This window comes from Suncus etruscus, chromosome 15, assembly GCF_024139225.1.
Source record: "Suncus etruscus isolate mSunEtr1 chromosome 15, mSunEtr1.pri.cur, whole genome shotgun sequence".
In the NCBI taxonomy this organism is placed as follows: domain Eukaryota; kingdom Metazoa; phylum Chordata; class Mammalia; order Eulipotyphla; family Soricidae; genus Suncus; species Suncus etruscus.
The window spans coordinates 28126097-28196760 of NC_064862.1; the positions used below are offsets into that span (position 1 = coordinate 28126097).

The 70664-nt window shown below is 50.0% G+C and overlaps 2 protein-coding genes and 1 non-coding gene across 3 annotated transcripts; 2 read left to right on the plus strand and 1 right to left on the minus strand.

Moving 5' to 3' along the window:
* The first annotated feature begins 17169 nt into the window (after positions 1-17169).
* Positions 17170-22595, plus strand: LOC126029776 (uncharacterized). The gene is given in 7 exon segments (XM_049788078.1): positions 17170-18628; positions 18687-18751; positions 18753-19004; positions 19006-19714; positions 19903-21168; positions 21171-21538; positions 21540-22595. Coding segments are annotated over 7 exon segments (5175 nt in total).
* Positions 22596-37368: 14773 nt separating this feature from the next.
* LOC126030649 (beta-crystallin B2-like) lies at positions 37369-43017 on the plus strand. The gene is made up of 5 exons (XM_049788873.1): positions 37369-37422; positions 38602-38720; positions 39044-39176; positions 40898-41040; positions 42849-43017. The coding sequence occupies exons 1-5, from the start codon at positions 37369-37371 to the stop codon at positions 43015-43017; spliced, it is 618 nt and encodes a 205-aa protein (XP_049644830.1).
* Positions 43018-52576: 9559 nt separating this feature from the next.
* LOC126031652 (U6 spliceosomal RNA) lies at positions 52577-52683 on the minus strand. Its single transcript, XR_007503484.1, has one exon. It is a non-coding gene; the product is annotated as a U6 spliceosomal RNA (small nuclear RNA).
* Positions 52684-70664: the final 17981 nt, after the last annotated feature.

Below are 70664 nucleotides of genomic sequence, written 5' to 3' on the forward strand. Positions count from 1 at the left end.
CTCCTTGGACTTCATTGGGAATAAAGCCGGAAAAAGGTGGCCTACATGTCTGCCGCTCTTTCACAGACTTTCCATATGGGGCCAATGACATTCCTGGAGACAGAGAGCACTACGTTTCTTGCCTGAGCGTTTCCCAACCACGTTCTCTACCTTCAGAAAAGAGTTGGGGACCAAATGGACAGACTTGTTTGTTCCATTCTCCCTGGGCTGAAATGCAACGATGACGATGATGTTCTCTGTCTCTCTAGTGGGCAACTGAGCAGGACCAAAGAATGGGGTGGGGGATTGGGGTCTTAGGGTAGAGTAGAAAAGGAAAACAGCTTTCGTTGGGTGGCTGCAGGAAAGCATGCCCAGGTCCCTGTTGGACAGTCCCTGTGTTTGATACTCTTAGGGGATCGCCAGCTAACCCGGAAAGAGAAATTGGCAATCCTCGATGACCTTCTCCAGTCCCTGCCTCCCCTCCCACTGGCCACAGCGGAACAAAATCAGGTTATTCATTCACCCAGCAGGAACAACTTGTCTCCTCCCTTGTTTAGTGGGAGGATCCGTAATTGTCCTCTACTTGCCGTTGCCCTGAGACAAACATGTCTCCCACCATGAGTGTCTGCACCTCCTCTCTCTCCAGGATCTGCCCTTATGGCCAGAGTCCCAAAGGAAGCTGAAAGTCAGAAACAGCTCCCCATATACTTTGTGCCATCTGGCATCACACCGCTGTTCTGCAACACTAGTTCATGCCTCTATTCTGGTCCAAACAAGCTCTGCATACCCAGGGCTAGTTCTCTGGGCACAATTCTTTGAAACTAGCATCCAAGGAGCATGATGCCTCTCCTTCCTCCTGGGTGTTCCCTCTCCTAGGGCCTCCAGCAGTGATTTTCTCAACAATCTGTGTGTCCCCTGTGGAGAAAGGTCCTTGTGACTTGGGGAGCTGAGATGGGCACCACCCTCCCAGGGCACGGCCAGGACATGGGTTCCTGGGATCCTTTTTCTTCTTCTTCTTTTTTTTTTTTTTGGTTTTTGGGCCACACCCGGCAGTGCTCAGGGTTTACTCCTGGCTGTCTGTTCAGAAATAGCTCCTGGCAAGCACAGGGGTCCATATGGGACACTGGGATTCGAACCAACCGCCTTAGGTTCTGGATGAGCTGCTTGGAAGGCAAACACTGCTATGCTATCTCTCCAGGCCCCCTTTCTAAATTGACGTCTCCCATGGCGTGACTGTGCCGCAGTTCCACGCTCCCGTGCAGGCTTCTCTGCACATTCATAGCCACAAGAAGGGAGGCACCTGCCTACTGAACATGGGCAGGATGTCTGGTTAGAGTAGACAGGCCAGGGGTCAGGCGGTGTCAAGGCATGTGATGTGAGGGCGAATGCAGGTTTCACCAGAGCCAGGCAGGATGGTTCGGGCAGGGGAAGTCTTGTTGCCAGACTATGGCCAGTCCTCTCCGGCTACCGCCTCCCCCCCCCCATCACCGAAAAAGGAGCCCATAGACAGCGTGCGTCTGGACACCAAAGCCAGGCTCTATGCCCTATCCCTGAATCGCTGCAGGCAGCAATGTCTGCCCTTGAGCATAGACTGCGTTGGCCCACTGCAAGATACAGGAGGCTCACCAAATGCCAACATGTCTTTCTATCTGCAGGATCCCACCGCACCGGGACGCTCATCTCCCAGGCCGGCAATCCCAGCAGATGGGACCCGAAAGGGACCCTCATCACTGGCACCAACCAGTGATGCTGGGTCCGTGGAGACACTCCCGGCTCTAGAAAGGCCCTTGGGTAAGATGATCTCTGGAGCCAGCTTTCTTAGCACCTCTTCCGTTGGTCACAGACTGAGGAAGAGTCAGGTGTTCTTCGAGAGGAGATGTCTGATGCTGTGCGTTGATGAAGAGAGGAACACCTTGGCAGCTGCTCAGCTGCAGTAAACCGTAGAGAGGGAAAGGACAGGTGTCATGAAGGGCACAGTGTCCCTCTGTGGGAGCGCATGTCACACAGTGAGAGGCCTACTTGAGCCACACCCAGATTCCAGCCAGAGCAATGGAATGTCTGGTCTCTTGAGGCACAGGCCCCATGCTGAGCACAGTCTTCCCCCTGGGGAGCACTCCAGGGAGGCAGCCCCAGCAGCCCCAGGCAACGTGGTGCAGTCCTGTGTCAGGGCCAGGCAGAGGGGTTTCTGGCAGCCACCTGGCACTTTCCAGGCCTTCCAGGGTCAGCCTTGAGTCAAGCCACTGGTGAAAGGCAGCTCAGAGGTGGTTGTCTCGGGCGCTGCGCCCCAGCACTCAGTCGGGGTTCCCTCAAAGGCTCGGCCATGCATGACCAGGGCCTCCGGTGGGGCTCCTTTAGAGCTCCTTAAGCCGAAAGCAGTGACAGTCCCTGGGCGTGGGTGTTTGAAAGAAGTTTGCCATGGGGGGCCAGGAACGTTCTTGGAGGCAGAACCCAGTGCCTTTCTTGCGCTGGCGCTTCTGAACCCAATTCACTGCCTCCAGAAAAGGGTCGGGAACCAGACACACAGGCTTGTGTGCGCCATCCCCAGCGGGGAGAAATGCCATCTCAGTGGCTCGATGCTCTGTGCCTGTGGTGGGCACTGAAGAGGGACCAAAGGGTGGGGGCAGGGTTGGAAAGGAGAATGGACTGGGTGGCTGGGTGCATAAAAGTGTGCCCAGTCCCTCTTGGACAGTCGCTGTTTGATGTTCTTAGCAGAGCACAGGCGGAGACCATCTCCATGGTTCGTGACACCGCAGCTGCAGGACCAGGTAAAGGCTTTGCTCTGTTCCCTGGCTCGTCATGCCTTGGCCGATCCCAAGCCCACAATCCATGCTTTGCCCTCTTGGGAAACACTTGTCTCCTCATACTTGTCCTCTGCTTGGCTTTGCCTGAGAGAACCCTGTCTCCCCGCACCTGCCCCTCCCCCCAGATCCTGACCCTCTTCCAGGGTCCCGAGAAGAAGCTGCCAGTGGGCACCAGAGGCTCCCCATGAACCCTGTACCTGGTGGCATCACACCACTGTGCTGTCACCCTAGTCCTTGCCTCCATCCTGGTCCAAACCAGCTCTCCACACCCGGGGCCAGCTCTCTGGGAACAAGCCTTTGTCATTGGGTTGCAGCACCCAAGGCGCACAACGCCTCTCCATGCCCCTGGGTGTTCCCTCTCCCTGGGGCGTCCAGCAGGGACTTTCTTAACCATCTGTGTGTGCCCTGGGGAGAAAGATCCTTGTACCCTGGGTCGCCGAGGCGGGCATCACCCACCCAGGGTACGGCCAAGACATGGGTTCCGGAGAGCTTTTCTGAATTGACGTCACCCATGGTGTGTTCCATGCTCTCTGCGCATTCATGGCCACGAGATAGGAGGCACTTGCCCACGTAGCATGGGAAGGATGTCTGGTTAGGTCAGGGGCCAGGCGGTGTCAAGGCGTGCGATGTGAGGGTAACCGCAGATTTCACCAGAGCCAGGCAGGATGATTCTGGCAGGGGAAGATTTGCTGCCTGGACTGTGGCCTGTCCTCCCCGCCTATGGACCCCCCGCCCCCCCACCGTAAAAGGATCCATTAGACAGCTTGTGTCTGGACACCAAAGCCAGACTCTTTGCCCAATTCTCGAATGGCTGCAGGCAGCAATGTCTGCCCTCGAGCATAGACTGCTTTGGCCCACTGCAAGCAACAGGCAGCTCACCATATGCCAACATGCCTTTCTATCTGCAGGATCCCGTCGCACCGGGATGCTCCTCTCCAAGGCCGCGAACCCCTAAACCTGCCAGTGCCAAGCAAAAGAAACGTTCATCTTCGCCACCAGACTGGCTCCCGGTTCTGCAGTGTCCATTGGGTAAGTTGATCTCTGGAGCCAGCTTTCCTAGCAACTGTTCCATTGGTCAAGGACTGAGGATGAGTCAGGTGTTCATCGTGTGCCCGGCGAGGCGATGTGTGATGCTGTGCATTGATGAAGAGAGGAAAAATTTGGCAGCCGCTCAGCTGTAGTGAACCTTAGAGAGAGAAAGGATGGGTGTTGTGAAGGTCACAAAGTGTCCTTCTGTGGGAGCACATCTCGCACAGTGAGAGGCCTCCTTGGGCAGCACCCAGATTTCGGCCAGAGCAATGGAGCTTCTGGTCTCTGGAGGCACAGGCCCCATGCTGAGCACAGTCTTCCCCCTGGGGAGTGCTCCAGGGAGGCAGCCCCAGCAGCCCCAGGAAACGTGGTGCAGTCCTGTGTCAGGGCCAGGCAGAGGGGTTTCTGGCAGCCACCTGGCACTTTCCAACTTTCCAGGGTCAGCCTTGAGTCAAGCCGCTGGTGAAAGGCAGCTCAGAGGTGGTTGTCGTGGGCCCTGCACCCCAGCACTCAGTCAGCGTTCCCTCAAAGGCTCGGCCATGCATGGCCAGGGCCTCGGGTGGGGCTCCTTTAGAGCTCCTTAAGCCGAAAGCAGTGACAGTCCCTGGGCGTGGGTGTTTGAAAGAAGTTTGCCATCGGGGGCCAGGAACGTTCGTGGAGGCAGAGCACAGCGCGTTTCTGAACCCAATTCCCTGCCTCCAGAAACGGGTCGGGAACCAGACACACAGGCCTGTGTGCGCCATCCCCCACGGGGAGAAATGCCATCTCGGTGGCTCCGATGCTCTGTGCCTGTGGTGGGCACTGAAGAGGGACCAAAGGGTGGGGGCAGAGTTGGAAAGGAGAATGGACTGGGTGGCTGGGTGCATAAAAGTGTGCCCAGTCCCTCTTGGACAGTCGCTGTGTTTGATGTTCTTAGCAGAGCACAGGCGGAGACCATCTCCATGGTTCGTGACACCGCAGCTGCAGGACCAGGTAAAGGCTTTGCTCTGTTCCCTGGCTTGTCATGCCTTGGCCGATCCCAAGCCCACAATCCGTGCTTTGCCCTCTCGGGAAACACTTGTCTCCTCATACTTGTCCTCTGCTTGGCTTTGCCTGAGAGAACCCTGTCTCCCCGCACCTGTCCCTCCCCCCAGATCCTGACCCTCTTCCAGGGTCCCAAGAAGAAGATGCCTGTGGGCACCAGAGGCTCCCTGTGAACCCTGTGCCTGTTGGCATCACACTATTGTACTGTCACCCTAGTCATTGCCTCGATCCTGGTCCAAACCAGCTCTCCACACCCGGGCACAGCTCTCTGGGAACAAGCCTTTGACACTGGGTTGCAGCACCCAAGGTGCATCACACCTCTACATGCCCCTGGGTGTTCCCTCTCCTTGGGGTGACCAGCATTGACTTACTCAACCAACTGTGTGAGTCCTGGGGAGAAAGATCCTTGTACCCTGGGTCGCCGAGGCGGGCACCACCCAGCCAAGGCACGGCCAAAACATGGGTTCCAGAGAGCTTTTCTGAATTAACGTCACCCATGGCGTGTTCCATGCTCCTGTGCGGGCTTCTCTGTGAGTTCATGGCCACGAGATAGGACGCACCTGCCTACGAAGCATGGGAAGGATGTCTGGTTAGAGCAGACAAGCCAGGGGCCAGGCGGTGTCAAGGCCTGCAATGTGAGGGTAACTGCACGTTTCACCAGAGCCAGGCAGGATGATGCTGGCATGGGAATTCTTGCTGCCCGGACTGTGGCCTGTCCTTCCCGCCTATGGATCCCCCCACCCCCCATCGTAAAAGGAACCATTAGACAGCTTGTGTCTGGACACCAAAGCCAGACTCTTTGCCCAATTCTCGAATGGCTGCAGGCAGCAGTGTCTGCCCTCGAGCATAGACTGCTTTGGCCCACTGCAAGCGACAGGCGGCTCACCATACGCCAACATGTCTTTCTATCTGCAGGATCCCATCGCGCCGGGACGATCATCTCCCAGGCCGCTAACCCCTAACGCTGGCAGTCCCAAACAAAAGGGACCTTCATCATCGGCACCGGACTGGCTCACCACAGCAAGAGCCTGCCCAGGACTGAAAAGACTGAGGTGCTCCCAATGAGGTATGTTTAACCCTGGGCTCTCATGGCAGGAAAAAGCCACGGCAACTTCTGCTTCTCTTGCAGGAGCCCAGAGGGACACTGGAAACTCCCAGCGGCCCAGAAAACAGGGCAAGATGGGCAGGACCAGGGCAGCGAGGCCCAGCCCCTCTTGTTGAGGGCTGTGGGAGAATGGCAGTGCTGCCACAAGAGGGAGGAGAGGCCGAGAGAGGGGTCCCCCATCTGTCCCCAATCATGGAGTTTAGAGGTAAGGGTAGGCTTTCCTAGGCCCAGTGCACACCTGGGTGAAGGGGAGCCCCTTGGTCCTCCCTAATGTGGCAGCACTCACAGGCTGGGCTACAATAGCCCGAAAATAGTGAGAGGCTGCCTAAGGGACAGAGGGGGTGGGGAGCCCTGATAGCAGGCACAGAAGGGGGAAAGTGCCCCACCAAGGGACTCCTGCTGCAGTCACAGCCCAGGACCCCAGAGAGCCCTGTGGGTGGGCGAGCGGGCCGGGGCAGCTGTGCTGGGCCCGGAGTTCCCACCTTCACAGGTCTCTAATTTTTTTCCAGAAGGAAAAGACCTTTCCCTGGTGGTGAGTTCCAGAAGGCGGTCACTTGTCTTCTTAGACATGAGGCCCGAAGACTGGTTAAGTTTGGTGTCTGCGCTGAAGGTCTCTTTGCCTCTTGGAGTTGGAGAGGAAGCTGTAGAAAGCAAGCACAAGGGCAGTAAGGCACTGGCCTTGCTCCGATGGTCTCCCCAGCAGTGCTGTGAATCATCACTGAGCAGGGCCAGGAGGAAGCCTAGAATACCCCGGCTGTGCACACATGTCTTTCCTATAGGTATAAAAGTATACTATTATTAAATAGTAGACTAAGATAAAGTTCTCTGAAGCACTCCAACGGCAGTGTGTTGATTCTCTGCACAGACCCCAAAATGAGGTTCTATGACTAGGTTTGAGTTGAAAGCATCAAAGTTTTTTTCAGCCCCTCACAAGCATGGGGCACCCCTCCCTGTGGCTCTGTCAGGTGTCCCGGGACTGGCCCCACCCAGAATTCTCTGGTGGGGGCAGCCTTCTGTTGCCTTTCTGACCACCCTCTCGAAGCTGCCCCTATGGTGGCTGTCCATGCAGTGGGACACACTAACTCCCTAGGCTAGTCCTCTAGGGAAAGAAAACCAGGCCCTGGTCCCCTACCAAGGCTCCGCCAGAAGCTGCATTCCTGGTCTGGGCATAGCCCATTCCTGTCTATCCTACTCTCGAAAGCATCCCTCCAGCTGCTGCCCTCATTTGGTGAGGGGGAAGTTTGATGTCTTTGGGGAGGAGGAAACTATGGTCATAGTTTCCAGTAGCTTTGCCTTTTGGGAATGCTTCCTATAGAAGCTCATTCCAAAGACACCTCCCAGCCCCTTCCCTGGAGTTTGGGATTCGCTGCTGCTGCCAGGGGGCATGTGGGCCCCTTCAAGAAGCCCCAGCTCAAGAGACTTTGGGCAAGTTGCCAAGGTGGCAGCTCCATGTGGCCTGGGCCTGGGGCCAGTACTGCAGGGGTGCCAGAGCCATGCCCCTACCCCCAGTTTCTGACCGAGGCAGGACTTGGGAGTGGTACCATCAGTCCCAAGGTGCTGGGATCCTGCAAGGAGCTCTAGGTGTTAGCTTTTGGGATGTCTACGTTCTTTTTGGTTTTTGGGCCACACCCTGGCTCTGTGCTCAGAAAATGCTCCTGGAATAGGGACCAGGCATCTGGCTTAAAATGTGCCTCAGGTGCCCAGTGGTGCCCAGGCATGTTGGGGGCAAGTGACCAAGGCAGTACAACGACAGGCAGCTGTGGTGAGGTGGCATCTGCTTGGTTGACAGGCATTGAATCCAGGGCCTCATTACATGCAAGGCATGTCCTCTACCATTGAGCTACATACAGCCCCAGTCACAGTAGGAGAAAGACTTGCAATTTGAGATCCCAGAGTTCAAAGACTGCCAAAATGTTGTCCTCTGCCTCGTCAGGTTATGGCTCCTGACAGTCGGACTCTTCCAAAAGACTGTGCTCCACTGCCTATGCTAATTGCCTCTGCAAGTCGCAGATTGCTAAGCATTGCAAGTTGCTAATGTGCATGACAGTATCCCTGATGAGCTTGACAAAGAGGAAAGTACTCATGATTCTGTATCTCCAGAATCAGAGTCAGAAGAAGATGGAAGTCAGATGGAAGATAGAGTTTCGCAAAAGGCTCTTGCTCTCAAAGAAAAGGTGGTTGGGCCGGGCGGTGGCGCTGGAGGTAAGGTGCCTGCCTTGCCTGCGCTAGCTTAGGACGGACCGTGGTTCGATCCCCCGGCGTCCCATATGGTCCCCCAAGAAGCCAGGAGCAACTTCTGAGCGCATAGCCAGGAGTAACCCCTGAGCGTCACAGGGTGTGGCCCAAAAACCAAAAAAAAAAAAAAAAAAAAAGAAAAAGAAAAGGTGGTTGGTGGTTGGAGTGTTTGTTAGATCTGGTGGAGGAGGAGGTGAGTGGTGGTTTAGGGCTGTGTTTGGAGGAGGAGGGTGGTGGTTTGGGTTGTGTTTGGAGTGTTTGTTGGAGAAAAGTCTGGTGGAGGAGGAGGGATGCTTACTTTTGAGTATTATGGCAGATTCTTCAAAGATGATGGAGAAGGACATGGAGGGCACTGTGTCTGACAGGATCTTCAAAGATTTTCTGAAATCACTTCAGGATGTGACTATGTAGTCAGATGAAGTTATCTATGAAATCCTCAAGAAGGTGAACAGAAAAATTGGTGGCCTGGAATGGCAGTATTCACAATGCTGGAAAGTTGCCCAGGAAATCATCATGTTCTTGAGACAAAAGACACCGAGCAAAGAACTCGAGGAGCTATGCACCACCGTACTATATACAGTTGGGTTACACTCATCATACGTTATTGAGGACCTGTTGGATATCAAGCAAGCTCCCTGAGGTCTCTTGCATGCTGTCAGGAAGATCTGTGACTGCGATGAGACCACTGAATACATCATCAAGATATGGGATTGAATCCTGCACCTCCTGCCAATTCGCTGGGTTAAAGAGGACACGTTGGCCACCTTTCAATTGCTCAAATCAGTGATCACATGTATCCCAAAATATGAGAATCTGAGCGAAAAGGGACAAGGAAGAGAAGAAGAGCATGCTGAATGATTTGGCAATCAAGGTCTTTCACACCAATCAACTGTTAAAGGACTGCCAGTGCCTGACCAAAGACAGAGAGGTGATAGAGGAAATGCTAGCGATATTAGGCTTCCTCTTCTTTCTCCTGCATGTGTCAAAACTGAAGGAACAAGTGAAGGACTGAGTTTCAGAAAAGTTACCAGCTTTGGTATCAAATGAAGTGATCTCCATCTGTATTTCAGAAGTGAGTGGGTGTGTACACAATCTATTAAGAGCTCTGTAGCAACACGGGACTGGAGGGTTCGATACTGAAGGCCAAGTCCTTGAGCTGGGTACTTAGTGTTGTTGCGATCTGGCTCAGGGCATTCAGGTAGCCCAACTTCAGGGTGGTATCCTTTGCAACAATAGTGCCTTTGTAGTTTTTAATGGTGACTTCCAGAATACCATCTACATATATCTCAATGTATCCCTTGTGTTCGAGGACTCTGCTGAAGCTGGAGTAGATGGGGTCACACACCAGCCCCCATTCACTTTTCTGAAGTTCCTTTGTCCTTTTCAGGATGGATGAGTTCATGTATGTGAGTGCAGCACTCTGAGTTCTTAGCTGGTCCTGGACTACCTCCAGGTGGCTCTGGGACGCAACACTGAGTGCCTCTGCAATGCCCTTCTCCTCCAGGTCCTGATGGGATGGATGGAGAAGGGAGACGACCATGTCTCTACCAGATGTCTTGTGTTTGCTGTCCACAGGGCAAACCAAGTAATTGGTTCAAGAAAGCCTTGTCACTTAAATCGTTGTTTGAGTCACTGAAGTTTTCTATTAGTACTTGGAGTAGTTGTTGACAGCAATTAAGTATTCCATTAATAACTTGAGTTCATTCTCCCACTCTGGCTGTTTCAGGGTGACCACATCATGTTCATGCAGGATACTCAGAAGATTACTAATTATAAAAACACACACACATTTGATAGCAGGTTTCGGCTAGGTCAGTGGTTGCATGGTTTGTAGTAACCTGAGGGAAACGACCCCCCGTTCAGCTTGCCCAGATGGATTCCTTGCTCATTGCAAAAGATTGATCAAGAGTTCTGTGGTGGGCCTCAGGGAATATCTGCCGAGGTAAAATACGTGGCCCCAAAGCCATCCTTTAATACACTTTGTTTGCCCACAGGCACAAAAATGGTGTGGTTCTTCAGATGGCATACCACCACGATCAATTTGGGTAAAGAACCTTCTTGAACACTTTGGAACATTTTATCCTGATGTCTGTTCCAACTGGTGGTTTATTATAAATTATAATATATATATAAATATATAAATATAAATAATATAAGTTATCATTTATTATAAATTATTGACTTGATTTCAATCAGGAGAGTGTTGCCCTCGGGTGGTACCAAGTAGTCTAGCTTCATCAGCACCACAGTGAAGTCCAGAAAGATAGACAGCACTGCTTCCAGATCCTGGTGAAGCACTGCAATGGCTGTCTGCACCGCCTCTCTCCACCTCATCGCTCTGTGGCACCACTTGTAGTACACTTATGAACATCTTCGGGGCCGAAACGATTCTCTCTGGGTCTTTTGAGAGAATGCCGATCTCCAGCACATGTAGGACCCTACTATTTTGTAAAGAGATCAAAATATGAAAAGATTCTAAGGTTATCCTTTCAGTTTCCTCACATAGTGGGTCACTAAATCGATCTTCTCTCGTCAGCTGTTTCAAGAGAAAGGCCATTAGGATGAAGGCAGTCAGTGTCGTCAGTCACATAAGGAATTTTTCAGAAGAACTGGCAGCACTATACACATGCTGAGAGAGTGTGCTGTCCCACCCATCTGCATACATCTATAGCAGGAGGGCTCTGACCACATGGAGGGAAAGGCCATAGTGGGTCTCTTTAGGAATATTCTGCAGTCTTTTCTGTACCTAATGAAGGAAGTGGTTGCTAAAAAGCCCTCTAGGATTGAGCACTTTCTTGAGGTTCTCAACGACTCCATAAATAGAATGAATCCCAAGCAGGAACGTGCAATGTGGTGTGCCGCACATATTCTGCAATATGCTGTGAATATGAATTGCTTTACCACGGAAATTACCTTCAATGTACTTGAACATCTGATGACTGTGCTGACTGTGCGCTGCCACGATGAATTGGACGTCTGCTCCCTGGCTTCCCAGTCGCTCTACCTTCTCTACCATATTCTTCTGCAACCAAACTTTGCCATGCCGAATTGGACAGCCTCTGCTCCCTGGCTTCTCAGGCTCTCTCCCAGCTCTACCATATTCTCCTGCAACCAAAGCATATAAAGTTGGGCTTGGAGGAAGAGAAGACAAGCAGTGAGGACTACAATCCCTGCAAAAACCACAACCAGGTCTATGACTCATCGACCGTTGGCAAGGTATTTGCCCAATTTTTTTACCGAGCCTATTTTTTTTTTGCCCAATTTTTTACTCCAGCTGATGAGTGCCATCGTGAAAGAGCGGGGCTGAGACCTGATGCAGTCAGCACGCCTCAACAGCCTGGCTCCTTTCTTAAGAAACATCAGAAAAAATGAGGCCATAGTTGCTGTCGAGTCCATAGACAGTCTGATGAATACGATGAGCTAGCAAGCACAAAGGGAAACAACTCTATTTTCTGCACCATTGTAAAAGATGCAAGAGGCACGAAAAGAGGTGAGGAACACAGCCACCACCGTCCTAGGCACTGTGCTGAGAAGGATCTGTGTGTGGAAATTGCGATGCAGTTTGAAAACAGAAATACAAACATTCATGCATCCACTTTTTTTGAACGTACAAGAAGAAAGCATCGATATGGTTAAGGTGTGCTGCGAGAGCCTTGAGCCATGGGCAGAGGCCACCGGGTGGTCATCACTAGCTCGCAAGGAGAAGCATGTGGACACGAACAACCCCAGGAGGTCTTCGAGGGAACCATCGAACATCTGGTGGGCAAAAGGAAATAGGAGCGGTTGGGATGCTGCTGCCGAAGAACTTCGAAAGGATCCTGAGCCCGCAGACAGACCTCCGTGCGATTGCTGCCCATGGCTGATAGATAGGCCTCGTTCCGACCACTCCGCCAGGTATCTTGTGGGGAGATGCACACTGGCCGGACACTGCTCTTGAGCAAAGGCATGATCCAGAGCCATTCATCAAGAATCTGAGAGATGAAAATCTTAAAAAACTCAGCAACCTCAGAGGGAGCACCAAAAAACAAACAAACAAGAAACTCAGCATCCGTTCTGCTCCCAGCCCCAAGGCAACCGCCGCGCCCCCTCGCCTCACGCGCCTGCGCCAACGGCGGGGCACGTGACGCGACGTGACGCGCGCCCGGGGACACGCCCCCTCGGACGTGCCCGCCCTCCCCTCCATCACCCCCCTCCCAGGCGTCCCAGAGTCGCTGAGCTAGCTAGTTCTAGGGCGGGGAGTGGGGGGCGCGGCGCCCTCGGAGGGGGTGGGCGCGCTGCTGGGAACAGCGGCCGAAGGGGCGGGGACGGGGAGGGGCGTGAGAGCGGTTGCGCACGTGCACGGCGGACGAGGCGGTGCGAAGGGCGTGGTCCGCGGGGGCGCGTGTGCGCGTGCGCCAGCGCTCCCGTTCTCGCGCCCCTCCCCTCCCTTCCCGGCCCCGCCCCGCCCCTTTGGCCGCTGTTCCCGGCAGCGCGCTCACCCCCGCCGCGCCGGCTCTCCCGCCGCCCGGCCCTCCCGCCCAGCTCGGCGACTCCGGGACTGGCATCCCTGGGCCCCAGCCTGGACCCCAGGACTTTGCTCCCCACCTCAAGCCAGGGCTCTGGGCAGGCGGCCTCCTGGCTCAGCGGCTCTGCTTGGGCCTAAACTCACTCAGGGCGCCTACGTGCAGGCACTGGGCCCTGCAGGTGCCTGGCACAGGCTGTCACTTCACACTTGGGGAAGTCACCCCGAGTTGGAGCCCGGGAGCTGGACTGGGGTGCAGGGTGCAGGGGTCTGGCTGGAGAGCTGCAGAGGGAGATGGTGGGGCTGAGTCTTGAGCTGCTCTGGCTAGCTGCCTCAGCTGGAGGCCGGGTGCTCGCCTGACTCGGGTCTCTCTTAGGCAGATGTGTCAAACATCCCCAAATACGTGTAGGCGCAAGAACTTCTCTCCCTAACTCATCTTCTTTTTTGGGGGTGCAGCGTTCTCTGGAGCTCAGCCAATTACTCCTGGCTCTGCACTCCGGAATCACCCCTGGTAGGCCTGGGGGGGATCATATGAGGTGCCAGGTATATGTCAAGCAAGGCCCCTCCTCACTGTATATTGCTCCAACCCCGACCCTGCCTCTTCTGGGGAAAAGTTCTTCTCCAACATGTGCTTCTTTCATAGCTCTGTGATAGGCCTGGGCCTTGTTCTAACCGCTGGGGGACAGCTCTTAGTAGCTGACTAGCCCCCAACTTATCGCAGCCAGTATATAGATCAAGAATCGTCACACAACTGTTTGTGGGCCAAAGCCAGCCAGCCACCTGTTTGCAAAGATAGTTCCATTGGAAACACAGGTACTTATAAATAAAGTTTTAATTGAGGCGTTGTCACAAGTAAGTAAAGTTTTATTGGCACACCGTCATGAGCATTTACTCTTCGATTGTCGCTGCTGCTTTTGTAGCTGAAAAAATTAAATGAAACAGTGGGGGCCACAGACTGGGTGTATAGTCTCTGAAGTCCAAAATACTGACCCTGTAGCCCTTTCAAAAAAGTTTGCAAGGGTCTGACATGAGTGAGTGTGTGGGGAACTGCTCCTGGGCCAGAGAGAGAGTGCAGTGGGTACCGTCTTCTAAGTGGCCAACCTGGCTTTGATCCCTGGCACCATGAGACTCTCATGCCATGCCAGGAATGGCTCAAAGACAAAAAACAAATCTTTCTGACTAGTCCTGATCTTTCCTTCATTCCCGATGTGTAGAATGGGCGATAGAGGTGTGACTTAATTGTGTTTCATCTTAGTGGCACAGATATGCACAGTGTGGATACTAAAGGGAAACAGCATTGTTTTTTATTTTATTTTATTTTATTTTTGTTTTTTAGGCCACACCCGGTGACGCTCAGGGGTTACTCCTGGCTATGCGCTCAGAAATCGCTCCTGGCTTGGAGAGACCATATCGGACGCTGGGGGATTGAACCATGGTCCCGTCCTACGCCAGTGCTTGCAAGGCAGACCCTTTACCTCTAGCGCCACATTCCCAGCCCCTGACTAACACTCTTGAGCTGTGTGTGTTTTTCACAAAGCCGGTGTCATAACTCTGGTGCTGTTTTGTTACTATTGTCCTAATAAATGTTTGCTAGGGTAAGGGTGTAAAGGAAAAATTTCCCCTGAGTTCCCTGACTGCCCTGATCACCTACCCCCCCTTCACAATTCTGGAAACGTGTAGACTCAGTTACAGTTTAAATTTCTCTCTGTTCTGACATGGTTCTGACCTGGTCATGTTAACCCTGTAAGCTTGCACCTAAACCTTGCAAAAATGTGATTGAGCAAATGCCAGATGTCATGTACTTCCTAAAGCAAATCAATTTACTGTAACTTTCTATTGTTTGAAATGCTATATACAGCTTGTAAGCTCATGGCTTGGGACTGGCAGTTTCTGGCTTATGCTGGATTCTAGCACAGCCCCTGCATATGCTTGTAAGAAAATAATAAAAACCCCTGCTTTTGCATGAGACTGTGGTCTTGGTGTCTTTGAACGGCACATCGTTCTCCTGGACTTAACAAGGGGACGTCTCTCTGCGAAGGAAAATGTCCTTTCTAAATATCCTTTCCACTGTGTTATTCTGTCTTGGCAGAAACTCCACTGGTCTGTATCGAATTGACACTCGGTCATTTCCATATTTCACGATGAGCATTTGCCCTCAGGGGGCATTTTTATTTATAAAGCTTGGGAGCACATCTGATGATTTTTCTTTGTGTTGTTTTCTTTGCTTTGGGGAATCACAATCTTCTGATAGTTGGAGACTGCTCCCAGCTCAATGCTCAGTGGAGCTGAGAGGATCCTGCAGTTTCGGGAGCTAACCTGGCCCTTCTTGTGTGCAAAGTGAGTTGTCTCTCTGGCCTCTGAGCAGTTTCTTGTGATAGACCCTAGTATAAAATAAAAATTCGCAATGACTCAGAGTGATGGCATAGTGGTAGGGTGTTTGCCTTGCACGCAACTGGCACAGGCTGGACACGGGTTTGATTTCTGGCATCCCATCTGGTCCCCTGAGTCTGCCAAGAGTGATTTCTGAACGTAGATCCAGGAGTATCCCCTGCACAGTAACCCCAGGAGTAACCCCAGGAGTAACTACTGGGTGTGGCCCAAATCTCCCACCCAAATCCGTAAATTGTGAGATCACATCACTCGCCTTGTTCCTAACCCCTTAGGTGATGGATCTAAAGAAGCATGGTTGTGGGCGGTGGCGCTAAAGGTAAGGTGCCTGCCTTGCCTGCGCTAGCCTTGGACGGAACGCAGTTCAATCCCCCGGTGTCCCATATGGTCCCCCAAGCCAGGAGCAACTTCTGAGCACATAGCCAGGAGTAACCCCTGAGCGTTACCGGGTGTGGCCCAAAAAACAAAAAAAAAAACAAAAAAAAACAAAACAAAAAAAAAAGAAGCATGGTTGTGGTAACAAATAATAAGCCAAGCCAGTCAGGAAAGAGCCTTGAAGCCAGTTTGCTTTTGCCTCCATATCTCTCTGCCTCAGCCAAAAGCCAGAACTGACTTTTCTTTATTATCCCAAACCAAATCCATCAGGACGGGGTGGGGCAGGACAAAGTGACCTCAGGCAGGCTTTGACATAACAAAGGAGAGATTGGTGGGAAATTGGAAGATGGAGAAACGCCTTTGTTTTGGGTTAATAGCTGGATATCATCTTACATTGTGGAACTGAGTCATGAAATTGGGGGCCCGGTGCTTGCTTCCCTTGTCAGATCAGGGTTGGGCTTGTCTTCATGGGGCTCCACATCTGTCTCTCCAAAACAGTGGGTACAGAGCTGCCGCCTTGGGGTCTGGCTGACATTTTGAAAAGGTGTGAAGAAAAAATAATAAATATAAGTAAGAACTGGAAAATAGCAAATAGAAGAAAAAACTAGGCGCCCTGACCTCCCTAACTTGCACTTCCCTAAAGAGAGCTCCCAGCTAAGCTAACTCCCTAAGCGCCCTGACTTCCCTAATTTACACTTCATTTAAGTCCCTAAAGAGAGCTCCCAGCTAAGCTAACTCCCTAAGCGTCCTGACTTTCCTAATTTACACTTCATTTAAGCTCCCTGGGAACCTTTCCACTTCCCCACTCCCTAAAAACTCCCCTTCCTTTGAACTAACCAAAGCCACAATTCACGGAAGACCCTAACTCACTTTAAAATAGGCATATGCCGTCAGGGGAAGGACAAAGATACGCACATGACCCCAGGGGCAAACACTGCCCCATCTTTTACACAGGGTAAACAAAATGCCTCCTTTCTGGGCTCTGACGCATAACTTCTTCTGTGGCGAGAGATAAGGAGAGATGCCTCCTTCCTGGCAGGTGTGTTTTCATGATATGTATGGCCTTTTTTACCCTATAAAAGCTTTGCTGAATGCTAAAGGGGGGCCGAATCTCCCCTACTCGGTCCTGAGTTATGAGATTCGGTCTCAGCATGCTGAAATATTAAAATCCCTCGTGTTATTGCAGCAAGTCTGGTCTCCGAGTCTCTGTGGGTGCGTGCATATCCTGAGCCTGGAGCGGAGTTCTCCTAAGGGGGAGTTCTTTCATTTGGGGGCTTGGCTGGGAGATTTGCGACCACCCAGAGACCCCAGACCCACTTGGAGGTGAGCTTTTGTGTCTGTGTCTGTGTCTACTTAGTCTCCTTAGTCTGGGTTCGTTTGCTTCTGGCTGTACTTTTCTCTGAGGTCTGGCGCGATCGCAGTTTCGGTTTTACGGACGCTCAGCAAGTCTGAGGGTTCGTGGATAAAGACAGACGTGTCCGGGTGTCCACCGTCCGATCACCCTGGGAGACATCCCGGGAGGTAGCGGGGACAACCAGGGACGCCTGGTGTACCCCCCTGGTCTGGAGAGTCGCGAGGAGAGTAGCTTCCTCATTGAACTAGGCTGGCGGCGGAGGCCCTTGCTATCCGACTCTTTGAAGTGCCTTTGGGCAACGCATGAACGGCGCTTGTTCTGGGTCATTTGTCTCTTGATTGTTACTTCTGTGTCAGTTTTCCTTGAAATTAGGACTAAGATGGGACAGACCGTGACGACTCCTTTGACTCTAACCCTCAACCACTGGACTGACGTAAAAGCTAGGGCTCACAATCTGTCTGTCGGGGTACGGAAGGGCCCCTGGCAGACCTTCTGCACCTCTGAGTGGCCAACCTTTGGAGTCGGCTGGCCGCCAGAAGGTGTCTTTAACCTTTCTCTTATTTCCGCAGTAAAAAAGGTCATTTTTCAGTCTGAAGGGGGACACCCGGACCAAATACCCTACATTCTCGTCTGGCAGGACCTCGTCCAAAATCCACCAGCGTGGGTCAAGCCCTGGATATCTGGCCGTCCTGAGCCAACTTCCACTATAATAGCAGTAGCCTCAGATCCCGAGCCCAACCTGCCTGTCCCCTTACGACCTTCAGCTCCCCCGCCCCTCTACCCTGAGATAGACAATGATCTTCTTCTTGACTTCTCCCCACCTCCATACTCCCAACCTCAATCCTCTCCCCAGCCGGCACAACCTAACGTGCCACACGTCGCTGTGGGGCAACCCCCGGCGGCCGGTCCACGCGAACCGGGACCAGCAGGGGGAACCCGGAGCCGGAAGGGCCGCAGTCCAGAAACTGTTCGCCCCTCCGAATCACGGTCTCTTGCCCTCCCCCTTTGGGCAATGGGGCCCCCGCCAGGAGACGACCAGCTTCCCCCTTTACAGTACTGGCCTTTTTCCTCGGCAGATCTATATAATTGGAGGACTATGCACCCCTCCTTTTCAGATAATCCCTCTGCCCTGACGGGACTCCTCGAGTCTCTCATGTTCTCGCATCAGCCCACCTGGGACGACTGTCAACAACTGCTCCAGGTCCTCTTCACGACAGAGGAAAGAGAAAGAGTCCTCCTAGAAGCCAGGAAAAACGTCCCGGGGGCCGATGGGACTCCCACCAATCTCCCTAACCTCATAGATGAAGGGTTTCCATTGACCAGGCCATCCTGGGACTTCAATACAGCAGAAGGTAGGGAGCGCCTCACCGTCTACCGCCGGGCTCTGGTTGCAGGTCTCAGGGGGGCTGCAAGACGCCCCACGAATTTGGCTAAGGTAAGAGAGGTTGTCCAGGGTCCAGTTGAGCCGCCCTCGGTTTTCCTGGAACGCCTAATGGAAGCTTATAGGAGGTACACTCCTTTCGATCCAGCTTCAGAGCGACAGCAGGCGGCCATAGCAATGGCCTTTATTGGGCAGTCAGCCACAGATATAAAATGTAAGCTACAGAGGCTAGAGGGACTTCAAGATTATTCGTTGCGGGACTTAGTGAAGGAGGCAGAGAAAGTGTTCCACAAGAGAGAGACAGAGGAGGAGAAAAAGGAAAGAGAAAAGAAAGAGGTAGAGGACAGAGAGAACCGGCGTGATCGCCGACAAGAGAGAAATTTAACTAGAATATTGGCTGCAGTAGTAGGGGATAGTATAGCAGAAAGAGAAAGAAGCAGGCAGACAGGGCACCTGGGCGACAGGGCAAGACCGTCCATTCGATAGAGATCAGTGTGCCCATTGTAAAGAAAAAGGACATGACCGTCCACTCGATAAAGATCAGTGTGCCCATTGTAAAGAAAAAGGACACTGGGCCAGGGGAGTGCCCGAAAAAGCAACTCAGGAGGAACAAGGTCCTGGCTCTCAATGATTAGGGAGGACGGGGCTCGGTCCCCCTCCCCGAGCCCAGGGTAACGCTTCCAGTAGAGGGGACTCCCATCAACTTCCTGGTGGACACGGGAGCTGAACATTCAGTATTAACCAGGCCCCTAGGAAAATTAGGAACAAAAGAAACCATGGTTGTGGGGGCCACAGGCAGCAAATTCTACCCCTGGACTGCTAAAAGAAAAATTGGACATTGGAAGGGGCCGAGTAACTCACTCCTTCCTGGTCATCCCTGAGTGCCCTGCGCCCCTCCTGGGAAGAGATTTGTTGACCAAATTAAAAGTACAAATTCAGTTTACCCCCGAGGGACCCGAAGTAACTTTGGGGGAAGCCCCTGTGACTTGTCTGGTAGTTGGAATCGAGGAGGAATATCGCCTCCACGAAACAAAGCCTAGAGAGGTAATTGCTTCAGAATGGCTTACCCAGTTCCCTGAGGTCTGGGCCGAACAGGCAGGAATTGGCAAGGCTAAACAAACACCCCCAATAGTGGTAGAGCTAAAAGCGCATGCCTCAACTATCTCGGTAAGACAATATACTATGAGTAGAGAAGCAAAGGAAGGCATCCATCCCCACATCCAGAGGCTGATACAGCAAGGAATTCTAGTACCCTGCCGATCTCCCTGGAACACGCCTTTGCTGCCGGTGAAGAAACCTGGCACTGGGGACTACCGACCAGTACAAGACTTAAGGGAGGTTAATAAAAGGGCCCAGGATTTGCATCCCACTGTGCCTAACCCTTACAATCTACTGAATTCCCTCCCACCGGAGCGGGTTTGGTACACAGTGCTGGATTTAAAGGATGCTTTCTTCTGTCTCCAATTACACCCCAGCAGCCAACTGATGTTTGCTTTTGAGTGGAGAGATCCGGAAGGGGGACACACTGGACAACTGACATGGACTAGATTGCCCCAGGGTTTTTTTTTTTTTTGTGGCCACACCCGGTGACGCTCAGGGGTTACTCCTGGCTATATGTGCTCAGAGGTCGCTCCTGGCTTGGGGGACCATATGGGACGCCGGGGGATCGAACCGCGGTCCGTCTCCTAGGCTAGCGCAGGTAAGGCAGGCACCTTACCTCCAGCGCCACCGCCCGGCTGCCCCAGGGTTTTAAAAACTCCCCCACACTATTCGACGAGGCACTCCATAGGGACCTGGCCCCCTTCAGGGCTCGGAACCCCCAAGTCTCCCTCCTTCAGTATGTTGATGACCTCCTGCTGGCAGCATCCACCAAGGAAGCATGCGAAGAAGGAACCAAAGAACTCCTAAAGGAATTGGGTGAGTTGGGGTACCGGGTGTCGGCCAAGAAAGCTCAGTTGTGCCGCAACGAAGTAACATACCTGGGGTATGTCCTGAAAAATGGCAAAAGGTGGCTCACAGAAGCCAGGAAAAAGACAGTAGTCACCATTCCTGTCCCCAAAACTCCACGGCAGGTACGGGAATTTCTGGGGACAGCCGGTTTCTGTAGACTTTGGATACCCGGGTTTGCCTCCCTAGCCACTCCCCTGTATCCACTTACACGGGACCAAGCTCCTTTTGCTTGGACACAGGAGTGTCAAGAAGCCTTTGAAAAAATAAAAACTGCTTTACTCACGGCACCGGCCCTGGCTCTGCCGGATCTAACCAAACCTTTTACCCTGTATGTGGACGAACGTGCAGGAGTGGCTCGGGGAGTGCTGACCCAAGCCTTGGGACCTTGGAAAAGACCAGTAGCCTACTTGTCAAAAAAGCTTGACCCAGTGGCAAGCGGATGGCCGTCATGTCTGAAGGTAATCGCAGCGGTGGCTCTCCTGGGAAAAGACGCTGACAAACTTACTGTGGGCCAGCATGTAGTTATAGTCGCTCCCCATGCATTAGAAAGTATAGTCAGGCAGCCTCCTGACCGTTGGTTGACCAACGCCCGAATAACACACTACCAAAGTCTTTTGCTAAACGACCATATAACCTTTGGGCCGCCTGCCATTCTTAACCCCGCCTCCCTGCTCCCGGAGACAGACGGATCCCAACCGGTACACTCATGCACAGACATTTTAGCTGAGGAAACTGGAACCCGGAGAGACCTGACAGATCTGCCCTGGCATGGGGCGCCAAATTGGTACACAGATGGTAGTAGCTTCATCATGGATGGAAAAAGGAAAGCCGGAGCAGCCATAGTGGATGGGAAGCAAGTAATATGGGCCAGCAGCCTTCCTGAGGGGACTTTGGTGCAAAAAGCTGAACTACAAGCTTTGACAAAAGCCCTTGACCTGGCAGAAGGCAAAGTTATTAATATCTACACCGACAGCAGATATGTGTTTTCCACTGCTCACATTCACAGCGCAATGTACAGACAAAGAGGACTCCTCACGTCTGCAGGGAAAAAATTAAAAACAAAGAAGAAATTCTTGCTCTCTTAGAAGCCATACATCTGCCGAAGAATGTAGCTATTATTCATTGTCCTGGACATCAAAAAGGAATGGACCCCGTGGCAGCAGGGAACAGAATGGCAGATCACACTGCTAAGAAAGCCGCACAAGGAACTGTCTCCTGCACCTTATGTGAGCAACGAAAAAAACCTCAACCAAAAGAAGATAATTTCAGTCTAAACTACACACCAACAGACTGTGAGGAAATTGAAAGCCTAAAGGAAAAACGATTATCCAGCGGATTTGACTGCCATGGGATCGCAAAAACTGAAGACAGCAAAATCATTTTGCCTCATAAAGAAGGTGAATCCTATGTAAAAAAGTATCCATCACCTAACGCATTTAGGGAAAAAGAAATTGTGCGAACTAGTAAAAGCCTCCAATTATCACGTACTCGGACTACGAACTATAACAGAACAAGTAACCCAGTCCTGTAAAGCCTGTGTTCTAACAAATGCCCACCACCCGCTCGTAGAACCAGGAAAGCGGCTGCGGGGAGACAGACCAGGAGTCTTCTGGGAAGTAGATTTCACAGAAATCGTTCCTGGTAGGTATGGCAATAAATATCTTCTAGTCTTCATAGACACCTTCTCTGGATGGATTGAAGCTTTCCCCATGAAGTCTGAAACCGCCCAGGTGGTCACAAAAAAAATTCTGGAAGAAATTTTGCCCCGGTTTGGGATACCCAAGGTAATCGGCTCTGACAACGGGCCCGCGTTTGTCGCCCAGGTAAGTCAGGGATTGGCCAAACAACTGGGGACCAAGTGGAAATTGCATTGCGCTTATAGACCCCAGAGTTCAGGGCAGGTAGAGAGAATGAATAGAACTCTAAAAGAGACCCTCACTAAATTGGCTATTGAGACCGGCGGAAAGAACTGGGTGGGCCTCCTTCTCTTTGCGCTCCTCAGAGCCCGAAACACACCCGGACGTTTCGGGCTCACTCCCTATGAGATCCTTTTTGGGGGACCTCCCCCCTTGACCAGACCAGACGGAGTATTAGACCCCGCCTTAGATTCCCACTCACCCTCTGCTTTGTTTATCCACCTTAAGGCTCTAGAGGCTGTCCGCACCCAAATCTGGGACCAGATTAAAGAAGCCTATTCACCTGGGACTCCTGCGGTGCCACACGGGATCCAAGTCGGTGATCTGGTCCTTGTTAGGCGTCATCGAGTGGGAACCCTCGAGCCCAGGTGGAAGGGACCCTACTTAGTACTGTTAACCACCCCAACAGCTGTGAAAGTAGACGGAATTGCTGCCTGGATCCACGCGTCACACGCTAAGAAAGCTCCTGCTGAAGAGCTTAAGGATGAATGGAACGTGGAAACAACTGATAATCCTCTTAAACTTCGCCTGCGCCATCGCCTCTGCCCAGCGCGGTAACCCCCACGCTCCTATGACTCTGACCTGGGAAGTCATTTCCCAGGCTGGAGACACTGTGTGGAGCATTTCCAAGGTGGCCCCCCCCGTATACTTGGTGGCCACCGCTGCGCCCAGAGGTTTGTGCCCTCATTGCTGGTGTAGAGGCATGGGACATCCCTGAAGAGTCACCTGAGACGGTTCCCCAGGAAAGAGTCGTCTTTCAGAAACGAGCCCTCTCACAGGGAGTGTACACTAGGGGCCAGTACGTAGCAGACTTGCCAGGGTGCAGTTCCTTGGCAAAGCAGAGAAAGTTGCGACAGGCATCGTTCTATGTCTGCCCCAGGGAAAAACAGTCTAAGAGGGAAGGTCGCCGATGTGGGGGGATAGAAAGTTTCTTTTGTAAAGCATGGGGATGTGAAACCTCTGGCACTGCCTATTGGAACCCCTCATCCAGCTGGGACCTCATTACAGTAGTTAGAGGTAATAAGGGTGACACCCTGAACATCACCTTCACGCAGAAAGGGAGGGAGGAAAAAGGCGGCTGGATAAAAGGAAAACAGTGGGGCCTGAGATTTTACGTTTCTGGAACCGATCCGGGGTTCACATTCAAACTCAGACTGAAAATTCAAAATCCTCCCTCTCAGCCAATAGGGCCCAACCCCGTCCTAACGGACACCCAGCCTTTACCCAAGCCTAAGCCAACGCTAGTCCCTGTTACTCCTGCTTCCTCACAGCCCCTAAACTCGGACCCAACAACCCAAACTCACGAATCTAAAGACACCCCTGCCCCCCCCCCAGGGATGGAAAACCGCCTTTTAAGCTTAATAGAAGGAGCCTTCTTGGTACTTAACCGAACCAATTCTGATATCACCCAATCTTGCTGGCTCTGTTACGCCTCAAGCCCCCCCTACTATGAAGGGATTGCCCAGAATAGAACCTTTAACGAAAGTAGAAGTTCCTCTGTATGTGCCTGGGGAGGGAGAAGAAAGCTAACCTTAGCTGCCGTGTCTGGGCAAGGCCTCTGTTTGGGTACCGTTCCCCCTGATAGAAAGCACCTCTGCAGCTCAACCCTACAATCATCTTTTACACGGGGGCGATACCTCGTTCCCCCTCCAGACACGGTTTGGGCCTGTAACACGGGACTCACCCCATGCATCTCCACCAGTGTGTTCAACAATTCCCAGGATTACTGTATTCTAGTCCAGCTAGTCCCTAGACTCTTGTATCATGATAGCGAGTCTTTTGTGAATGAGTTTGACAGGAGAGCTCGCTGGAAAAGGGAACCTGTAACTATTACACTGGCAGTCCTTCTAGGCTTGGGGGTCGCAGCAGGGATAGGGACTGGGACCTCCGCCCTAGTCCAAATGCCCCACTACTACACTGAGCTGCGTGCTGCCATGGATGCAGACTTAGAAATTATAGAGCAATCCATCACTAAGCTCGAAGAATCTCTCACATCCCTATCAGAGGTAGTCCTCCAGAATAGAAGGGGTCTGGATATCTTGTTTTTAAAGGAAGGAGGGTTGTGTGCGGCCTTGAAGGAGGAATGTTGTTTTTATGCAGACCACTCCGGAGTCGTCAGAGACTCCATGGCAAAGTTAAGAGAAAGATTAGACAAACGCAGACTGGAAAGGGATTCTCATCAAGGCTGGTTTGAGGGATGGTTTAACAGATCCCCTTGGTTTACAACCCTTATCTCCACCTTGACAGGACCCCTGATAATCCTATTCTTCCTGCTTACTTTCGGTCCCTGCATTTTAAATAAGTTAGTTAGTTTTGTAAAACAAAGAATAAATACAGTCCATGTAATGGTTCTCAAACAGCAATATCAGCAGAATGACGGGATGCTCTAAGATTAGAGCTATGCGCAAGAAAAGAAGTGGGAGATGAAAAGGTGTGAAGAAAAAATAATAAATATAAGTAAGAACTGGAAAATAGCAAATAGAAGAAAAAACTAGGCGCCCTGACCTCCCTAACTTGCACTTCCCTAAAGAGAGCTCCCAGCTAAGCTAACTCCCTAAGCGCCCTGACTTCCCTAATTTACACTTCATTTAAGTCCCTAAAGAGAGCTCCCAGCTAAGCTAACTCCCTAAGCGTCCTGACTTCCCTAATTTACACTTCATTTAAGCTCCCTGGGAACCTTTCCACTTCCCCACTCCCTAAAAACTCCCCTTCCTTTGAACTAACCAAAGCCACAATTCACGGAAGACCCTAACTCACTTTAAAATAGGCATATGCCGTCAGGGGAAGGACACATGGGCCCAGAGAGATAGCACAGCTGCGTTTGCCTTGCAAGCAGCCGCTCCAGGACCAAAGGTGGTTGGTTCGAATCCCGGTGTCCCATATGGTCCCCCGTGCCTGCCAGGAGCTATTTCTGAGCAGACAGCCAGGAGTAACCCCTGAGCAGTGCCGGGTGTGGCCCAAAAACCAAAAAAAAAAAAAAAAAAAGATACGCACATGACCCCAGGGGCAAACACTGCCCCATCTGTTACACAGGGTAAACAAAATGCCTCCTTCCTGGGCTCTGACGCATAACTTCTTCTGTGGCGGGAGATAAGGAGAGATGCCTCCTTCCTGGCAGGTGTGTTTTCATGATATGTATGGCCTTTTTTACCCTATAAAAGCTTTGCTGAATGCTAAAGGGGGGCCGAATCTCCCCTACTCGGTCCTGAGTTATGAGATTCGGTCTCAGCATGCTGAAATATTAAAATCCCTCGTGTTATTGCAGCAAGTCTGGTCTCCGAGTCTCTGTGGGTGCGTGCATATCCTGAGCCTGGAGCGGAGTTCTCCTACGGTGGAGTTCTTTCAATTTCAGTGGTTTTGGTGCAAGATGAAGGCTCCAGTTTTACCCACATGACTTAGGGTGTGTCGACGAGGCCCGTCTCTAAACCAGTTTTTCCTAGATGTTTTTGATCATTTTCAGATATTTGAGCTCTGCCGACTCCCTTGGAGAAAACTGGGAAAGGTGAGGGCGTGTGGATGCTGGGGGTTGGCAGGACCACTGAGCTCCAAGTTTGAGAAACCCCAGTTCCACCCCGCACTTTGCCTCTAATGCTCTAAGCTGTGCCAACTAAGACACCAAGAGTGACTCCTTGGTGCCAGGGATCCTCACTGGAGAGGCCAGTGCCCACTTCCATCCTCACTGTGGCACCTTGAGGTGCCTCCCACCCCACCCACCCCAGTCCCCAGGGCACAGTGGGATGTTCTCTATAGCAATGCCATCTTCTAGAACATTTTGTGCGGTGGACAGCTCTAGAGGGCCACATGAGTATTCTTCCCATTGTTATACTTTCATGAGCTGGAATTTAAACTGCTTCAGATGGACTTTGGGGGCAGAGAGGGAGAGAGAGAGATGGAAATACTGGGGTGGGTGAGTGAGGTTTGTTAGGGATTGTTGAGTTCAGAGAAGGCTTTCTGGAGGAGGAGATATCCAAGTTGAGTCTGAAGGGCAGCTGGAAGGTGGGGGCAGCTCCATTGGCCTGGAGGAAGGGAGGAGAATGTCCAAGGGACTAAGGCAGTGAGGGGGTAAAAAGCTGGAGCAGATGGTGGGGGCAGAGGAGGGCCTGGGGAAGAGGCACTCTTGAACCCCAGTAATGAAAGGGCCACAAGTAACTTTAAGGTGTCTGGATTTTACCCTGAGGTGACTGGGGGGTCTCCAATGTGGGTGGAGAAAACTGTTATGTGAAGGGAGCACTGGGGGCTGAGTGAGGGGCAGGGACACCTGGCAAGGCTGGCTGAATGTTCCAGAAGGGCGACCAGTGTGTTGATTGGTGGTGGTGGGGGGTTCAGAGTTGCAGAGGAGTCAGATGCCTCCTGACCCCTGAGTGTGCCCCTGAACATTTCTGCTCGCCCTCCCGAAGCACAGCACACACTGGGCTCGGAAAGGGGCCTGGGTACTGACTGACATCTTTGAAGGCAGGCAGCTGCTGGGGCCCAGCTCAGATGTCCCCAGCCATGCCTGGTCCTGCACAGAGGGTCAGTGACCCTGGTGGTCAGCACCAGCCAGGCCTGCCCAAGTGGGGATTGACTTCACCCCTAAAACACGCCACGGCTCTGCTCCTGGCCCCATTCCATATTTTCATATACACACAGTGCACTCATAAACATGTGTAAGTACACATGATATGTGTAAAACAGGCAGCCACACACACGCTGACTCACTAACACAACCACTCATCCAGTAACACATATATGCATTCACAGGCACACACGTGCTCATATACTAACACACACATACTCACACATGACATGCAAGCATACATACTAACAATCCCACAGACACACTAAAACATGCACTCACACACTAATATTCAGGCATGCTTAGACACTCGTTCATTCACACATATGCACTCACATCATCAGACACACTAATACATAAAGTGAAGTATGCACACTAACACATAGGCACTCCCTTGCACAACCAGATTCTTCAGCCACTTGCCCCAGGTCACCCCCTGATTGGGCAAAACCCTGAGGTGCAGGCTGCAGGAAATGTGGGGCCCAAGGCCTCATCTCTAGGCTGGAGTCTGTTGTGTTCCCAGATGTAGGATGTGGGCCTATTTGCTTCTTTTCTCGGGTTCTTGATGCACTTATCTGTAAAGTGAGGGTGCTGGGGGCAGCTCATAGGCCCCATTGCAGAGGATTGCTACAGACCCGGCTTAGCCCGTTGACCTGTGAGTGTCTGAGTTGACACCCTGGTGAGTCAGAGGCCCCAAGGGCTGACAGGGCCCAGGGCTGCGTGAGGGGGTCCGGGGATGATTTGGATGCATTAGGATGGCTGCTTTGGCAGGGAGAGAGCTAGAGCTCAGCTGCAGGATGAGGCAGGAGAGAGAAACATGGGCTGGGTTCTGTGATACCTGGGCAAACTTGGCGTATCTGGGGCTGGGGCAGTGGCAGGGCACTTTCCTTGCACGCGACCACCCCAGGTTGGATCCCCGGCATCCTATCTGGTCTCCTGAACTCAGAAAGAGGAGTAAACCCCGAGCATCTCTGGGTGTGGCTGACGGTTCCCAAAGCTCTGGAGTGTTCGTCTTCCTACAGAGATGGCTGTGGCAGCGGCTTTGCCTCCTCTGAGACAGGAGGGTGCCAGGTGTGTTTGGGTCATGCAAAGCATCAGCCTAACCCTCGGATCCTTCTTCCCTCTGCAGCCAGCTGAAGCAGTATTTCTGCCCACGGACGCCCGAGGCCAAGGAAACCGACACCCTTGTGCAGGAGGCTGAGAGCCAGGATGGAACGTGTAGGGGCCAGTGCCAGAGGAGTGGAGAGAGGTAGGGCTGTGTGGCCGGCCCGGAATGGCAGCTAAGAACAGGAACAGGATGTCTGTCTCCCTGCGGCCTTTTCTCCCCGCAGCCTCTTCGTGGAGAAGTGAAGTGATGAAGCTGCCGTGGGCCCATTCAGGCAGCTCATGACCTGGGTAGGAGACATTTAGGGAGCCCAGATGTGACCAGAAATTGCCCAGTGAAATACCAGGATCGGGCATCTGAGTCGGGAAAGAAGGCAGGTATGTGGTCCTGGGGTGGGAGCAGAGAAGGGGGGAGCTTAAAGGAACCGGGTTTCTTGTTAGGGGATAAGGGAGGATGCCTCAGAGGGACATGGTGGCAACATCACATGACATGGTACCGAATGTCACCGATGAGAAACTGCATTTGTGTGTATTGTTCCACAAAAGCCTTTTGTAATCACATCCTCCCTTCCACCTTCCCTCCCTCCCTCCCTTCCCTCCCTTCCTTCCCTCCCTCCCTCCCTTCCCTCCCTACCTCCCTCCCTTCCTTCTTTCCTTCCTTCCTTCCTTCTTTCCTTCCCTTTGAGGAGGTAACACTTCAAAAAGCAGCCAATGTTCATGGAATATGCATAGAACACTTGCTGGCAGTCAGAAGCATCAGCATTGTTACCTCGTCTTACAGAGGCACAGAGAGTGAACCCCCCCACCCTGCAGTGTTGAGGGGGTACCTTGGCAGTCAGTAATAATTTTATTTGATATTTGGTGGGGGGCCACATCTAAAAGTGCTGAGGGTTTACTCCTGGCTCTGCACTCAGGGATCACTCCTGCCAGACTCAGGGGGCCAAATCGAGATCAATCATGTGCAAGGCAAATGCCCTCCCTGCTATGCTATGGCTCCTGCCTCTGTCTGTTGTTTTAAATGAATCATTTCCCTTGTCCCACTCAAACTGGATCTGAGGCCGCACTCTGCTAAGACGGGTTCAGGGAGGTCCCTGGATAACAAGATGGCCCTCGGGACCACGGAGAGGGTAGACAAGGTTTCTCGCTCGCTCGAAGAGGCTCCTGAGGAGGAGCTGAATGAAGCTTGAAGGCCTGAGAAAAGGAACCAATAAGCAAAACTTCCCATCTCTGGCCCCTGCATAGATCCTGCCCTCTTTTGTGTGTGCACAGACCGCATCTGGTGCAACACATGTGTGTCATGTTACACAACCCTGCGGCCACCGCAGAGGAGCAGGTGAAACGGAACCATTTCCCAGGTGCTGTTTCACAGGTCCCAATAGCCTCCACAATACCAGAATACTGTCGTGTCGACACGTAGTCTGCCCCCCAAGAAAGCTAGTGATGTGCTCTTGGCACCACGTTGCCATCTCAGAGTCCATGGCAAGTTTGGTGTTTTGTTTGTTTATTTGTTCCTGGGCCACAACTAGCAGTGCTCAAGGCTTGCTCCTTTCTTTGTGCTCCTGGTGAAAACTGCTTTGCAAACCTCAGTCAGCCACATGGAATATCTCTCTGCCCCCAGGGCAGCGTGTGTGTGTGTGTGTGTGTGTGTGTGTGTGTGTGTCTGTGAGAGAGAGAGAGAGAGAGAGAGAGAGAGAGAGAGAGAGTGAGAGAGAGAGAGAGAGAGAGAGAGGCTGGAGTGATAGCACAATGGGTAGGGATTTGCCTTGCATGCAGCTGACCTGGGATCAATCCCAGGCATCCCATATGGTCACCCACCTACCAGGAGTAATTTCTGAGCCGAGTAAGTTATGAGCACCATCAAATGTGCCCCCCAAAACAGTGGGGTGCAAGCAGATTGTGGAGCCCTTTTCAATATCTTGGCCATATTATGGGGTGATGTGTGGCACCAATGAGGGTCTGGTGTCCTGGGGATGTTTGCTTTTCCTCCAGACTTTGGGGCTCAAGCCTGTTTTCCCACACAAATCTCAGCTGCACTCAGCAAGTGGGAAAGGGTCACAGGGGCTCCCCAGTGCAGGGCTGGCACCGTCCCTAATGCCGAGGAGCCCCAGCTGGGTGGCAGAAGGTCACCTGCTGCGTCAGCCACAGCCCACCCTACAGCGATATCTCCCCTTTTCCTCTAGCCGGACCCCCGAGTCCCCATTTCCAAACGGCAGTGCTGTGTCAGCACGCAAACAGTCCCCAGCGGCCACCTGTCCCCTTTATCCTCCCAAAGGGACCCAGCACCTGAGAGCCGCAGAGTGCCAGCGTGGATCGCTCTAGCACTGAGCTGGACTCGGCCGATGGCACTGAGGTGCCAGCCCCGCTGGACAGTGACACCACCAAGACCGTGGACGATTTTGCTGGCATCGATGTGAGTGGGCCCTCCCGGAGATGGTAGGGGATACCTGTGGGCTTGTGTGTGTGTGTTGGGATGGAGGCCAGCCCGTGTTGGGCACGTAAGGTACTGTGGCAGGGCTGTCTGTGTGTAGTCTAGACCCAGAGCTGTGACTCGGGGTGCACGTCATCACCTTGCGAAACTTTCTCAACTGCTGGGAATCAGCGCAGGGGGTGCCTCTTCCAGTGCCTTCTAATGTTTTCCATGACAATTGAGGAGAGGGGTTCGAGAGAGTACAGCGGGGAGGGCACTTGCTTGGACACGGCCCACCTGGGTTCGATCCCTGGCATCCCATATGGTGCCCTGAGCACTGCTAGGAGTGACTCCTGAGTGCAGAACCAGGAGTAATTCTTCCTGAGGAGGCAAGTCTGTCAGTATTGGTGATCTAGAGGGTCTGTCTGTTTAGGGGCCCAGGTTGAAGTTGCCTGGAATCCTCCAGAGGAAGACCTCAGGCCTCTCTCAGTATGGTCAAGGTCTCTGCTGGCCTCTCTGGATGGGGACAGATAAGAGTCTGCATCCAGGCACCTCACGCTGTACCCCCATGCATGACCATGTGTCCCCTGCTTTTATATACCTGCAAACATCAGATGCCCTGTGATGCCACTATCCCAGCACAGGGAAGTTTCTGCTCCTGGTTCTCTATGAACCACCATCATGTGTGCACTGACCAGACCCAAACTCAGCTTCAGGACAATGTGACCAGGTTGTGACTTGGGCCTGCCAACCCCCAGTTCTGCTCTAGCTGCTTTCACACAGGCGCTGAGGCTTGTGGGGATTCCGGAGGCCAAAGGAATTGTGTCCTTGCTATAGCGCTTGGGGACAGGGTTTCCATCACTTCCCCTGCAGACTTCAAGGCCCCCAAGGCATCAGCCATGTGCCAACTCCGGACCCTAATGGAATCAGCCCCTTGAGGCTCACTTAGGCAAGAACATTTCTGGGACTTTCCTGAGCTCAGCCCTCCTTCCCCGGCTGCTCCAGGGTGGCAGCATGACCCTCTACCTCTTTCCTTCCAGGATCCTTCTGTTTTTTTTTTTTTTTTTTTTTTTTTTTTTTTTGTGGTTTTTGGGTCACACCCGGCAGTGCTCAGGGGTTATTCCTGGCTCCAGGCTCAGAAATTGCTCCTGGCAGGCACGGGGGACCATATGGGGCGCCGGGATTCGAACCGATGACCTCCTGCATGAAAGGCAAATGCCTTACCTCCATGCTATCTCTCCGGCCCCCCAGGATCCTTCTGAGCCCACCCTGGGACCCTTCACTGGGCTGAGACCCATCACTGACCCTCCAGTTGCCTCTGCTGCTAAGGCAGTGCCCCGGTTACTGCCCCATGGCTTCATTCCCTCCTGCTGCCACTCTGAGTGCCAGCAGAGCCTGGGCCACACCAGGAGCCCAGCAGTACTCAGATCCAGTGCTCAGGTAGCTGAGAACTGACTTGGACTGTGTGGTCAGTTAGTTGATCAGCAAACATGTCCTGTTGATTTGGGGCCACACTCAACAGTGGTGGTGGAGAGGGCACTACTTCCAGCTCTGTGCCCAAGGGTTGCTCCTGGGGTGTTGGGGAAAGAAGTGTCTGTTGAATAAAAGCCCTGGATGGGGCTTTATGGTGGCCGATGGTGATGGAGGAATGAGGCCTTTCTCTGTCAGCCCAGGCCACGTGTCTCCAACCCTCTCCAGCTGGCAGGTCTGCAGGTTCAGGGTGGCGGCGAGGAAGATGGTCCACAGACAGGTTTCAGGAGACATCAGCTTTATTCAAGGCCCAAGCCGCCACATGTGTGGCCTATAATCTTAAACCTATTTAAGCATGCTCTCTTTAGCTTACCCTGCTTCTTCCTCCATCTCTCTTGCTGAATCAATCTCTCTCTCTCTCTCTCTCTCTCTCTCTCTCTCTCTCTCTCTCTCTCTCCTCCTCCTCCTCATCTCCTCCATCAGTCCTCTCAAATCCCTCTCCTGCCCCTCAGGTAATACTATTCATACCTCCCAAAGACCCCTCCCAGAAGAAGGCAGGTCTTACCCTCAGGTAGAATGGGGAATGGGCTTGATTTCTTTTTGGTTTTTGGGCCACACCATGATGCTCATGGGTCACTCCTGGCTATGTGCTCAGAAATTGCTTCTGGCTCAGGGGACCATATGGGATGCTGGGGATCAAAAGAAGGTCTGTCCTGGATCAGCCACGTTCAAGGCAAACACCCTACTGCTGCACTATCGCTCCAGCCCTGATTTTGATTTTTTTACTTTACGGCAACTATCCCCACCAACCTCCTCCTCCTGTTCCTTCAAACCCCCAAGGCTCCATAAACACCTCAGATTTGGTGGCTTCCCTGCCAGGAAGATGTCCTCATAGACAGATGCAGGAGCAGCTCAAAGGGCGGCTGGCAATGGGGGGGTTTCCTGATGGATCTGTGCCCACATCGATGATATGGGGGCCACATGCATGAATGCAAGCCTTCCTGCACCTGCCTTCATGGGAGCTGAAGATATTTCTTGTTAAATTGATTATTTTTCCCAAATGGACTTTTGTTCCCAGTGTCTCCATTTTTGGACCTGGGCCTGGGTACAGCAGGCCTTAGCACTTGGCCCTTCTGGGTTTGATCCCGATACCCCACATGGTTCCCCAAACCCTGCCAGGAGTGATCCCTGAGCACAGTTAGGATTAACTCTGAGCACAGTTGGGTGTGTCCCCAAACAATCAAAAATCAAAAACAAATAGTCTCCATTGATCTCTGCTTTGCCCCCCACCCTTTATCATTTTCCACCTCCCATCCAGTTCCTTGCCTTCCACTCCTCTTCCCCCGGTCCTCCTGCCTCCTTTCTCCTCTTCTCTCCTGGTTGGCTTTGCAAGATGTCTGCTCCTGGAAGTTCAGATGCGGGTTTGCTTCAGCACCACGGACAGGGGGACAGGGTCTGCGGTCTCTCAGTGCCCGCTGATTGCCACGCCTCCATAAATTTTTAGAGGAATTCAGCCCACCAGATGTATCCCTAGATTTTCCTGGTGGGGTAAACTGAAATATCCCCCACGGGATTCCTCAAAAGGCCCACTGTGGACGCCTTTTTCCCCTGCGTGGATGGTTGAGGAATTTCATTAGAGATGCTTGGCATTGCATTTTTAGTTATTTGACTATCTCTCCTTTATAAATCTTAATGAAAAAATGTGGTCTCTATTAAATAATTGGCTAAAGAAATTCCAGCACAAAAGATTACAATAAAACCCCTTTTAAGACCTTATAAGTTTTTTCTTTCTTGCAGCTGAAGTTCTGGGGCAAAACCGAAGTTAAATTGATAAAGCTGTTTGCTTCGTTACAATGATTAATATCATTAACACCTGTGACTGGCGTACCCTTATGAAAACCTCTGTCTCGAGAATAAAGTCGTCACACTCCTGCCAGAAGATGTGTTGACCCCACATACTCTGTGTGTGGTCATTATTATTTCGATATTATCCCAGAGTTATTTCCCACGCAGCCCAGGTGTGGTCTTGGGTCCTTTAGCAGCGCTACAGCTTCTGTTCGACCCTCACAGTGAGCCATCAGCCTGATGAGTCGAGTCCCCAGGAGCGGCCCTGAGCTCTGCTGGGGCACCCCCAATAAGTAATGTGCTCCCATCTCCAGGCCCTCCGGCTCCCAGCCCAAGAGAAATGTTCGCCCCACCCCACAGTCCTTCCACCCCTCCAGCAAGGTGGGGCAGCTGGCACCGGGCTCACTGTAGGGTTTTCTCAAAAATTAGTCCTTGGCCAAGTCCCCTTCACCCTTTCCCTATTTCCTTCACTCCAGGATCCCTCAGATCACAGCTCGGACACCAGAAATACTCACCCTCCTTCTCCTCGTGGGGCCATGGTTCTGCACATCTCCCACGGGGCTGAGAGCTGGGCCTGGAGCAGGACCTCCCCCTACTGTCCTCACTGCCCTGTGACTCCAGGCCAGTGACTGCACCTCTCTGGACTCCCTTTTCCAAACTGGGGTTACAGTTTCTCTCCTAGCAAGTGTGGATTGGAAGGCCGAAGCAGTTCAGTATCCCAAGTCCCCAGCACCTCTAAAGAGACACCTTCCAAAAGAAAGATTAGAAGAGGAGGCAGCCTTACCTGCTAATCTCTCTCTCTCCCCCCTCTCTCTCCCTCCCCCTCTCCTCTCTCTCCCCTCTCTCTCCCCTCTCTCTCTCCCTCTCCTCTCTCTCTCTCTCTCTCTCTCTCTCTCTCTCTCTCTCTCTCTCTTTCTCTCTCGTTTTTGGGCTGCACCCAGCTGTATGCTCCTGGCTCTGCACTCAGGGAATTGGGGATTGAACCCACGTCAGCCATGTGCAAGGCAAAGGCCCTCCCCGCTATACTGTGTCGCTCTGCCCTTGGACGATTAAATGGAATTAGAAGACACTGGGTTAGAGATGCAGCTCAGGACTTGGCTCAGGGCAGACACTCTGCCAGCCTGGCCTCAGCTTGGTCCTCAGCTTCCTCCCTGCTGTGTTCTGGTGATCCCTCGGTGCCTGTGCCATCCCAGGGCACGCTTCCTGCTCAAAGGGGTTGCCACTGCCAGCCCTTCCTGGCTCCTCAGGACTGGGCTTTGCTCCACCCATGCCAGTGAGAGGAAAAAGAGAGTCAGTTGACTTACTGAATCCCAGCACTGGGAAAAGTGACACCGTCTCTGAGCCATCTGTGAAATGACCAGAGCAAGACCCCCAGACTCCTACTAAGATAGTTTGTGCTTTAAGGTGGATTAAGGAGCAAAACCTTTCTCTGCCTTGGCATCTCTCTCCTCCCTGGGCACAGGAAAGGTGAATTTCAATCACCCAGAAGTTCAAGCTGGTGTTGGAACTTAAAAGCAACTTGAGGAGGGACCAGAGTGACAGCACCATGGTCAGGCATTTGCCTTGCACGCGGCCAACACAGGACGGACCCTGGTTCGATTCCAAGCATCCCATATGGTCCTCTGAGCCTGCCAGGGGTGATTTCTGAACACAGAGCCAGGAGTAATCCCAAAGTGTCGCTGGGTGGAGCCCCAAAACAAAACAAATAAAAAAGCACCTTGAGGGAAGTTAAAATTTCTGATTTCTTTCTGGAATGTTCAGACCGGGTCCCACATTCCCGTTGGCCCTTTGCTAAGTGGCTTCATTTCCCTACAGTCCGTCTTGGCCCCTTGCGTATGTCCTGGTTTCCAAATGGCTTTTCCTTCACTTTTCCTGCACTAATTGGGGTCCTAGAGGACTTTCCCTTCATGGCCATCAGGGGCAGGACAGGCCTAGGCCTTACTGATTGAGGTGGAACCCGGGGGAGCCAGAGGTGAGTTCAGTTGAGGGCTGATACCTGCTGTCAGCGCATCTCTGCACTGCCAGGGCTGGTTGGAGGCCACTTCTGCCTGAGTGGTTCCCTGGATGCCAAGCTAAGGAAGCGTGCAGACTAAATTGCTGGCTGGCAGACCCGGGACCAGACCTTTGGGTTTTTTTTCTGGGGCTGCTAAAATTTGCTTCCGCCTGCTGTTTCCCCCAGAGCTTGGTTAAACCCGCCAGTGAACCCCACATGCCCAGGTTCTGGCAGCCAGATAGCTGATGCTTGCAAAATGGGCCTGTCCCAGTGCAGCCTCTGGGCTCAGCAGAATGTGGACGCTTAATTCCATTGTTGTGCAGAGGCGCAATGTCTGGGATCATTTGCTGAGCTAGGTGCCGGCATGCTAATCCCGCATTCTCCTGATTTGCACAGGGGCTGGCCCTCTCCCCACTTGGCACCAGTGGTCCCAGAGAAGGAATAAATGCCACCCTCCACCCTTCGGGCATCACTGGCACTCTCGAGGCTGGTGTCACTGGTGAGTCTCCCTTTCTTCCTGGCTTTGCCTTTCCTTTCCTCTGAGACCTTTCTGACAAGGCGATTGTGGGCGACGGCATCAGTGTTCCACACCTCCGTTTTCCTTGGTGTTAACTGGGGAGAGAGCTGGTGAGACCTTCATGATGGAGTTTAGAGATGAAGGAGGTGAGCAGTGCCCACAGTGCTTACCTGTGAGCACCGAGTGGGCATGTGGGCATTGCTCTTGAGTTTTACTAAACAGATGGTAGCTTCCTGGTGGCACCAGGGTGGGGTAGGGTGGGGGGAATCGAGATCATTCTAGAAGGACCAGCAACCAGGAGGAGGTGGGTCAGCTTTCTCGGGATGGACAAAGCTTCTTTCATGCCTGGTTGTATATACGCTGGGGCAGCCTGGGGCCAGCTCTGGCTTCCTGGGGGCTGCAAGCACACATGAGTTCAAAGGCTTTGAAGCTGTGGAAATCCCCCTCATCAGGCCTTCAGCGCTGGGAATATTCCAGAACTGCTGCCAAGTACTGATGGTGCAAATCCCTGGTAGTTGAATGGTTACCTCTGGCCCATAGACATCCCTCGGGCTTGTGCTGGTGCCAGCTGACAGAACAGGAAACTGAGGCAGAGAGAGCATGCTGGTTAGTGTTAGAACCAGCTCCTGACCAAGTAGCCACTGGCTCAGCCTCCCTCAAGCCAGGAAGGGAAACCCACACCCTAGCTGCTAGGGGACCCACGGAACTGCTTTCTTGAGAGAAGAGTGGGTCAGCCTTCCAAGCCACTTCCCAACCTCTGCCTTCTGAGACCTACGTTAGCCTAGTCTCCTGAGTGGGTGCTGACTGTCTTCTCTGGGGGAGGAGACAAATTCCTCACCCATGGCTGGGAAGGGAGAAGAGCTGGATCTTTTTCTAGACTTTTCTGACTTCTCAGAAACTCCCTAGCTGCCCTCCCACGCCTCGTCCATCCATCTCCCAACCTGACTTTCTGTACTGTGATTCCCAGGGCAGATGGCACAAGTGGAGGCTGGCATAAGAGGGATGCAACCTGGGTGGTGACACATTCCTGGTTGTTGGATGCCTCAGGGAAGCAGTGAGGGGTACACGGGAACAGGGGACTTGGAGAGGGCTGACCCCGGAGCCCCACAGGCCAGTGAGCACTGCTGTCTTTGCTCCAGTTTTTCTTCCACCAGGAGGCTGTGTGTAAAGCCCATATCCCCCGGGCTATCTGGATCTGAGGGAGAGAGATCCCCATGGACCTCTCCCCTTAAGCTGTGTCATGTCCCCGCCTTTTCATGAGCCTCCTTGCCCTGTGGAGCTAAGCTGGACACAAAGAAATGAAATTTAGGCCTCTCCTTGCTGAGCTCCCAGCTCTAAGACACCCTGAAACTGGGAGATGAAAGTCAATAGATGCCTAAAGAGAAGACCCAGCACCCCAACCTCACTGCTGTCTCGTGTTTTCTTGCAGAGCCTTCAACCATGGCCTCTGATCACCAGAACCCTGCAGGCAAGGGGCATCCTCTCAGCCCCAAGGTGGGTCCTCTCTGTGTGCTCTGGGGTTGGTCTCTACCCATCCTGGGGTGCCCTTGTCAGATCTCAGGCTTCAATTTCCCCACAGCCCCCTAGTAGGCTCTGGCCCATGACCTGCAGGTCTGGAATCTTGGTGACAGCTTCCAGCCTTTGAAACTTGAATTTCCTGCCTACACCTTCCCCACAAATTCAAGGGCCTTGGTGCTCCCTATGTCTGGGGTGGGTTCCATGAGGGCCTTCTGGATGGGAGGTGAAGGTCATTCTCAACTTCTCTCTGGCCACATGACCTGTGCGTGTCCTCTCTGAGCCTCACTTTTTTCCATTTTGAGCGGGGAGAGTCAAAGGAAGGGCCAGCAGGTGAGGGTCAGGGTGAGGAAGCCTCAATTTCCAGGCTGATCCAAATGTACTCACCACATCATCTCCTTCCAGACTTAACTGCCTGGCAGAAGCACTGGGCACCTGCAATCTGCTGCCAATCTTGACCGCTGCAGGGGGCCCTGGGCTTGGACCCAGCCTGGATGGGCCCTTGGATCTCTCATGAGGGACTCCCCAGCCGGGATGCTAAAGCTGATGGAGGGGACCCCCTGGTCCTGTCTCTAGAGGGCTTGTTTGCAAGAGGGCAAACAATTAATCCAGGAAGTAGATCTGTGACTTGGAGAGCTGCGAAGCAGGAACCATCAGATAAGAGATCAGGGAGCTCAGGGGACAAGGCTCTGCTAGATTCTGGGCACACGCTGCTTGCCACAGAGCCTCATTTATCAAGATCCTGGTGCCTGCAGAGATGGCAAAGTCCTGATCTCAGGAGACAGACACCATGGGCCGGGCTGGGCCGTGAATGCCCATTCCAGCGCCCGCTTCCTACTTCTTTGGGACCTGGCTCTGGCTCTGGCTCGGGACGTGCAGCCAGAGCCTCCTTTGCTGCTGTGACCCTCACACCAGAGCAAACACTGTGAAACTCACCGCATCCCCTGCTCTCAGGCCTCACATCCCGAGGAACTGGGTTCTGTCTTTAGTTTCCACTTTACAAAAGGGGAAACTGAGGCTCGTGGAGGTGAAACACGGCTCTTGCTGGTTCACGAATGGGCTGGACTGTGGGTGGGTGGACCCTGCCAGCCTCCCTGAGGCAATCTAAGACTCCCTGCACTCGCACCACCATGACGGGGCCCCTGCTCCCCTTTGCAGATCATCATCTTTGAACAGGAGAATTTCCAGGGCCGCTCGCAGGAGTTCAGCGGGCCCTGCCCCAGCCTGAAGGAGACAGGCGTGGAGAAGGCAGGATCCATCCTAGTGCAGGCCGGCCCGTGAGTGGGGAGGGAGTCTCATTCCTGGACTTTCTGTATGTGTGTGGGGAGAGAGTGAGAAAGGGAAGTGAGTGAATCTAGGAGTGCTTATGAATGTGTATGAATCTGTTCAGTTGTGTACATATGTGTGTGTGAAGTGTGAGTGGGTTTGTGAGTCTGTACTCTCAGTATGTGGATGAACATGGCAAGGGTGAATGGGGGCAGCTAGTAGCTCAGCCCCCCCCCCCCAAGGAGGCTGTATTGAATCTGTCCCCCGCCCTGTCCACATGCCCTCCCCCCCATCTCTGCTCACCGTACTCTCCCTCCCTCCCTCTCCACTGCAGCTGGGTAGGCTATGAACAAGCCAACTGCAAGGGGGAGCACTTCGTGCTAGAGAAGGGCGAGTTCCCGCGCTGGGACGCCTGGACCAGCAGCCGGAGGACCGACTCCCTCAGCTCCCTGAGGCCCGTCAAAATGGTGAGCCCCTTGCCGGCCCCCCCCCCCCCCCCCAGGTCTAGCCGGGAAACTACCCTGACTCTGTTGTGCCCCTTCCCTTGGCAGGGCCTTCCTGCCTGTGTCTTGTTTCTCTGAGTCTGTTTCCTCTCTTTGTAAAATGGGGTTATTGCTACCTGGGACATAACTTGAGAGCAACCCACTGGGGGGCCAGTCACAAAACTGCGAAAGGCTCCAGGCACAGGGCGCTGTGGACTTGGTTATCAGCGTGGATGGGTTTCCTGCCTTGAGCTAAAGCTCAAAGAACCTCAGCTGAGGTCAACACAGAGAATCTCTGAGAGTGAGCTAGAGACAGTCCCGCTTAGGGCACTTGCTTAACATGTGTGAGGCCCTGGGTTCGATGCTAAGGCATGGGAGAAGGGAAAAGGGGAGAGAAGGAGGAAGAGATAAAGGGGGGGCAATGAAGGAGGGAGAAGGGGGGAGGAGAGAGGAAGAAGTGAAGGAGGGAGAAAGGAAGAAGACAGTTCTGGCCTCTGAGCCCTGTTCACAGCTTTTCAGTACCTCTCAGATCTTGAGTCTTGAACTTGTGGACTGTAGAGCCAACAATAGGCAGTTAATCTCAGTGGATCAGAACCAACAATACTCAGTTCATCCCCCCAAATCTTCCAGTCCCAACTAGCTGTCTCCCAAGCCCAGTAGATCAGAGAACCCTGAACTTAGCATTAAGCACACCTGAATTCCTCTGCTGCCTCTGACATTTATAGCTGTGTGTCCTTGAACAAGTATCTTTTCCTTTCTGTGCCTCGTTTTCTCTTATGCCAAAATGCTTCCAGTATTCACGGAGATGGGGAGGAGATGACTCGGAAAACTGGCTCAAGAACAGGATAGTAAAAGATGGGAGATGAAAGAAAGTCAAAATCCTGCAAGCACTGATCAGAAGCACTCACATATATGTGTACATGTGTCGACCATGGCAGCTACTCACTTTGTAATGATTATTATTTTGATTTTACCATACCCAGTGTCAGATCTTACTCCTAGCTCTGTGCTCAGGAACCACTGCTGCTAGTGCTCTGGGGACCATATGGGATGCCAGAGATCAAACTTGGGTCAAACATGTGTAAGGCCACCTGTTGTCCTTTTTTTTTTTTTTTTTTTTTTTTTTACTATTTTTGGTGTACTATTTTGTACTATATGTGGACCTGTAATATTCTGTCCCTCTACTGTTTACTTTTAAAAGGGAGAGGGGGCCTGTAGGTTGTTTGCCTTGCACATGGCTGACCTGGGATGGGCCCTGATTCGATCATCGGCATCCCATATGGTCCCTGCGCCTGCCAGGTGTGATTTCTGAGCGAATAGCCAGGAGTAACCCCTGAGCGCCACTGGGTGTGGCCCAAAAACCAAAAAAAAGGGGGGAGGAAAACTGAGGTCATGAAAAGCAAGATGACATCACTGAATCAAATGCACCTCAGAGCATTGCTTTTGGTCCTTGTAAATATCTAGCATGTCTTTGGGTCAGAGTGTTAGCCCAGAAGGCAGTCTGCTTGCTTGCCTGGCATGAGACCGACCTGGATTCCTGAGCACAGCACCAGGAGTGAGCGCTGGGCACTGTTGGGTGTTGCCCCTCCCCCAAAGGGAAAGAACCAACAGGTGCTAAGCATTAGAGGGAGGGTTCAGATTCAGGAGCTAAGGAACCAGCCAACCCTGCCCTTCGTCCTCTGCCCACACCCATTCCGTGCCAGCAGGATAGCCAAGAGCACAAGATCATCCTCTATGAGAACCCCAACTTCACGGGGAAGAAGATGGAGGTGCTGGGTGACGATGTGCCCAGTCTCCACGCCCACGGCTTCCAGGAGAAGGTGTCGTCAGTGCGGGTGCTTGGTGGGACGTGAGTACAGCCCAGACAGCATACTGAGCACTGAGCCCTGAGTTCTGCACCTGTGCCCAGAGGCCTTCCAAATCCTTGCTTCTCTTTGGGCCTGGGTGAGCGTGAGGATCACCTTCCAGGCGAGGGTTTAGTGCCCTGGAGGGAGTCAAAGTTGTCTGAGGGGCAACAGTCCCAGCTGCTTATTGTTTATTTGTTTTGGGTTTGGTGGCCACACTTGGCAGTGCTCTGGGAAACATATGAGATGTCAGAGATAGAACTTGGGTCTGCCGGGTATAAGGCAAATGTCTTTCCACTGTCAGACCCATCCCATCCCAGCAGTTTGGATGTGAGAGAGCTTGACCTTCAGTTCGGCTGCACAGACCAGGGTTGCCAAGAAGGAGTGGGATGGGTGCAACCACCCTGACGAGGCTGAGGGCAGGGAGGATCACGTTGGCCTTTGACCCCCACCTTGACTCGAGTACTTTGCTAACACAGGGAGACCTTGCTTCCCAGGACCAATTAGCTGCCTTTGGCACATTCCCTCCCTGTGGCCATCCACTCTGGGGAATTTCTTTTTGCAAAATCTGGAGCCTGACAAAAGCAATAGGACAGTGGGGAAGGCGCTTGCTTTGCACGTGGCTGACAGTTTAGTTCCTGGCATCCCTTACGGTCCCCCAAACCCCATCAGGTGTGATTCCCTGAGCAATGAGCCAAGAGGAAGCCCTGGGCAAAGCTAGGTGCCACCCCAAAACCAAGAAGAAAAACAGAAAAGTCTAAGGCTGTGTGTGTGTGTGTGTGTGTGTGTGTGTGTGTGTGTGTGTGTGTTGTGCACTTGGGTAGTGTCTCCACAGCAGGGTAGCACTTTACACCATCCTGTGAGGCCAATACAACACTCTAACGTACCATGGTTGGTCCCGGAACCCCTGAGCAATGTGGAGACCCAGGATAGATGCTGGCAACTGTCACACCCAGGACTCTGTGCTACCCAGAGAACCAGTTTATCAACTGTTATCAGCCAGTTATTCTGGCCCCAGGGAGGGTCATTTCTCAAGCTGCAAAGCACATGCAAGGTTGTGCATCCACAGGCCCCTGAGTTTCTTCACGCCCATTCTCCTTCCCTCATGGGTTCGACTAGAGCTGCCCAGATCAGGATCCTAACTGAGGCTCAGTGTGTGGGAGGGAGGAGCTGGGGTCCCTGGCAGGTAGGCCTTATGTGTGCTAGGAGAAGGGGAGTCTGAGGACTCTACAAATCGAGATTGGCTGGAGCTCAGAAATGGGGGCAGCACAGAGGTGTCCCCTGGGGCTGGCCAGCCTGGTCCTCGTTGGCCAGAACTGGGCGGTGTTTGGAGCAGAGAAAACAGACTTTATCTTGGGCTCCAAAGACTGAGAGAGAGAGACCCCAATAGCTGCATGTGTCCACCACTACCTGCAGGTGTGGTGAGGTTAGGAAAACAGGGCTGAACCTTGTTTTTAGCATGGACATGCGTGAGGACAGGTGTGAGAACAGGTGTGTGGACAGGTGCAGGTGTAGAAAGGCGGGAAAACACAGGTGTGGGGGATGCAGGATTGGCCCAGAGCTCCTGAGCCTCTGAGAAGTCTTGCAGCTAGAATGAGCATTGGGGTAGGAGAGGACAAAAGCCAATTTTAGTGCTAATTTGAGTGATCAAATGATCGCCCCTTCTCGGGCCTAGCCCCTTTTTTTAAGGTCCTAAGTAGAGGTGGTAAGGGGATAGAGCTCTGGCTTATCATCCTGGAAGTGTGGCATGGCCAGCCCCCTGTTTCTAGCCATTTCTCCTGTGTCTCCCCACCCTCCATCTCTGGCCCTGCAGGTGGGTCGGTTACCAGTACCCCGGCTACCGAGGGCAGCAGTTCCTGTTGGAGAAGGGGGACTACAAGGACAGCACTGACTTTGGGGCTCCTCACCCCCAGGTGCAGTCAGTGCGCCGCATCCGGGACATGCAATGGAACCCACGAGGCACCTTCCACCCCTCCAACTAGTGCCCCCATTTCCCTCTCCCTGGGAGCACTGTTGCCCAAGATCCTGCCCCCAAAATGCCCAGAGAGTGAATAAAGAGAGTGACTTGCAACTTGCCTGCTTTTATTGAGGGGGGAAGGGGAGAAATGAGTTTTTCACTTTCTTTTTTCTTCTGTTTGTTGTTTTGTTTGTTTGCTGTGCCCAAGGCTTACCTACTCCTGGCTCTGTGCTCAAGGATCACTCCCAGTCGGCTCAGGGGACCATCTGGGCTGCCATGTCAGCTGCTTGCAAGGGAAGTGCCCTCTCCATTGTACAACCTCTCCAGCCACTTACTGTTATTTTTTCAGGCTTATGACCCCCTGTACTCCTGCACTGGCTGAATCGATGACCTCCTGGCTCCTTGTTTATACATAGGGACTTGGGGGACTAGGAATTGAACCCACAACTTCTATGTGCAAAGCACAAGCTCCAGCCTACTGAGATATCATTCTGGACTCCCTGACTTACTCCAGGATGTGCAATGCGTGTCTCAGCTCTTCCAAATCCTCCTCACCATTCTCACATTTCTATGCTCCCACTTTGAGTCTGGAGGGGCTTGGAGGAGCCACTAGAGAAGTTTTTAGCCCTGTGCTCCCCGCCCGAGAGAGGGGCTTTATGAACTAAGTCCTTGCTAGTGTGATCCCTGGTCCCTGCACTCATCCACCCAGTCCCATTGCTTACTACAGTAATAACTGAGGGGTCCCCATCCCACAGGCCTGGGGTCATGCAACTCTATAGCCTGGGTCTTTAACAGGAATAACTGGCAAGTGGTTGAAGCTGAGTCTCAGAGGGTCGATGTTTCAGCATGGAATGTGGGGAAACCAGTGTCCATCCTGTCATGTCAGTGGGGGTGAAAAGAGGTCACCCAGGCAACTTCCATACAATTGTCCACCATTTGCTTCTTGTCTGCAGAGCAAACTAGGCCCCCTAATTTGCAGCTGCTCCTTGTTTTGTCATTTTGGGGGGAAGTGCTCAGGGCTTACTCCTGGCTCTGCACTCAGAGATCATTCCTGCTGGTGCTCAGGGAGGATCACATGTGGGGCTAGAATTGACCTGGAGTCACCACATACAAGGCAAGAATCCTACTCCTGTACTATCTCTCACCCCAAATTGCAGCAATGTTTCATTTTGTTCTTGGTGTTTTCGCTGGAACAATTAACATATTTTTTTCAAGGGCCACACCTGGCTGTGTTCATGGCTTATTCTTGGCTCTGGGCTCAGGAAACACTTCTGACTTGTGATGATGCTTGAGGAATCGCACAGGATGCTGCGGATCAAATCCAGATGGACTGCATGCAAGGCAGTGTCTTCCTGCTGGTGCCCTATGCATTGTTACCCCCACCTTTCATTTTCTTTTTGCTCTATTATTTATTTATTTCCTTTAGGAAGTACATGCTTGCTCAACTAAGTGGAAGTTAGTTCCACTTTCTCTGGTGTGGAAAAAAGTAGGGACAGACAAGTCAGAGACATGTCCGAGGAAGAACAAGGGCTTTCTACCATTTTCCACACTAAGCAAGCTTTTGTGCTTTCACTTATAAGTGGGGGTACAGGGATAGAACACCCCACCTGCATGCCAAACACAGTCTCATCTTGCTGAGCTGTTTATTTATTTATTAATTTATTTTTGGCTTTTGGGTCATACCAGGCAGCGCTCAGGGATTGCTCCGGGCTTTCTGCTCAGAATTTGCTCCTTGCAGATTCGGGGGACCATATGGGATGCTGGGATTCAAACCACTGTCCTTCTGCATGCAGGGCAAATGCCTTACTTCCATGCTATCTCTCTGGCCTGAGCTGTTTATTTATTTACTTGTTTTTTTTTTTTTTTTTGGCCACACCCGACAGCGCTCCGGGGTTACTCCTGGCTCTACGCTCAGAAATCGTCCCTGGCAGGCTCAGGGGACCATGTGGGATGCCGGGATTAGAACTACTGACCTTCTGCATGAAACGCAAACGCCTTACTTCCATGCTCTCTCCGGTCCCAGGCCTGAGCTGTTTATTTTTAATAGAGACTCCTGAAGCAATGCTCTCAGGCATTGCTCCCACTCCTGATTGTATGGAACTTACAACTCTGTTCCTGAGTTCCAATATAGTACTGGGGGCCAGTAGGGCCACAGCCAACAAAGCTCAGAGGGCACACATTGCCAAAGACTTTAACATGGAAAGCAGAAACCCATTCCTTTCTGCTGGACCTAGAATATCCCTGGACATAACGTTCATGTTTTGTTTTCATTGGGTGGGGGAATGCTGTATTGGGAGTTACTCATTGTATGGGGCTTAGGACTCAGGGGTCACTCCCAGTGGTGCTGTGGGAACATGCAATGCATGGGATCAGGGCCAGAGCAAGAGTAAAGCAGGTAGGGCACTTGCTTTGCAAATAGCTGACCGCCACATTCCCATAAGGTTCCCTAAGCCCATCAGGAGTGATCCCAGGGCCAGCGGTAAGGCATGAGCACACACAGATGGGTGTGACATAAAAACCAACCAAGCAATTCCCCCTCAAGGAATTGAGCCCTATAAACGGTTTGCTCAGCCACTAGAAATTTGCCCAACTTTGGTGGAGGGCTCATGGCTTACTTCTAGCACTCTTTGCTGAAAGATTACTCCTGAAAAGCTCAACAGACCATAGGGGTTTCTGGGGTTTGAACCTGGTCTGCCACTGGAAAGATCACTAAACTCCCTGTCCCCTTCATCTTTAAATATCACTGCCCCCTCTCTTCTCCTGCCAAGTCTACTGCAGAGAAACCATAAACACATAAACCTTTTTGAAAAATAAACAAAGGGGCTGGAGTGATAGTGCAGAGGGTAAGGTGCTTGCCTATAGGTGACTGCCTAAGTTTCATCCCCAGCACCCTTTATGACCCCAAGAACCCTGGCAGGTATGATCCCTGAGATCATAAGGGATCCAAGAATAAGCCCTCTGCATCTTCAGATGTGGCTCATAAACCAAATTTTTAAAAAAAGAATTTCCTTTTTGAGACATTAAGGCTTAAGAAAATGCAGCACCAAATTAAGTGCTTCAGTCAATTCCCATCTATCAAAATGCCCCCTAGCAAAATGCCTGTGTGGGGCAGAGAGGTGCAGTACTTCCTTGGATGTGTGAGGGCTCAGTGTAAATCCTCAGCACAACAACACAGCATCAAAAACCACTGCCCACTGAACTAAACTTGCAACTCACACATTTGAGATACCAAGAAGAACAAGTCTCACCTTGGTTTATTCAGACTCATTCAGGAAGACACCTATATGTTGTCTTAATTTAAATAAATGAGTCCTAGATTTGGAGTGGGGAGATGGTGAGGCTTTTCTGGGCTCGACCCAGCTCCTGCAGCCCCTATGGTCTGGCAGGTCTGAATGTTGCAGGGTGAGGGCAGAGAGATTCACAAAGCAGTCAGATGAAGTTCCAGGGGTCATCAGCTTTATTTCAGTCCCTACCGCCATGCACACCTCCTCACATGGCCTCTTATAGTAAGGCTTAGTAACTAAGCCTTTTCCCAGCAGCTACTTCTCTCCTCCCTCTGGCTCTCTCAGCCTCTGTCTCCCTTTCAGCTGCCATTTCCAGGCTTCCTAACTGGCTTCCAGGCTGACTAACTCCCTTTGGTGATGCTACTGCAGCTGCTTCTTTGATAATGCTCAATTGCTAATGCTGAATCTGATGCTAAATCTCTTATGATGATGCCTCTCATACACTTCTCTCTCCAACTCTCCTTATCCCCTTCTTTCTCCCCCATGCAGACTCCTCTTCCCGCCCATTCCAGGTGTGGGCAGTTCTGATCATTCAGGTGGGATAAATAAGAAGTTGGGGGAAGGGATTCCCACATGCCAGGGCTACTTTTCCCATCTCACCTTTGAGGCTTGTAGGATCCAGATATTGCTGAAAGACCCAGAAGATTTATGCTTGAGTTTGGCCCTCACAGAGAGCCCTGCAGAGCGTTGAATGGACGTCGAGGGGCTGGAGATCTCACGGCGGAGAGGGCGCTTTCTTGCCTGTGTTTGCTCCCCGGCACTCCATATGCTCCGCTGAGCACAGCCAGGAATGAGCCCTGAGCACAACCAGGTGTGGGTTCCATCCTTCTTCCCCTGCGCCATCAGACACAGACACACAGAAATCCTTCTAGATCATCTTTTTTTTTTTTGTTGTTATTAACACCCACTTCATTCTCTCAGTAAAAGCATGTCCAGCATCCTGCCCCTCCCAGCACCACCCAATATTCAGGTTAAAAACTTGTCTTCTGAGCTGGAGTGATAACACAGTGGTAGGGCATTTGCCTTACATACAGCTGACCCAGGATAGATCCGAGTTCGTTTCTTGGCCCACCCCTGCCTACCAGGAGCAATTTCTGATTGCAGAACCAGGAGTAACCTCTGATTATGCTGCCTGGTGTGGCCAAAACAACAAAACTTGTCTTCTTTGTTGAGACAAAAACCTTTGAGCCCCCCAAGGCTGCCTATTTGAGGCTCCAGGCTTCAGGTGAAAGAGTGTCAGTGAGGCAGTGCTGCCTCCTCTGGCCCGCTTTGACTGGGGCCCAGCCCAAATCTCCCCACCGGCTCCCTCAGTGCCTTGGACAGGGCCTGGCCCTCAGGAGCTCCCCATGCCTGGAGCAGACGTTCCTCGGATCTCCTTCCAGTCTGGGGCTTGCCATGTGCTTTTCTGCCGCCTCCTGAGTGGTTGGAAAGTCTTGGCATCCTGCTTGCTGCCTGGTGAGGCTGAGGTGGAGCTTGGCACCCACACAGCAGAGGGTCCTTGGGCACCCACCATCACAGACCTGCCACCCAAGGCAGGACTAACGGTGGTTATAAACCCCACCTCGCCTGGTCATCAGCATCTTTACAAACATAACACCCGTGATCCAGAACTAGTCTGTGCCCAAAAAGGTGCCCGGGTCAACAGACAGAGAAACCGAGGCTCAGAGACAAGGTGTGAGTTGCTCGAAAGCACAGTGCCAAAATGCTTACAGTATTCAGGGAGATGGGGAGGAGATGACTCAGAAAACTGGCTCACGAACAGGACAGTAAAAGATGGGAGATGAAAGAAAGTCAAAATCCTGCAAGCACTGATCAGAAGCACTCACATATATATGTACATGTGGGCCCAGAGAGATAGCACAGCGGCGTTTGCTTTGCAAGCAGCCGATCCAGGACCAAAGGTGGTTGGTTCGAATCCCGGTGTCCCATATGGTCCCCCGTGCCTGCCAGGAGCTATTTCTGAGCAGACAGCCAGGAGTAACCCCTGAGCACTGCCGGGTGTGACCCAAAAAAACAAAACAAAAACATATATATGTACATGTGTCGATCATGGCTGCTACTTACTTTGTAATAATTATTATTTTGATTTTACCACCCCCAGTGCTCAGATCTTACTCCTGGCTCTGTGCTCAGAACCACTGCTGCTAGTGCTCTGGGGACTATATGGGATGCCAGAGATCAAACTTGTGGCAAACATGTGTAAGGCCACCTGTTGTCCTATTTGTTTACTTTTTACTATTTTTACTGTACTATTTTGTACTATATGTGGACCTGTTGTACTATTCTATCCCCCTCCTGTTTATTTTAAAAAAAGGGAGAGGGGGGCCGGAGTGATAGCACAGCAGTAGGATGTTTGCCTTGCACACGGCTGACCTGGAATGGGCCCTGGTTTGATGGCTGGCATCCCATATGGTCCCCTGTGCCTGCCAGGAGGGATTTCTGAGTGAAGAGCCAGGAGTAACCCCTGAGCGCCACTGAGTGTTGCCCAAAAAAAGGGGAGAGGGAAACTGAGGCCATGAAAAGCAAGATGACATCACTGAATCAAATGCACCCCTCAAAGCATTGCTTTTGGTCCTTGGAAATATCTAGCGTGTGTTTGGGTCAGAGTGTTAGTCCAGAAGGCAGTCTGCTTGCTTGCCTGGCATGAGACCGACCTGGGTTCAACCTCAGCAACACTTGTGGTCCCCTGAGCCACACCAGGAATGATCCCTGAGCACAGCACCAGGAGTGAGCGCTAGGCACCCCTGCGTGCTGTCCCGCCCCCCCAAAAGAAAGACTCCAACAGGTGCTAAGCATTAGAGGGAGGATTCGGATGCAGGAGCTAAGGAACCAGCCAACCTTGCTTTTGCCTTCCGCCCACACCCACCTCTATCTCATATCAGCAGGATAACCAAGAGCACAAGATCATCCTCTATGAAAACCCCAACTTCACCGGGAAGAAGATGGAGGTGCTGAGCGACGATGTGCCCCGTCTCCACGCCCACGGCTTCCAGGAGAAGGTGTCGTCAGTGCGGGTGCTCAGTGGGACGTGAGTACAGACCAGACCAGCACGCTGAGCACTGAGCACTGAGCACTGAGTTCTGCACCTGTGCCCAGAGGCCTTCCAGATCCTTGCTTCCCTCTGGGCCTGTGTGGGAGTGAGAATCCCCTCCCAGGCGAGGGTTTAGTCCCCTGGAGGGAGTCAAAGTTGTCTGAGGGGCAACAGTTCCAGCTGTTTATTGCTCATTTGTTTTGGGTTTGGTGGCCACACTTGGAGTGCTCAGGAACCATGAGATGTTGGAGATTGAACCTGGGTCTGCCGGGTGCCAGGCAAATGTCTTTCCACTCTCAGACCCATCCCATCCCAGCATTTTGGAGGTGAGAGAACTTGACCTTCAGCTCAGCTGCACAGACCAGGGTTGCCAAGGTGGAGTGGGGATGGGTGCAACCACCCTGACGAGGTGAGGGCAGGGAGGATCACGCTGGATTTTGACCCAGGCTGACTTGAGCACTTTGCTAACACAGGGAGATCTCGCTTTCCAGGACCAGATAGCTGCCTTTGGCACATTCCCTCCCTGTGGCCAACTACTCTGGGGAATTTCTTTTTGCAAAATCTGGAGCCTGACAATAGCAATAGTACAGTGGAGAGGGCGCTTGCTTTGCATGTGGCTGACAGTTTAGTTCCCAGCATCCCTTATGGTCCCCAAAAGCCCCACCAGGTGTGATCCCTGAGCACTGAGCCAAGAGGAAGCCCTGAACAAAGCTAGGTGCCACCCCAAAACCAAGAAGAAAAACAGAAAAGCCTGAGGCTCTATGTGTGTGTGTGTGTGTGTGTGTGTGTGTGTGTGTGTGTGTGTGTGTGTGTGTGTGCTTGGGCAGTGTCTCCACAGCAGGGTAGCACTTTACACCATCCTGTGAGGCCAATACCACACTCTAATGTCGCATGTTTGATCCCAGAACCCCTAAGCAATTGTGGAGACCCAGGATAGATGCTGGCAACTGTCATACCCAGGACTCTGTGCTTCCCAGAGAGCCAGTTTATCAACTGTTATCAGCCAGTTATTCAGGCCCCAGGATGGTCATTTCTCAAGATGCAAAGCACATGCAAGGTTGTGCATCCACAGGCTCCTGAGTTTCTTCACGCCCATTCTCCTTCCCTCATGGATTCTACTAGAGCTGCCCAGGCCAGGATCCTAACTGAGGCTCAGTGTGTGGGAGGGAGGAGCTGGGGTCCCTGGCAGGTAGGCCTTATGTGTGCTAGAAGGGGAGACTGAGGACTCTACAAATCAGATGGGCTGGAGCTCAGAAATGGGGGCAGCACAGATGTGTCCCCTGGGGCTGGCCGGCCTGGTCCTCGTAGGCCAGAAGTGGGCAGTGTTTGGACCAGAGAAAACAAACCTCATCTTGGGCTTCAAAGACTGAGAGACCCTGATAGCTGCATGCGTCCACCACTATCTGCAGGTGTGGCGAGTTTAGGAAAATAGGGCTGAACCTTGTTTTTAGAATGGACATGTGTGAGACAGGTGTTTTAGACAGGTGTGAGGCTAGGTGTGAGAGCAGGTGTGAAGAGAGGTGTGTGGACAAGTGCAGGTGTAGAAAGGCCGGAAAACACAGGTGTGGGGGGTGCAGGATCGGCCCAGTTTTAATAATCTCCTGTTGCTAATTAATCATTCTGTTACTTCTCTTTCTGAACATTAAGTGGCTTCAGAAACATCCACATTGGTGTCCAATTTTATGTGTTCCTTTGGGGTTGACAGTCATATAAAAAATTAGAGTTGTTGTGTGGCAGCATTTGTGGTCATGTCATCCAGAATTCTACGCACTAATTCTGATACTGCAGCTATTATGGGGTGTGCTTTGGACTACCAGGTTTTCTAGAAGTATGAGAAGATGGGGGTGGATTTAGCATGAGGGAGAGGGTACTACTCTCGCTCAAAAAAGTCCTGGTGATGGGGCGGGAGAGGTGGCACTAGACGTAAGGCATCTGCCTTGCAAGCGCTAGCTGGTTCAATCCCCCAGCATCCCATATGGTTCCCCCAAGCCACGGGGGATTTCTGAGCGCCTAGCCAGGAGTATCCCCTGAGAGTCAAATGGGTATGCTCCCCCCAAAAACAAAAAGAGTCCTGGTGCTATCCTTCCAAATACTGGCATACCTAGAGTTGCAGTCAAATTGGTGTCTCTAGAGGACCATTAGAGGAGTGATGAAGCAGAACCATTAGCAAAGTGGTGATTTTGGGTGGTAGGTGTAGCAGATGTGGCTTTGGTGGAGTGGGACCTTGGCCTGCCCGTTTCTCCTGAGATTGCCAGCTCTCAGCTGCATGGCTGGGGTACTTATCATTTTCATGGTTTGGTATACATCTCTTTAGAGAACAGAGTGAATCTGTGTAGCTGGCTGAATAGAGACATGGTGACTGCATTGACTGCATTTGTGAGTGTGGTTTTGGCTGCCTGAGGGTGGTACCCACACTTAACCCCCCAAAAAGTCCTAGTGATATCAAGTCTAAATACTGGCATACCTGGGTCTTGTCAGATTGGTGTTTGCAGAGAGCTATAGAAGTGGTGAAGCAGGGCCATAGATGAAGTGGTGATTGTGGATATTGGGTGCAGCAGACTGTTCATTAACTATAACAGGGTTCTTTTTTTAAAAAGCTTTCTATCTTGTACTGTTATAAATAACAGGTTTTATTTCGAAGTCCTGAGGAAGGGAAGGGAGAAAGTAAGAAAGGGAAAGGGTAAACTGCTCAAGGGCAAGTGGAGGCTTCTCCAAAGGTGGTGAGAATCTCAGTGTAAGATTTTAGTCCCATGACCTCTGCCATAGCCTCTCTTCCTCCTTTAACTGAAGTCTGTTAGTTAACTGTGAACTGCCTGCTTGGGGCAGTTGGACCAAGCCTATAGAAGTCCCAGGAGAAGAGTTCTGAATAGAGCCTGCCTGCTGATCTGGGGGAGCCTGCTGGATTGGGTGCCCAAAAGGCCTGGCAGGCCTGTCCACCTGCCAGCCTGATGCCATAGTGAATCAAGTCCAGAGAGACCCAGCAGGCTTCCTGTTTGCCTGACTTTGTGCTTAACTGTGCTCTTCTGTTGCTGTTGCTCTTGTGTCCCAGATTTGTGTGGTGTCTTTTTTGCTTTCTCTGGCTCTCTGTGTGTCTCTTGCTCCAGACTCTCATTAAATGCTTAAATGTGAATAACCCTGACACAGCCCCTTGTACTTGGGGGTTGCTTAGCCCAACATTTGTTGGTACTTCCTGGAAACATGAGAATGAAGATATGAATTATCAGGATTTGTAGGACACAGCAAAAGAGGTGGTAAGAGGAAAATTTTTTTAAAATATGGAATGCTTCACGAATTTCTGTGTCATCCTTGTGCAGGGGCCATGCTAATATTCTCTGTATCATTCCAATTTTAGTATATGTTCTGCTGAAGCGAGCACGGTAAGAGGAAAACTTATAATTTTGCAGGTATTCATCAGGAGAGAAAAAGGGGCTACATAAATAACTTAATGGTACAGTTTAGGAAATTGGAAAATGACCAACAAGGGAGCCAAAAGAGGCAGGAGGAAGGAAATAAAACTTTTAGAGCAGAAATTACTAAACTGGAAAATACATAAGACATAATTCAAAAGATCAATGAGATCCAAGAGGAACACAGGCAGCTGACCTTTCCAGATTCTGACTGAAGGTAGGAGTGAATCAGTCCATAGCTCTTTGACTCCTACCTGCCTTGGCTACAGAAGATTTTTTTTTTCGGTTTTTGGGCCACACCCAGCGGGGCTCAAGGGTTGCTCCTGGCTGAATGCTCAGAAATAGCTCCTGGCAGGAACGGGGGACCATTTGGAACACCAGGATTCGAACCAACCACCTTAGGTCCTAGATCGGCTGCTTGCAAGGCAAACACCGCTGTGCTATCTCTCCGGGCCCAGACTTTTTTTGAGGGCCACACCTGAAGCTGCTTTGTGATCCCTGGGTCCATCCAAGAGGAACACAAAGGGAAAAAAAAATAAATAAAAGTGCGCTTCGCTCTGCAGCCACACACTTCTTATATAATACGAATCCCATTACAATACACAGAATCACAGTTAAAGGGTGACAATGAGGAAACTACGAAGGACAACTGCATGCACAGAGTATGAGGATGGCAGTTCTGATGAGCTAAAAAGTGCCAACCATCCGGTTGACCTCTCGGAAAGGGAGTTTAGAGTGGAGATACGGAAGATGTTCATGGAACTCAAAGGGAGCATAGATCGATCTGAACAGACCACAAATATGGAAATCAGAAAACTCCAACCTGAAATAATGGAACTGAAAAATGCTGTAGAGTTAATGCAAAACTCTTTGGAAAGCCTCTCCTGTAGAGTAACAGCAGCTGAAGACAGAATTAGTCAGCTGGAAGATGAGAGGCATAATAACTCCATACAACAGAAGAGATTGGAAAAGAATCTCAAAGCAAATGAACAAACAATGGGGAAAATACTGAAAAATTTTGAACAGATGGCATCAGAAATGTTCAATAAATTCAACAGAAATAACATAAGAATCATTGGAGTCCCAGACACACAGGAGGAGAATCCCTAGGAAGAATCAACAATCAAGGACATCATTACAGAGAAACTCCCAGAAATAATGACTGTATGCAACCAAATCTTGCATGCCCGAAGAGTACCAGCTCAAAGAGACCCAAAGAAAAACACCCCAAGACACATCCTAGTCACCATGACAAATCCCACAGATAGGGATAGGATACTGAAAGCAGCAAGATCCGAAAGGGAAATTACATTCAAAGGAGCATCCTTAAGACTTACAACAGACATGTCACAGAAATTCTCAAGGCTAGAAGACAGGGATATTGTGACAAGACTGAATGAAATGGAGGCTATACCTAGAATAATGTGTCCAGCCCGATTTACATTCAGGTTTGAAGGAAGGATACATAGCTTCATGGATAAACAACAGCTCAGAAATTTTACAGATAGAAAACCAGCCTTAAAGGAAAAACTGAAAGGCCCACTTTAAGACAAGATAAACCAACAGACACACCAATTTTATAAATAAATATGGCATTAGGGGCCGGCGAGGTGTGGCTAGAGGTAAGGTGTCTGCCTTGCAAGTGCTAGCCAAGGAAGGACCGCGGTTCCATCCCCCAGCATCCCATATGGTCCCCCAAGCCAGGGGCAATATCTGAGCGCTTAGCCAGGAGTAACCCCTGAGCATCAAATAGATGTGGCCCGAAAAACCAAAAATAAATAAATAAATAAATAAATAAATAAATATGGCAGTAACTCACATGATAATCATCTCTCTCAATGTCAATGGATTAAATGGACCAATTAAGAGACACAAAGTGGCTAAATGGATCAAAAAGATGAATCCAACCTTCTGCTGCCTACAAGAAACACACTGAATAGTTAGAACAAACATAGACTCAAAATCAATGGCTGTAGGAAAATCATCCAAGCAAACAACACCCTTAAAAAAGCTGGGGTGGGGGCCGGAGAGATAGCATGGAGGTAAGGCATTTACCTTTCATGCAGAAGGTCATCGGTTCGAATCCCGGCATCCCATATGGTCCCCCGTGCCTGCCAGGAGCAATTTCTGAGCCTGGAGCCAGGAAAAACCCCTGAGCACTGCCAGGTGTGACCCCCAAAAAAAACCACAAAAAAAAAGCTGGGGTGAAGAAAAAAAGGGGGCCAGAGTGATAGCATAGAGGTAAGGCATTTACCTTTCATACAGAAGGTCGGTGCTTCGAATCCTGGCATCCTATATGCTCCCCTGTGCCTGCCAGGGGCGATTTCTGAGCATAGAGCCAGGAGTACCCCTTAGCGTTGTCGGGTGTTACCCAAAAACCAAAAAAAAGAAAGAAAAAAAAGAAAAAGAAAAAGAAAAGCTGGGTAGGCCATATTAATATCTGACAATACAAACTTTAGACTCAGAAAAGTTGTAAGGGACAAAGATGGACACTATGTTAATATCCAAATTATACAAGGCACTGACACAACATTACAAGAAAAAAATCATCTAACCCCATCAAAAAATGGGGGAAAGAAATGAACAGACACTTTGAAAAAACAGAAATGCAAATGGCTAAAAGGCACATGAAAAAATACTCCACGTTACTAATCATCAGGGAGATACAAATCAAAACAACTATGAGGTACTATCTCACGCCATAGAGATTGGCACACATCACAAAGAATGAGAACAAGCAGTGCTGCGGGGATGTGGAGAGAAAGGAACTCTTATTCACAGCTGGTGGGAATGCCATCTAGTCCAAGTTTTATGAAAAGTGATATGGAGATTCCTCCAAAAACTGGAAATTGATTTCCCATACGATCCAGCTATATCACTCCTAGGGATATATCCTAGGAACCCAAAAATACAATACAAAAATCCCTTCCTCACACCTATATTCATTGCAGCATTGTTTACAATAGACAGATTCTGGAAACAGCCTAGATGCCCCTCAATAGATGAATGGCTAAAGAAACTATGGTACATATATACAATAGAGGGCCCGGAGAGATAGCACAGCGGCATTTGCCTTGCAAGCAGCCGATCCAGAACCAAAGGTGGTTGGTTCGAATCCCAGTGTCCCATATGGCCCCACCCCACCCCTGTGCCTGCCAGGAGCTATTTCTGAGCAGACAGCCAGGAGTAACCCCTGAGCACCGCCGGGTGTGGCCCAAAAACAAAAACAAAAACAAAACATATATACAATAGAATATTCTGCAGCTGTCAGAAGAGATGAAGTCATGAAATTTTCCTATACATGGATGTATATGGACTCTATTATGCTGAGTGAAATAAGTCAGAGAGAGAGAGAGAGAGAGAGAGAGAGAGAGAGAGAGAGAGAGAGAGAGAGAGAGAGAGAGAGAGATCTAAACACAGAATGGTCTCACTCATCTATGGATTTTGAGAAATGTGAAAAACATTTGTGTAATTATTCTCAGAGACAAAATAGAGGAAGACTGGAGGGTCCAGATCCTGACATGAAGCACACCACAGAGATTGTTGGGTACAGTCACAGAAATAATTACACTGAAAACCATCATAACAAGATGTGACTGAATGAGGGAAGCTAAAAGCCTGTCTAGAGTACAGGCCGGTGTGGGTTGGGGAGGAGGGACACTTGGGATATTGGTGATGGGAATGTTGCACTAGTGAAGGGTTTTATATGTATGTGCATAAAGAAAAAAAGAAACAGGACAAGACTGGAAAAAAAAGAGATTAGGATTTCACTTTTCTTGTTATATTCCTAGTTACACCTATGCCCTTCTTTAAGCTCAAGAACTATTATTCAGAAAAAATATATAATATAACTTTACTGTAAAAAAAATAGTACTTTTGGGTGAAGAGAGGAGAGTTTTTCAAAAAAGAAAAAAAGGAACCAAAGCAGTATACTGTATAACCCAGCCAATCTTGGCAGACAGCTAAGGGATCCCCATACTGAAATAAGTGTTGCTTTAGAGTCTATATGGGATTCTCTCCTGAAGGGACTCTGACTAAGAAAAAAAATAAAGATCAATGAAAGTAAGAGTTGGTTCTTTTCAAAATTAAAATTAAACAAGCTTAAAAAAATGGAGCCCGAGCAGTGGCGCAACCAATAGGGCATTTGCCTTGCACACGCCAACCTAGGACAGATCGCAGTTTGATTTTCCGGTGTCTCATATGGTCTCCCAAGCCAGGAGCGATTTCTGAGTGAGCACATAGTTAGGAGTAACTCCTGAGCATCACCGGGTATAGCCCAAAAAGAAAAAACCAAAAATACAAAACAAAAAACAAAAAAAAAAACCAAAAAAAAAAAAACCCAAAGCCTAGGCCCAAATGGATTCACTTATAAATTCTTTCAAACTTTCAACAAATACCTATTACCAAATTTTTCATGGTCTTCTAGAAATTGAAAAACCAGAAACACTCCCAGTTTCTGTGAAGCTACCATCACCCTGATATCCAAAGCAGACAGACACCACAAAACAAACAGAAACAAAAAAATAAAAATACAGGATGATATTCTTCATAAACACAGGTGCAACGATCCTTAACAAAATACTAGCAAATATACAGTTCATCAATTGGATGAACTAGCCGTCCAATTCAACAATTCATCAAGCCAACATTTCATCAAAAAGCTCGTACTATGCAACCAAGTATGTTTTATTCTAAAACTGAAAGAATGGTTTAATACATACAGGCCAACCATCATAATACGTTGATTAGAGGAAGCCTCATACCCTAATCCTAGGGCACTAGGGGAATGCAAGCTTGGAAGCAGTGCTGACACAGGAAACAGTCCTCACCAGGTTAGGGAGATGAAACAGTTTCAAGGAACTTCCACCACAGGTTAGCTGCAAACAGGCAAAAGGGCACTGGCAGGCGAGCTGTAGAACCAAAACTGCAGGGAATCTCTCTGACCCGAGGTATTTATTGGGATAATAGGACCACTCCCATGGATGGAAAACAGGTAGGGGTAGGGGGCCAATTCAGAGGTACTGCCAGTGTGATCCACCCCCCCACAGGCCCCAAATGATAACATCTCTTTATCCAGCCTCGATTGTCCAATCTACAGATTTATGATGGGGATCTGGGTGAGCGGAACTGGATGGGGCCCCAACTCACCCACAGACTGACCCAAGAATGTGGCAATGATCTTGGGGCTGGCGAAGGCCTCCATCCTGTTCTTCAGCACCACCAAGTGCATACACTTCTCTGAGTAGTCAGGCATGTCCAAGAGCATGGCCAGGCTGTTCTGCATCCTGATGAGGTTAGTGGAGATCACAGCTATGTCCTAGGGAAAGAGCAGGACAGATAGCCCCAATTTGAAGAGGCCTCTGCACTTCAATCAATATGAGCCAATCTCAGGACCGTGGAGATAGTTTCAGGTCTTAAGCACTGGTCTTGTGTGTTATTTGATCCCGGGCACCAACACAGTGGGTTCTGGGACTTTGCAGGCCTTAGTTGACAGCAAGTTTCTTTTGTTTTGTAGTGTTTTTGACTTGTTTTTGTTATCCTGGCTATGTGCTCAGAAATCGCTCCTGACTTGGGGGACCATATGGGATGCTGGGGGATAGAACCGGGCTCTGTTCTAGGTTAGTGCGAGCAAGGCTGGTGTCCTACTGCTTGTGCCACCACTCCAGCCCCCAAACCAGTAGTATTTTCTGAGCACTACAGGGTGTAAGAGCTGCTCCCAAAAAAATTGCTTCTTTATTTGGTTAGTTTTTGGTTTAGGTACTCAAGGCTTCCTCTTGGCTCTGTGCTCCGGAATCATTCCTGGCTGGGCTTGGAGGACTCTTTGCAGTGCCAGGGACTGATCTAGGGTCAGCCATAAACAGGCCAGTGGCTTTACCCACTGTGCTATCTCCTTGGCCCTTTTCTGTTGTTTTTACTGTGGGCTCTCCAGAGGCTACAATACAGACTGAGGAGACTCCAGAGTTTCTGCCCACTGTAAGCTCTGGTGGTTCTAAGTGCTTCCCTCCCCAGTTCATGTGTACCTTCAAGCCTTGAGTTCCCCGTAGAAAGGCCTATTCTCAACCGAGGCCCAGACCGGATGCCAACCTGTGTCTTAAATGTCTCCGCGATGTCCACACTCAGTGTGCCTCACTTCCTGCCTTCCTGCAGGGACTCAGCTGCGAGCTGCATTCAGGACTTGACCTGGTCAATTTCCACCCATACCTATGGGAGAAGTGAGAGCCTTATTGCTGCCTTCTCTGAGACTCCAAAACACAAGGACCACATTGGTGCACTCTGGGATGAGAGGAACCTCGGACCCCACCCACTACCAACTTGAGAGGCAAAGGGGGCTGCATAAGCCAAGCAAACAAGCAGCAAGGCTGAGCTGGACAAGGCGGGCATGCAGATGAGTAAAGGTGGGCATGAGAACCCACATCCTGGCTGAGCATGCAGACAGGCTGCAGTTCACACCTACATCAATTGTGACATATTCTGATCAAACTTCCTGATGTCCTCCTTGACTAGAACCATCTGTTCCTTCAGGAAAGATGCCTCCTGCTTCAGGGCCTCAACATCACAAAGTACCTTGGGCATGTTCTGCAGGGCCTGATGACTGGTTTCTGTCACCGAAAACAAAAGGGAAAAGGTGTGACCCATTGCCAGGGGACGAAATGATTATATGGGGCCAGGAAGTAACTGGGCCCCCAGTTTTCCAAGACTTTTAGTAAGTTTAAGGGACCAATGGCATGCTGAGGATCAAACCCAGGCCAGTTTCATGCAAGGCAAGTAGTCTAACCATAATACGATTTCTGTGGCCCTTGATGAATATTTTTTTTGGGGGGGCCACACCCGGCAATGCTCAGGGATTACTCCTGGCTCTCTGCTCAGAAATCACTCCTGGCAGGCACAGGGGACCATATGGGATGCCAGGATTCAAACCACCATTGGTCCTGGGTCAGCGCTTGCAAGGCAAACATGCTACCACTGTGCTATCTCTCCGGCCCCTTGATGAATATTTTTAATTTTAGCAGCACTCCTAGCTTGGTGCTCATTACCAGAGGTATTCTCTAGCACTTCTCTCCCTAGTCTTATTTAACAAGAAATGCACCAACAAGGGTCAGAATGATAGCACAGCGGTAGGGTGTTTGCCTTGTATGCAGCTTGCCTGGGACGGACCTGGGTTCTATCCCCAGATTCCATATGGTCCCCTGAGCCTGCCAGGAGATTTCTGAGTGCAGAGCCAGAAGTAACCCCTGAGCACTGCTGGATTGGCCCAAAAAACAAACAAACAAACAAACAAAAAAGTAAAAAAATGTATAGTTGAAAATTTTATAATGATCACTAACACCTCACATTGTCTTCTTTCTTTTTCCTCCCACTCTCCCTCGTTCCCTCTCTCCCTCTCTCCCTCCCTCCTCTATTCCTCCTTCTCTCCCTTCCTCCTCCCTCCCTCACTTCCTTCCTTCCTTCCTTCCTTCCTTCCTTCCTTCCTTCCTTCCTTCCTTCCTTCCTTCCTTCCTTCCTTCCTTCCTTCCTTCCTTCCTTCCTTCCTTCCTTCCTTCCTTCCTTCCTTCCTTCCTTCCCTCCTTTTTTTCTCCCTCCCTCCCTCCCTTTATCCTCCCTCCCTCCTCCCTTCTTTCATTCCTCCCTCTCTCCCTCCTTCTCTCCCACCCTCCCTTTCTCCCTTCCTTCCTTCCTTCCCACCTGACACACCGTAATGCTCAGTGGTTACTTCTGATTCAGCAACTCATGAATCACTCCTAATTATGGGAGCAGATGACCCTGTGGGACCTGGACTGGCCACATGCAAGGTAAGAGCCTTCCCCACTGTACTATATATTTCTCCAGCCCTGCACCTCATCTATTCTCTGCAAATTCCAAAAGTAAAAAAGATGTATTTGTCTTCCTAGTCAACTCATTCTCTCAGATCATCTTACTAAATGACTGAGGTAAAATAGAGGCATATATGTTCTTGGAGCTTCCATGGAGAAGGAAATGGGGGTGGCCCAAAGCTCATGCCTATTGTCAACAGATGTTTCCTGTGCTACTCCCAACCAAGATGGGCTTTCTTGTAGACATATTACCCATAACCAAAATGACAGAATGAAAGGTAGGTTGAGAGAAAAGACAGTGCACTAGTTTGAAGAGAACTTAAAACTCAGTGAAGCAGGAGTCAGCACCTGGCCCCTTCCTGTCCACCTGATTCCTAAACAAGGTCACTGGGCACATGAATATAGTTTAGTTTCTGGACGCTGTCTGCTCTCTGGTGTCAGCTTGATGCCTGTGAATGCAAAGACCCTTCAGTTCAATCCAGTTAGTGGAGGACATGCCAGATAGACAAGCCTGTGTATATTGACCTCTAACCATCTCCACACCCATAGGAACTTGGTTTGTTTAATAATAAGAGCCAGAGGAGGGGCCGGGCGGTGGCGCTAGAGGTAAGGTGCCTGCCTTGCCTGCGCTAGCCTAGGACGGACCGTGGTTCGATCCCCCGGTGTCCCATATGGTCCCCCAAGCCAGGAGCGACTTCTGAGCGCATAGCCAGGAGTAACCCCTGAGCGTCACCGGGTGTGGCCCAAAAACCAAAAAAAAAAAAAAAAAAAAAAAAAAAAAAGAGCCAGAGGGGTCAGAGAGAGAGAGTACTTAGGTTTGATTCCCAACATCCCATATGATATCCTGAGCATCACCAGGAGTAATTCCTGAGTGCAGAGCCAGAATAATCCCTGAGCACCACTGATGTTTCCTACCGTCCACCCCGCACATCCCCACCCCCAAAAAGGAAGAAGGGCCAGAGAGATATTATAGCAGGAAAGACGCCTTGCACTGGTCCAAACTAGGTTCCATCTGCAGCACTGCATATGATCCTCTGAGCTCCTCTAGAAGTGATCTCTGAGCACAAAACTAGGCATGGGCCCTGAGCACTGGAAGTGTGGGCCAAAACACAAACAAGGAGACAACTAAAGAACCAAGAAAAGTAAGAGAAATTGACAACCCTTCTCTGGCATGGATTCATAGGTATTGAGCAGTATGAAGCAGAAAGCTGTTTCTTGAGAACAGTAAACTAGAGAACAACTCAGAAGTAGCTTCTGGATTAAAACCTTGGTGTTTTCAGAAACAGTGAATGATTGACTCTACAGCTAGCAGGTAAAAATCAGTGCAGATGTGTTCTTCTGGTGCCCATGAATCCTTGGGCATTGCCATTTTTCATAGGTTATGCCAAAGGTGCTGACTCTGATGATGACTGTAAGTGACATTCATTTGACCCATAAAGAGAAGAAAAACTAAATATCTTTTAGCCTTTCTCCACATCGGTCTCTCCAACAATCAAGTTAGTTATACATAAACATAGGGTTCCCCACATGATTCAAGGGAATCCTGAGGACAGGTTCAATTCTGAGAAAGGGTTGTACTGTGCTTGACTCTTAGTCTTGACCTTGAAGTTGACACCACAGGGCCTTGTGTAAGGCACTTGCTCAAGGGAATAAGCTAAATACCAACTGTGATCATGTCAGGGCTTAACTAGTTAGAAATTGACATGAAAATTTCATGTCAGAGAATCCCCAGGACTTCTCAGAGAAAACCAGAGCTCTAAATAGGTTAACATTCAAATGAAAACAAACTTTAGGGGGCCTGTGCTGACAGAGTGGGCCAGCGACGCCACAATGAGAGGATGTTAAGAAAGTGAGCAGTTCCTGATGGAACTGACCAGGCTCTTTCAGAAGTGCCTGGCTGTCAGGCAGTGTTTTCATTACCGCAAAGAAATATGATGGTTGCACAAAGTCCATCCTGAGAAAGGGGTCTGCGGAGGGGTTTGGGCCACAGACAACAGGTGTCTGTCTGTTAAGAGCCATAGACAAGAATAGGAATATCAGCCCAGTGCTGAGCTCCAAAGAAGTGAGTATATTTCAGGTGGCTTATTGAAACCTATTGAGAGCTAACATGATGGTCTGAAAGAGAGGGCCAAAAAGAGCGAGTGTAAGAAGATCAAAGCAGCACAGTGGTCTCCTCTTCCTTCCAGTCACAGAATGATATTTTTCCTTTTCTTTCCTTTCACCACATAGCTAAATACCTGGTTTCCCTTGCAATAACTTTTCTCACGTGAGGTGAACGCATTTTGGATAGAAGAACTGCATTGGCAGGGTAGTTTTAAGAGCTCAGTTTATTTTAAGTTGCCAACTGGTTAGTGTCCATGGTTGTAAATGTCTGAATTACAGTTTAAGGTATGAACAGAAGTGTGTTATTAAACCCGTGTGTGTGTGTGTGTGTGTGTGTGTGTGTGTGTGTGTGTGTGTCAGTGCTCAGGGTTTACTGGTTCTGCACTCAGAAATCACGCCTGGCAGGCCGGGATTTGAACCACCATCCATCCTGAATCGGCTACATGCAAGGCAAATGCTCTACTACTATGTTATTTCTCTGGCCCCAGACCCATGTGTTTATTAAAAAATTTTATAGGCTATTACCTATAAGTCCTCATCAGGAATAGCAAGGTTTCTTTTAGTAAGGTCATGAGTACATTTTTCCATTTTCAGTCCCTTTATCAATGGCAGTACTCCAGAAACTAGGATATGTAGATATTGCTGAAGGGTCATGAATATAGACAAATAGAGCAGAAAGAATAGTTTCCATAGTTGAAAAGTGGTGTTGTTGAGTATATATATGGAGAAATTCAAAGAGAAATCGAATTTAAGAATGGCAATGTATGAAGCACAATAAATAGGTAAAATAAGTGTATCCATTGTCTGTGGAACACTTTAGTTTTTGTGTTATGTAAAAAGACAAGGATGTGGAGAGTGCTGATTGATTAGAGAAAAGGTGAATGCAACAATCTATGAGACTTTTATAGCCAAACCTGCCTTCACAGGCAATGATTCCTAGAGACTGGAAATTACAGTAATTGATTTAAAGTTTCCTTATTATCTCTCTGGCAGTAGCCACTACGGCAGCCTCTCCCTAGCTGTCCTCTTTTAAACCTTCCCTCAGAGTGAGAACTGGGAATAGTAACATATCACTCTTGTTAGATTTACAACAACTTGGCCATCATTTAGCTTGCTGGCTTTATAGCAATAGAGCGCTTTCTCCTCTCCTGTCTTTGTCAAGCAGGCTGGTTATAGAGTAAGTTCCAACTGGCTGATGGGGCTATTTTTTTTACTTGATTGATTGATTGATTGATTGGTCTTTAGGCCACACCCAGTGGTGCGGCTCAGGGGTTACCTGCATTCAGTAATGGCCTCTGGCTGGCTGGGGAACCATATGGGATGTCAGGAATCAAACCAGGTCCCTCCCAGGTTGGCCACACGCAGGCAAACATGTCACTGCTGTGCCATCTCTCCGGCTCCAGGTGGGGATCATTTTGCCCTGGGAACTTATCTTCTCTTTCTTGCCCCTGCTTCAGTTTCCTTTCTCCCATGCTTGATGGGGATTAGAATAGCAGTTGGAGCAAACTGATCTATCAGTCAACTGTGTATATGGAAGTGCATGTGTGCATGTGTGATGGCTAAAAGGAGGTGAGAGAGGAGAGGCAGAAACAAATTTGACCAACTGGGTCTTTATTGGGGAGTGCTCCTGGGTGAGATCTGACAGTCTGTTAAAAGCTGCCAGAGTTGCACCTACCCACTGCCTACAGTAGGATTGTATACTTGCATCTGTTGGGAAAGGATATAGGTGCAGGAAGAGGTATGCGCTGGCATGTCATTAAGTTAAAGATTTTCCATTCATCCTGAAATCCGGTTGGGTGGTCTTGCTGTGGTCAGACCTTGTGACTTATGTTAGGGGCCAACATCTTGCTGTTGTCCTACAGTCAGTCCTCATACTTATCGTCTGGGTAAGCATCCTGCTATTCTTACCAACAACATCAAAGGTCTAGGTGCTCTACTTAATTACTGTGAACTTCTTAGACTCAAAAGAAGCAGAAAATTTTCTAAATTAGCTATTGAGCCAAAAATGATATTGGAATTCGAGATTCAAATTTGAAAAAAAAAAAAAAGAATGCCAGTTAAAGTGTGGGGTCCCAGAGAACTTATTTGAAGTGGGAAGGAGAGAGTGGGCAGCCTGGAGAAGAGAATAGGCCACTTTGTCTCTACCTCTGGCCACCCTAGAAAGTATTGGGGAGATCTAGGACTGTGAGCCTTGCTCTAGCAAGGAAAGCAAGTTTGTCCTAGACCTTACTCGAGCCTTTCAAGTCTGTCACTTTTCTCTGAGAAAAGAATTTCAGGAAGAGATGAACAATGATGTGAAATCAAGTTTTATTCTGAGGAGGAGGAAGGAGAGGATATGAGATGGATGTGCTCAGGAGAGTACTGGCTTTTCCAAAGGCAGAGCACCCCAGTACACATCCCAGCATGAATATATGAAAGCATGGAAATACACCTCTCAAGAAGGGAAATACTTGGACACCAGGTGCCCAGGCAGCACGTGTGCTCGCCTCCTTTGTTCTAAATTAGCTTTTATAGTATTTCCCCAACCTGCCCCACTGTGGCTTTCTACCTAGGCAAGAGTACCCAGGCAAATAGTTATAGTAGTGCTGGGGCGGTTCATGGTCTTCCTTGATATTCCTTTCCAGCTTTTGTTCCTACAGGAGTTTCTCTTCGTAGGGGGTCCAGTCTTCTTTGGGCCTGCTGAGGTGCCACCTAAAGGTCTTACTTTAAAAGGGGCTGATATTTCTTCAGATTCCATCTTTTGACTTTTTTAAATACCGCTTTTATTACATCCCATGAATTCATTGCCACGGAGGAGGGTGCTTTCCTACCTGCCCGACCCCCTCATCTTCCCCCCTAGATATTCTACCACCTTAAAAATCTTTTTTTTTGGTTTTGTTTTGTTTCGTTTTTGAGCCACACCTGGTGACGCTCAGGGGTTACTCCTGGCTATGCGCTCAGAAATCACTCCTGGCTTGGGGGATCATATGGGATGACAGGGGAACAATCCACGGTTCATCCTAGGTTAGCACATGCAAGGCAAATGCCCTACTGCTTGTGTCACCACTCTGGCCCCACCACCTTAAAATCTTCTAATGGAAAACTTGGCCAAAGTGGGCAAAGTTCAGTCTCCTGTATCTTCCTGCTGACTGCAGACCCTGCCTGCCTAAGGGTAAAACATCATGCTCCCTTAGTTTCAAAAGGAATCAGGCAATGAATTGCCTGAGTTTTAGAAATTCTCAGCTTGAAAGTCTGATAAGATAGAGGAACATGATTAGCACTAGAAGAGTCAAATGCCTTTCCTCTGTCCTCAGAAGTGAAGAGTGGTTTGTTATTCTGGACAACATTTTTCTGGGAAAAGAAGTTCAAGCAACAAGTCAAAGGAACATTCCAAAGACAAATCCAAGCAACATTGTAAACATGGAAACTCCAGTTCATTCATTTCCACTGATTCTGGTAAAAGACTATTTAAGGAAAGAATTTCTTAGAAAGATTTTTGGGCTCCTGAGCAATATGTTCCCTGAAATGGTACTAGATAAGGGAATAATTCCACCTACCCAGCATGCACATTGATCTCTTGTACATTGGTGGGCCCTCTGTAGAAAGGTGTTAGGCCCTGACCCTGTGGGCTACATACAAATCGAATTATTATTATGGTGATGCTCAGGGGTTACTCCTGGCTATGTGCTCAGAAATCACTCCTGGGTTGGGGGACCATATGGGACTCTGGGAGATCGAACCACTAGTGCAGGCAAGGCAGATGCCTTACCACTTGCACCATTGCTCTGGCCCTACAGCTATTATTATTAAGAGCAGTTTTAGAGAAAGAGACTTAATACTTGCTTTTTGCTTTTAGATGAGGAATATTCTCTAGCTTTTCTTTAAAAGAAGGTTTAAGTCTTTGGTGGGTTCACATGAGTCGGTTGGTTTATTCTCTGTCAGCATCTCATCATGCTTGGCCTAGATGGCACGAATTTCATCCTTGAGCATTTAGTCATCAGTGTGAAGTCAAGCTTCTAGTTGTCCTCTGAACAAGTTCCTCAAAGCTGGTGCTCAGGGAGGAGGCCTCAGATTCCTGTCACATTAGGGTTACCCAGGTTTGGCCATTGTGAAGATGAAAAGATCAGGTCAGCTGAGTGAGCTGGAGGTGTCCTTGTACCACTCCTCTTCAGTAGGATTGGCCTGACAGGAATTCATCTCATCCCTTTTCAGGGTTGGGAAAACTTTTGAACTCCAGGACTTTTCTTGACACTGAGAGCAACTACCCCCAGCTCTACCCCTTATCACTCTTAACAATGGGATTGACTCTTGTCTAGGCAGAAAGCCTCGCCTAGGGCCGATTGGGGAGACCCTGTAAAAGCTGACTTAGAACAAAGGAGGTGAGCATAAGTGCTGCTTGGGTACCTGGTGCCCAAACATTTCCCCTCTGAGAGGTGTACTTTCAAGCTTTCATACTTTAATGCTGGGGTACGGGCTGGGTTCCCTGCCTTTGTAGAAGCTATGTTGTCTCTTGAGATGCTCCTCTCTTGTTTGCTCTCTCCCTTATTCAAAATTTCCAAAGAAACATTTTTGTTTTCATTTGTTGTTTTTTAGTTTTGGGGCCACACCCAATGGTACTCAGAGGATACTCTGGAATCTGTTCTCAGGAGTTACTCCTGGTAGTACTCAGGACCATACCCGGGTGGTACTCAGGATCAAACCCAGGTTGGCTGCATGCAAAGCAAAGTCCTACCCACTATATTATATACCAGTGATGGCTAACCTTTTTGAGCCCGAGTGCCCAAACTGCCACACGAAACCAAAGAATTTCCTCAAAGTGACAGCATGTCCTCCCAATGGAGTCCGGCCCTGTTGCCAGGTGAGCTGCAAAGCAGACACCAGCACACTCGCATCCCACCTCGCCACATATCTTAATTGCGGACATTCCCAGCGTGCCAGCTGCAAGGCATTCATGTGCCACAGCTGACAGGCTTGCCATAGGTTCGCCATCGCTGCTATATACTATATATAGTGTGTATATATATAAATATATATACATATATGTACATATATATACATATATATATAAATATATATATACTAAATACTATAGTTTGGTACCCTGGGGATTTGTTTATTTTTTGTTTATTTTTGATTATTTGCTGTTTTTTGTTTGTTTTTTTTTGGGAAGGGGCCACACCTGGTGACGCTCAGGGTTTACTCCTGGCTATGCACTCAGAAATTGCTCCTGGCTTGGGGGACCATATGGGACTCCAGGGGATCAAGCTGCAGCCTGTCCTAGGTCAGCCATGTGAAAGGCAAACACCCTACTGTTGTGCCACTACTCAGGCCCCTGTGTTGTTTGTTGTTCTAATTCACTGCTCATGGAGTGCAAATAGCAAGGCCCACAGTCTTAGGCCTCTCCAGTCATTTCCCAAGATAGTGAAGGTGAAGAGAAAGAAAGCAGCAGATCTTCTCCTTGAGGCTGCTGCTTCTCTCCCCCAACTTGGGAACCCACTGGCATCAAAAGAGTTTTGAATTTATATCAAGTTTGACAGCTTAAGTGCCTTCTTTTAATAGTATTGACAATTTGAGTAATAACTGAAAACTTCTGTGTTTCAGTTCTATATGTGTTTTGTTTGCATATACATGAACTTATTAGAATATCTAACCTACAAATACTAATTGAGAAAACCATGCTATAGAGTCTTGTACTAAATCTCCTAAACCAAACTGTTAAAAATATCTACAAATATTAGGTCTCTAAAGTACTTGACAGTTTAGATTTTTTAAATGATTCCGGGTAGACTGGATTAAGACTCTTTCCAGATGACTGCAATCACCTATTTTAGTACAAGCTCAAAGAAAGCCACTCCACCTTGAAGGAATTCTTATCTTGGGCTAATGAAATTCCCCCCTCACGATTGTAAAAATATTTTTAAAAACACTGTAAATATATGTTTGATGATTTGAGGGTTGTGTTTTAATGAAAAGTACTGTGTCAAACTGAATTGTTCTAAGATCTTTAAATTGTATCTGCAGAATTGTTCTAATACTTATGTTTTGAGAAAGTCAATGAAAAGGGTCTTAGACATTCCAAAGTATAAATTCATTACAGAACTAAGAACAAAATTGTAGTGCTTTTTGAAAAATTGGACACTTTAATAATTACAGTTAAACAGGGTGTTCCTCGTGGGACTCAAAGAACCAAGCAAACATGATATTGTTAAAACTCCGTCCTATTCTGTAGGTTTTAGCATTGCTTCTCTGGGCTGGTTGACTCATAGCAAAAGTTAAGAATTCCATTAAGTAGAGCGCAGTTAAGAGTAATTGTGGCCCTTTGTTCTACGTGCTTTCCCATTGTCTGTTCTTCTAAGACACCTGGCTTCATCCCCAGGACAAAAATGTTAATGATCTCTCTGGCAAATGATTATTACTCATAACACATCCTTTGACCGACAACCTGATGCATATATCACAATACTCATTCATGACTTCTATGGACCTACCCCTTATCTGGGAACAGACATGTAATCAAAATTTTATATCTTTGCTTTGTAGTGATGGGTATTCTCCAAAAGTTAAGACATACAGATGTGTGCCAGTGACTTAAAACATTCGTTTTAACAAAATATTAATCAGACACACTACTTATAATTCCTTCTAAATAAACAGGGTCAGGGCCGGACTGGAGGTGCAAAAGGTAAGGCATCTGCCTTGCAAGTGCTAACCTAGGATGGACCTCGGGTAGATCCCCCAGAGTCCCAGATGGTCCCCCCCAAGCCAGGAGTGATTTCTGAGGGCATAGCCAGGAGTAACCCCTGAGTGGCACCAGTTGTGGCCCCCCAAAAAACAAACAAACAAAAAACCCAAATCAATAAACAGGGTCAAACTATTGTGCTAAGAAACAAGACTCATTAAAAGCTCAATTACGGGGGCCGGGAAGGTGGCGCTAGAGGTAAGGTGTCTGCCTTACAAGCGCTAGCCAAGGAACGGACCGCGGTTCGATCCCCCGGTGTCCCATATGGTCCCCCCAAGCCAGGGGCGATTTCTGAGCACATAGCCAGAAGTAACCCCTGAGTGTCAAACGGGTGTGGCCCAAAAACAAAAACAAAACAAACAAACAAAAAAACTCAATTACGGAAAAAAGGGAGGGGAGTGAACAGGAGTTCCCCCAGGCAACAAATACAAATACACAAAGCCTTAACTAACTGTCTCCCCCTCAAGGATAAGAAATGATTTATGAGGCTGAAAAACTTGCAGAAGACTAGTGATAAATGTTCAGATGAATCAGTCTATATGGATTTAGGAATGAAGAAAAAGGAGAATGGAAATAAAGATGGGTAAAAGTTTGAGGGAGAGAGTCGGTTTTTTTTTTTTACAAGAAAACTTGCCTAACCCAGCCCTCAAAAGATCCAAAATGGTGATGAAAAAGACAATTTCAGCAACACTGTCCACTGGGCACTAGCAAAGAAGTTTACCAAGGAGGTGGAAAAACATATTATCCAGATAATACCAGTAAAACACCAACCACTATGTTTCTAGCTATTATTGTCAGATGTGTTGGTAAGTTACATAGGTGAGCTAACACAGGTTGTGGAATGGGAGAACACCTCATCTTTGGCATTATTTTTCATTGACTACTCAGTCCCTGGGGTCACCAATGCCCAGAAAAATCATCTGGGAAAGGGAATGTATCTTGGAAAATATGACACTTGGCTTTTTCAGTTTTCCCATTTGTTTAGGCAAGGGATTGACCATTGCCTTAAACTAGCAAATCAGCCTGGCTTCAAGCCAGGCTTGAAGGGCAGATTTACATAGGGCAGATTGAACCTTACTGTTGTGTATGTAAATATTTTGGGGGATTACTATGTTACTCACCCTAAACTGATTGGTGATTGTGCCCTACCCTAGGGTGTGACCTGGCATTCTGCCCCCACCCTAGGGTAGGACCTGATTCTGCTTTCACCATTGGTTGGTATCTGATCCCACCATTGAGTGGTACCTGACTCTGGAGTATAAAAACAGAGGTCTGTGGAAGGCCGGGGCTTTTGGCTGGCTGGAACTGAATCTGAGTC

What these genes read in the sequence shown, in the direction of transcription:
- LOC126030649 (XM_049788873.1), top strand. Translation starts at nt 37,369, where the DNA reads ATGGCCTCTGATCACCAGAACCCTGCAGGCAAGGGGCATCCTCTCAGC. An exon ending in GGCATCCTCTCAGCCCCAAG is followed by an intron (nt 37,423 to 38,601) that starts GTGGGTCCTCTC and finishes TCCCCTTTGCAG; the next exon opens with ATCATCATCTTTGAACAGGA. An exon ending in GTGCGGGTGCTTGGTGGGAC is followed by an intron (nt 41,041 to 42,848) that starts GTGAGTACAGCC and finishes CTGGCCCTGCAG; the next exon opens with GTGGGTCGGTTACCAGTACC.